We start from the raw sequence: 72,089 nt of genomic DNA, 5'->3' as shown, positions 1-72,089 counted from the left end.
AGGCTATTCAGTGAATAAAACAGATAAATATCCTTTCACTTCTGCGGCCTGCAAGCTAGTGGAGTAAAGAGATAATGAATACAGTAAATAAGTCCATTATGGAGAATGATAAAACATGATATGTGCTTTAGAACAAAGCATTTTAGATAGGGTGGTCAGTTGAGAAGTGACATGTGACCAAAGACTTGAAGGTGAGAGAATGAGCCTTGCAGATGTAGAGGGAAGGATACTTTGGACAGAGGTCAGATCCAATACAAAGGCCCTGAAGTGGGAGTGTGCCTGGTATTTTCAAGGGGCAGCAAAAAGGGCTGGCTGGAGCAGAAGGAAGGAAGAACATGATAGAGAGGCCAGAGAAATGATGGGGGCAGATGATACAGGACCTTAGAAGCCTTTAGAAGGGCTTTTGCTTTTACTCCGAATGAAATGGGAACTTGAACATTTGTTATCATCATATTACTAGAACTATTGTTCTTATTTGCCTACTCTTGGGGGTAAAGGCTTGAGTCCTTTTGGAGTCACAGGGGATGCAGGACACCAACCAGAAATAAGAATGCCAAAGTCTGGATGTCAGTCTGGGACATCAGTAGGAGAATTTGGGGTCAGGAACAAAGACATCAGTGTGATATGAACCTGAGGGAACAAAAAGAAGAGGCCAGAATTGTAGGACTTGGTTCAATATCTCTACCTCTGGGAAGTCTTCACTGCTGTGTCTCCCAGTGAAAGGTGGGGACTCTTTCTTTGGGTTCCCATGGCACGTAGGACTTGCCCCATCACAGCATCAATCCATTCTGTTGTATTTATCTGTCTGTCTGTCTGTCTGTGAATCTTCCTTCATAAACTCAGCTTTTAAGGTTAGGGTTCCTGTCTTAATTATTTTTTTTTCCATGGTGTCAAATTCAGTTCTGGCATATGGTAGATACTCAGTGAATGATTGATGAATGAATGTTCCCTGTGAGTTGTTGAGTGCTCACTCTGTGCTTGGTATCATCTCTGCATTTTATATGCATTAACCCATTTCATTTTCCCAGTAACTCTCAGAAATAAAGACTATTACTATCCCACTCTACTGATGAGTAAATTGAGTTTCAAAAAAGTTAAGTAACTTGTTCAAAGTTACTCAGTAAGTGAAGAAGCCATAATTTCAACCTAGGCTATCAGAGTTCAGAGCTGTGCTATAAACCATTACAAGGTGGCTGGCTAGAAGATGGGTGAACAGGTGGATGGGTGGATGAATAGGACAAGTCAGAATTATGATGCAAAGTTTGAATTAGTGTTCCCAGAAGTTAGCAAGGATGGAGGACATATTAAAATGTACACTTATTGTTAATAATTCAATAGTGAACAAAAGCCCAGGAAGCTGAAATTATCTGCCTACTATTGAAAGGAAAAACGAGGAGGAATGTGAAATGCAGAAAGGGTAGAAAAGTAATAATCCAACTGGATTTTTACCAGATGCACCAAAAATTCTCCCTTTGGCCCCTTGGCTCTCTAGGAAGCTCACTCCCAGACTCTGGAACTGGCTTGGTGGCCATCCCTGCTGACATAGGGAACAAGGATGGGAGGTTATACCAAGAAAGCTCTCAGAGGAGATGAGGTTTTTTCTTTCTTTCCTTTTTTTTTTTTTTTTTTGAGTTATAATTTACCTAAAGTGATATGCACCAGTCTTAAGTGTTACAATTCAATGGGTTTTGACAGATAAGGTGAAATTTTGAGTTGAGCCTTGGAAGAATGAACAGCAGGCCAAAGGTCAGGAGTACCTAGCACGTGCAAAAGGCATGGAGAGCTAAAAGAGCAGTAAGTCCCTCCTCCTGGCAGTAGTTTGTTCCAAGTAGTCCCTCCTCGTGGCAGTAGTTTGTTCCAAAATGCATGCAACAACATGCATTTTGGATGTGACCAGTAGATAAGTGTGGAGGAGAGTCCACAGATATGCATGTCAGAGAGAGGAAACTAGTTTACAATGCAGAGTTTTGTTGGGGTTTGCGTGTAAAACCTTAACTCCCAATAGGGAGACCTCTCTGTCTTTTGCTTTCTCTTTGGAATTCTTTGATTACTTCCATTTCACCTTCTTTACTTATGCATAGTGCTATTCCATATCCAAAAAGCCTCAGGTGGTGCTCTTTACCTGTCACCAGTCCAACCTACTATATTAACCCTTACATGCCCATACAGCTGCCTTTTCAATTTCTGACAGTACAGAGCTGTTTATCCTTGAGGATGTGGATATATACATCAGCTGCATTTGGGATTGCTATTTACAGGCTGTGGATAAGGACACCATTCAAAAGTTACAAGCCATTTACAGTGTAAACACATCAGCCCCCAAAGGGAGGAGACATCCCAAACACAATGAGAGCTGATGAACCAATTGACTCTGGTTCATTCAATTCATGAGTGCTTTCTATCTACCTGGCATGCACCCCTTCCCTCCCATCTTTACTCATCTTTTCTCTCTGAGGTCTTTTCTGGCTATGCCATTTGAAATCCCACACTACCGCAGACAGATTTCCTATGGACATTTCTCTGCTTAGCTTTTTCTTAGCACACAATCTACCATCACAGTCTACCAGCATACTTATTTTACTTATTTATTGTCTATCTTCATCACTAAAACACAAGCTCCCAGGAGGCAGGTGTCTTTGTTTAGCTGCTGTTTCTGCAGTATCTTGATCATACCAGGCACTTACAAATATTTGTTGAATGAATGGATGATGCTAGGTTCTGCTAGGAACACAGACAGTCTGAACTAGAGGCACATTATCTATGATGGACATAGACCCATAACTCAGAGAACATTGGAAATAAATGAATGAAAAGTGAATGAAAGCAGAAGGTTCAAAATCACCAATAGAAGCCCAAATAGCCTGCTTTAAGCTAGTTAACCATCTTATAAATTTGACTGCCTTAACCAAATTCCTGAACATTTCTTTAAAAGGCACAGATAATGTAGCTACCTCCTTTTTAAAAGCAGAGCATAATTATAGATACTTAGACTTCAGAAAGTAAAGGATTTACAGGTTCTATTTGCCTATTTTTAGAAACACTGTGCTCTTTGCAGATCTGAAGAAATGAACTTTTATGACATTCAAAACATAGGGGAATTAAACCCAGAGATACAGATAACTAAAATTTTGAATATTATAATCGTACATATTGGGAAATGGTGTGCAGACTTCATTAACATGTGAGAGCTTTTAACATCCTTCTTCTAGTTCTTTTATCCTGGACTGAACTCTCAGTTCTTAGTGATTAATTGAATTTGAGTCTTCTCCACCTAAATTTTAACAAATACTTCATTGGATATGCAGATTGTGACAAGGTTTATTTAGTGTTAAAATGCGTTTTTATTCATTAGAAAGACTCAGTTAAGTCTGTTTTTTTTTCTGAGATAAAATAAAATTTAAGTGAAATATACCCATCTGTCTAAAGGGTTTTTTTTTTTCTCATGGTAAAGCTTTAAAATGTAATGTTTATGAGTAATTATTACCTTTCTTCTCTTGGATTTATGGCTGATTTTCCCTTAAATGTCAAATCAGAAAGCCCTGTGCTACAACTTGATAAAGACTCTGCAAATGCTCAACTTTTGTCTTTTTCTTCATTGACCTTGTCAGTGACTTTTCAAATGTTGTTCGGGATTCACGAAATAGTGCACATGGATTCTGAGGACGGTGCAAGGTATGGGCCCCTGGAGCACTGATGCTTCTATTATTATAGCATTTATACTTACGTTTCTGGTATGGATTAACAAATATTCATAATGAATAAAATGTAAAAATGAAAAAATGTAAGTTCACTCATTCATTCAACACCTATTTTATTGAGTACTCACTAAATACTAGGAATAATGTTAGGTAGGGGATTGTAGCTGTGAACAAAGCAGATATAGACCCAGTCCCAATAGAATTTACATTCTTGTGAGAGCAAAGATAATAAATAGGACAACAGATAAATGAGCAACATAATTGTATTTATTTTTTTTTTTAATTTTTTTTGTTAACGTTTATTTATTTTTGAGACAGAGAGAGACAGAGCATGAACAGGGGAGGGGCAGAGAGAGAGGGAGACACAGAATGGGAAGCAGGCTCCAGGCTCTGAGCCATCAACCCAGAGCCCAAGGCGGGGCTCGAACTCACGGACCGTGAGATCATGACCTGAGCTGAAGTCGGATGCTTAACCGACTGAGCCACCCAGGCGCCCCAATAATTTTAAATAGAAGAGTAGCACTCTAAACAAAATCAAACAGCATGATGTGATGGAGTGACAAGGTAGGGCCAAAGTGATTTTAGACAGGGTAGGGGGTGCTTAGGGCTGTCCTCTCTGAGAAGGAGACATACAAACTGAGACTTGAACGAGAAGAATAAAATGAGTCTAGACTAGAAAGATGTGCTGAGAAGATAACTGTAGCTCTTAGCATTCCATGGCTGGCAAATCACCATCAGTTATCCAATCTGACTTTTATTCTTCCTCAACATGTACGTGCTGCTCTAGCCAGGTGTATGCAGAGAGTGACCTTACCCTTCCATGGAGCTGACATATTCTTCATCAGCCCCAAATCATCTTTCTCAAACCCCAAAGGTTTAGATGTCTCTTACCCGTGAATCCTATTGTTTCTTAAACGATAAAATAAAGGTGGGGAGAGGAAACGCTTTGTGGCATTGTTTGGCATCTGGGGAAAACCACTCATGCACCCGATGCACCTTCATCCTGGTGGGAAGAAAGTAGAGTTTTGTGTGAGGAGGACCCTGACAAAGATACAAACATGAATGTGAGCTTTTGGACACAGTGACCAGCCAGTTGAGGCACCAATATGTGAATTTCTAGTGGATGATCATTTGGTACATTGTGTTGACCCATTTGAGATCTGATCAAACCCCATAGGAAGATTCCTCTGCTTATTTCCGGGGCAGGGGGGTGGGGGGGGGGGGAGGGCTTCTGGCAGCAGAAACTTAAGACTGTGTGTTACAGCCAGCTAGGAAGGAATGTTTCTGAACCTGCCACCCAGATTCTGCAGCAACACTGTCAGTGAGTTCCAGGAGCCTTCTAACAATAAGTGTCCCCCTGCCATGTTTCTCCTGCTTCTAATTCTATAATTCTAGAATGTTCAAACCTCTTCAATCTGACCATGCAAATACCATCCATCATTCACAGCCAGTTTTTCCTTAATGCCTATTCCTGTAACTCTGGCTTCTCTGAGACCCTGCTGGGCTCAGCATATCACTCTCAGAGTCTCTGATTTAGTAGGTTAGTAATTTTTTTTAATAATGTTTGGATTACAGGTCTTTGACCTCATTATTTAAGTTTGTTCCTAGGTATTTTATTATTTTTGGTACAATTATAAATGAGATTTAAAAAAATTTATTTATTTAAATTCAAGTTAGTTAACATACAGTGTAGTATTGGTTCCAGGAGTAGAACCCAGTGATTCATCAGTTACGTATAACATTCAGTGCTCATCCCAATAAATGCCCTCCTTAATGCCCATCACCCATTTAGCCCATCCCTGCAGTGGGTTTTTTTTTTTTAATTTCTCTGTCTGCTACTTCATTATTCGTCTATAAAAACGCAGCAGATTTCTATATATTAGTTTCATATCTAATGACTTTCACAGTGATATCTGTGACTTAATTCATTTATCAGTTCTAGTAGTTTTGGGTAGAGCCTTTAGGGTTTTTGAAAAATAGTATCATGTCATCTGCAAATAGTGAAAGTTTTACTTCTTCCTTACCAATTGGATGCCATTTATTTATTTCTGTATTTCTGTATTTATTATTTTATTTTATATTATATTCTGTCTGATTGCTGTGGCTAGGACTTCCAATACTATGCTGAATGAATACATCGGTATTCTTATAAAGCACTTCTCCCAGAGTTTATGATCAGCCTGGTCCAAGAACTTACTTTCTGTCTAAAGGAGACTCAAGAGGAAAGGGAAAGAAGGTAGACAAGTGGGAAAGAAACAGGGCTGGTCCTCTGCAGTCTTTGGTTCTTTGGTAACCACAGAGAGAGACCTTCTCAATTTAGATGAAACTGGTCTTTCTAGTTCAAAGATACCGTTCTCAGTGTAGAAGATTCTCAAACTTTAGGAGGCAGAAGAATCACCCAGGCAGCTTGCTACAAATGCAGATTTCTAGGGATCAGTCCCAGAGATCCTCATTCAGTTAATCTGGTGAGGCCTCAGGAATCTGCATTTATAACTAGCACCACCCACTCCCAAGTCTTTAGGATCTTGCTTACCTCCTGACATTTTGAGAAACACTTGCATAATGGAAAGTAGGGGACCATTACTTACCTCTGCCTTCTTCCTTGTGTGACAGGGCACTCTATTTTTTTTTAATGTTTTATTTTATTTTTGAGACAGAGAGAGACAGAGCATGAACGGGGGAGGGTCAGAGAGAGGGAGACACAGAATTGGAAACAGGCTCCAGGTTCTGAGCTGTCGGCACAGAGCCCGATGCGGGGCTTGATCTCCCGGACTGCAAGATCATGACCTGAGCCGAAGTCAGAAGCTCAACGGACTGAGCCACCCAGGCGCCCCAGGGCACTCTATTTTAAGATGGGGTCCTAACATCCTCATTCATCTAACAAACATTTACTTAAGCCAAGTACCATACAAGGAATAGGGAATAGAGCCATAACAATATTTGGGACTTACTTATACTAAAAAATTATCCCTTGTTTGTCTGAAATTCATATTTCACTGGGCAGTATTTTATCCGACAATGCTAGGTAGCAGGGGATAGGAGGAGTTGTTGCAGGTTAGGTCCTCTGGCAAGCAGAGTCTGAGATGGAGTTTAGTGTGCAGGATTTTTACTAGGAAGTGCCTTTGAGATCAACACACATGGAAGCAGGCGGGGAGGTGGGGAGATGAAAGCTGAACTGGGTTAAGAAAGAAGGTGAACTGAGATAGGCCCCACAGCCTCAACCAATCCTAAAGGCAACCAAATGTATCCAAGTTGTCCCACACTGGATTGAAATGGCTGGGACTTTATACCCCTGCTTCCTCCCATCATGGGGTATAAGCTGCCTAGGAAAAATGTGGCCTTAGGCAAGGCAGCTCTCTATAGCTGAGGCTGACCCTGAAGGAGCTGACAACTGAAGTTTCTTTGCTGACAACACTCCCAGCAGCCATAAAAATCCTTCCCTGAAGGAAGACCTGGGATTCACCATCCTCATTACTACAGACTTTGAGATCTAGTAATGATCCCACTGGTTTCAGTCATTCAAATGTGGACATTAAAAATTAATGTGATCTTGTTTTATACTTGAGAAATTGTAACATCTGGCTATAGTGATTAAATTTCTTTGGCAGGAAGCCCCTGGCCTATAGTCATAGATTACCGTTGGCTTTTTCAGGCTGGTTCATAGTATGACATTTTTGTAGACACCAACTTTTAAACTCCTACAGCCCAGAAAATAGGTTTCTGAAGAATGAATGTGTGATTTGTAGTGAAATCTCTCAAGGTTTAAGGAACAGAACTGATAAGAAGCTGGAATCAGTGGCTAATCATGGGGTGATGAACACTTCCAATTTCTATAACCCAAGTGGGTATAAAGCATGACCAGTTTATTCAATACTGTCTTAGGGTTGTCTCGTCTCCCATTCGTTATTCATTCATTCATTCATTCATTCATTCATCCAACAAGTATTAATTGACTTTGTTCATAGAAATGAGGGCTCTTATTCCCCACATAGCAGAATTTCTGCAAGCTTTCCATTAGTACAATTTGAGTAAAGAATGAAAGGCTCTTCTTGTTATAAGCACTTTTTTAAAGTGTATTTATTTATTTTTGAGAGAGAGAGCATGAGCACAAGTGGGGGAGGGGAGAGAGAGAGGGAGAGAGAGAATTCCAAAGAAGCTCTACACTGTCAGCATGGAGACTGATATGGGGGCTCGAACTCACAAACTGTGAGATCATGACCTGAGCTGAAATCAAGAGTTGGAGTTTTAACCAACTGAGCCACTCAGGCACCCCCCTCTTTTTTTTTTTTTTAAATGTTTAATGTTTATTTTTGAGAGACAGAGAGAGAGAGAGAGAGAGAGAGAAAGACAGAGTGCAAGTAGGGGAGGGCAAAGAGAAAGGGAGGCACAGAATCTGAAGCAGCCTCCAGGCTCTGAGCTGTCAGCATAGAGCCCAACATAGGGCTCAAACTCATGAACCATGAGATCATGACCTGAGCAACTGAAGTCAGACGCTTAACCGACTGAGCCACCCTGGTGCCCCCCACATTTTTTAAAACACTTTTTTTCCTTCTTGTTATTGATGTGTTCAGTTTTTTTGTTTTTTAAAAATATCTTCCAATGCCTCATTTGTTTTTCCTTGAGTTAGGCATCAAGGCCTTTTTTTCTTTTATATATATAATTTATTTAAGAAACACTGGCTCCCATAGCAACTTCAAAGGTTAACAGTGCATGTAAGCCAGAGGAATTTTCAGAAAACTGTTTATGATAGAATCACCAGGTCTTCCAAAAAAAAAATGCTTAAAACCTTTAAAAGCTGCTTAATACTGTGAGACACACACACACACACACACACACACACACACACACACACACACAGAATTGGCTGATGGTGAAATGTGGGATTTTCTGCATTCTAGCATCTTATTACAGGGTAGGAATGAGACAGAATTCCCTGAGAGAGATGGGTACATACCATGGTAGGGAATATAGGACTAGAGAAAAAAGGTATAGTCCCTAGCAAGAGTGAGAATAGTACTTTTCTGCTTCAAAGTTTCAAGGGAGCCTCTTGGAGAGCTGGAGCTCTTCATCTCTGTCAGATGTTAGGAAAATGCATTATGATTGGTTACCATGTCTCTGACTTTATAGAGGGAGAATAGAGGCTAAGAGAAAAATGATACTTGGGAGATCAAAGGCCAAGAAGAATAGAAAGTAGAGAAAGAAGATGGCATGGCCATGAAAATGTACCACCTGTATTTTCTATTGTGAAGAAAAAATTGCCTGGCTGGCCACAACCTCTGTGCCACTAGATCCACTGCCACCATTAAGTTGAGTCCTGATTCCCGGGATGCTCCCTCCAATGATTAAGCATGGCAGAGGGACTAAGGAAGCCCATCTATCAAGAGCACCATGACTTTGGCTTAAAGACTCCACATCAGCTTGCCCAAGACTCTTCCTTCCCAATCTTCCTTCCTTTCTAGTTTTTAAAATTAAACAATCCATCTTCTCATTATTGAGTTATAAGAGTTCTTTATATATTCTGGATATAAGTCCTTGGTCCTATATATGCATGTGAATATTTTATCACATGGCTTATTTATTCCCACGAACAGTGCACAAGGGTTTTCTTTTCTTCACATCCATGCCATCATTTGTTATCTCCTGTCTTTTTGATGATGGCTATTTTAACAGGCATGAGATGATATCTCAATGAAAGCCACTCTTTCTTAATTATGGTTCATTTTATATTAAGTTTTAAAATCAAGTAATGTGAGTCCTCCAACCTTGTTTTTTTCTTTCAAAATGATTTTGGCTCTTCTAGGTTTTTGCATTTCTATATGAGTTTTAGGAACAAGTTATCAATTCCTATAGTAAAGTTTATTAGGACTTTGATTGGGATTGAGTCTATAGTTCAATTTGGGGAGAAATGAGATATATATATATATATGTTTCTGTCCCTGGTTCCTGGCACAGGGGTCCTAAAACCTCGTAATTTCCTCAGTGTTAAGAGCACAAGTAGCATCTTCTGTTGTAATATTTAGTCTTTGGTCCTGGTTCCCGACAAAGAGCTCCTAAATCCCTTGGGATTCCCTGGGTGATAGGAATGTTTTTGTCCTAATGAGGTGACTCTTGGTGGGTTCCTAGATGGCTTCAGGATGTCTGCTGGTCACTAAAAAGATGTAGCCACAATTAGAAGCTTTGAGCTTTCATCTCCACTCCCCATTCTCTGAGAAAGAGGGAGGAGCTAGAGATTGAGCTAAGATCAATCATGTGTACACAATACAACCTCCACAAAAATCCCAAAAGTACAGGGGTTGGAGAGCTTCTAGGCTGGTGAACACAGGGAGGGTGGCACATCCCAACTCCATGGAGCAGAAGCTCCTACATTTGGGACACTTCCAGACTTCCTCCCATGTATCTCTTCATCTGGATGTTCATCTGTGTCTTTTATCATATTTTTTTTATTATATAATAAACTAGTAAACATAATAAGTGTTTCCCTGACTTCTGTGACCTGTTCTAGCAAATTATAAAATCTGAAAAGGAAGTCATGGGAACCCTAATATACAGATATACTGTATATATACAGATATATACAGATATACTTTTGGTTGTTGATCAAAAGTATAAAAGACAACATGGGATCTACAATAGGTATCTAAAGTGGGATGGTCTTGTGGGACTGAGCCCTTAACTTGTGGGATATAATGCTAACTTCAGGCAGACAGTGCTGAGTTGAGCTGTAGGACACCCAGCTTGTGTTGGAGAGTTGGTGGGTGTAGGTTTGTTACCCACACTTCTACCCAACACTGTCAGAAGAGTTGTGAGTATGAGAGGAAAGGAGAAACAAGAAGTTTTATAGACAAGAAGTCTATAGTTCAGTCTGGGGAGAACTGACATCTTAACAATATTGAGTCTTCCCGTACATGAACATGGTATATCTCTCTATTTTGGATTGTAGGTTTAAACACAAGTTTTATTCCTGTGTTTCATATGTCTTTTTCAGGGGTTCCAATGGACCCTTCATTTTCTTTGTCTTCCATTTCAACCACTTTCTCTCTGAATCTTTTTACTTCTTTCTTTATTTCATTTTTGTTTTCTTATTTTCTTGTTTTTCTTCCACTCCTCAATACTCTTTATTAAAACTTCATTTGAGGGGCACCTGGGTGGTGCAGTTGGGTAAGCATCTGAGACCTCGACTCTTGGCTTAGGTCATGATCTCACAGTTAGTGGGTTCGAGCCCCACATTGGGCTCTGCGTTGATGGCATGGAGCCTGCCTGGGATTCTGTCTGTCCTTCTCTCTCCCCCTCCTCTGCTTGTGTGCTCTCTCTCTTTCTCTCAAAATAAATAAATAAACTTAAAAAAACAAGAACAACTTCATTTGAGTCTATTCTCCATTGGGTACTTATAATGTAGCTTTCACTCCTAACATGAATATGCATTTTCTTTCCTGACTTCAATCTCTCTCTCTCTTTCTCTCTCCACCTATCACTTTGTCCATTTCTATTCTTGGATTTTGAATTTCTGATTTAAGGTCATTTTTCATATTTCCAAATGCTTGTTTGAGGATATTAATTCTGTTTGGAATTTTGTGTTTTGTGGTTGCTTTGTGGGTGTTTTTTGGTAAAAATTTTGTCCAGCTGAGGTGTTTTTATTCTAATTTCTAATTTTTTTTCCTCCCCCTTGGAGTCACTTTGTGTGGATTTATGATACTTCATTTCATTTCATGGATTTAGAGAAATTTGCCATTCCTAGTTCAAGATCACCCTCTTCTGTCAATGTAGTGAAGTACAGTTCCTTTAAGGGCTGCTTTTATTTTTAAGTTTGGAGGGTGCATATATATTTTTTTAATGTTTATTTATTTTTGAGACAGAGAGAGAGACAGAGTGAGAGCACATACAAATGGGGTAGGGGCAGAAAGAGGGGGCAAAGAATCTGAAGCAGGCTCTGCGCCGACAGAAGAAAAGTCCAATGTGGGGCTTGAACTCATAAACTGTGAGATCATGACTTAAGCTAAAGTTGGAAGCTTAACTGACTGAGCTACCCAGGCACCCCAAAGGTAGATAATTTTTTAATGTTCTTTTCATTATTTACCTATTCCAATTTTATAATGTCCTATTCTGATTTTATTGATGTTACCTTATTTTATTTCTTTGAAGATTTCAGACAGATTCATTTCAAATTTCTTTTCAGATTCTTGTATCTCTCTCACCTCAGGGTATAAATCTCTCCTTTGTGACTACTTTTCATTGTGCTATGTGTGTTTTGAAACTTTTTTCTGGAAAGCTCATATTGTGTAGGAATTTTCTCCCATACATCCCTCTTCTGCGAGGTAGTTTCTTAGCTGCCTTAGCCTTGATCTCATGGGTTGACCAGACTCAACCCAGGTCATATATTTGTAGTTCAGCTCAGAGATCCCCATTTCTGGAGTGACAATTCTCCACAATTCACATGGTACAGACCAGAAGGAGACTCTGCTATGGACTCTGGCCCTGAGTAGGTAATGGTGTTTCTACTACAATTCTAGATGCATGGATGGAGCTATGTCATCCACTGTTCTTGGGTGGGAAGCCCAGCTCAGGTTCTTGTTACAGAAGGTGCATTCAGACTTTCCTTAGGAGGTATTTAATTGTCTGGCTCCAGTCCCACCTTTGGTTCCTGTGACTTGACACTTTGCTTATTGTTTAAGTTTTCTCTCTGTTTTGAGCCACTGAGATTTTTCTCTTGTGTTTTGACAGTAGTGTATGAATATATATCTTAATATCTCATCTCTCATTCTTATGGATTTGGAGTACAGGAAAGAGGATTTTGAGTATATTTACTTTGAGAACTTTATCCAGAGGTTTTTATGCCTTTTCAAAAGTGAGAATGACAATATGTATCTAAACTAAAAAAAACAAAATCCTTTGATCCAGTAATTCTGCTTCTGAAAATCTTACTTGAGGGGGTTATCCAAAAGGTAGGGAAAAAAAGCTTCATGCATGCACAAAGACATTTGGTTATTAAAATATGGATATATTATAAATATTTCTTAAGAACTGGGAAATATTTCATAAATATATTCACTCAATGTAGTATTTTGCCAATACCAAAAATATTAATTTACAAAGAATGTGCAATATAAAAATGTTTTTTATAATGCAAGAGAAAAAATTATTTTCAGCTATCTTTTGTTGTTTTATACAGGTGTACTTAAAAAAAAAAGCATAGAAAGATAGAAAGAAGAATGGAAAGAAACTACACCAAAATGATAAAAGTGATCAACTTTTGGTGACTTTTTATTTTATTTTCTATATTTCCAAAATTTCATGTTATGTGTATAAATCATTTTTATAATAGAAAATGACCTAAATAAATATGTTGTCAAGAAGCTGAATGATAGAAGAATGAAATTTTAAGTAGGAATGCTTTCATGATTATAAAGAATGGATTGGCCATATAATAATTGATTATAAAACATGGTTCTGATGGCCACAAACCAGAGGAAGCTTTGTGGTATGGGATTATTGGTTGTGATCAGATTGCTTTTCAGTAGCCCAAGTTGGAGATACAGAGCAAGGAGGTAGGACTAGGAGGGGACGACAGATGGCAAGAACCTACAGTTTGCAGGCAACCGGTCAGGATCCAGGCTCTGATGGGGGAAAGAACAACTAGGAGATGACTACTGTGGGAGCCAGTTGGCAGGAGGCATAATGGGAAGCCAACATTTATTGAAGGGTTCCTAAGTTTGGACCAGGCACTATTTGGACACTGAAAATAGAGATGACTAAGATGGACACAGTTTTTACCCTCATGAAACTGAGGGCATGGACAGTCAAATTTTGTTTGGATAGTAAACATTTTAGGTTCATGAAGCCACAAAATCGGTGTCAGAACTACTCAGCTCTTCCACAGACAATAGTCAATGAATGGCCATGGCTGAGTTCCAATAAAACTTAATTTACAAAAATAGATGGTAGCTGGATTTGGACAATGGGACATCATTTTGCCAACTCTGATTTGGGGGAAGACAGACAGCCAACAAATCAACATCACCATTAGATTGTGATCATTATCAGGAAGGAAATAAAGAGGGTGATGTGATAATAAATTACTAGGGTGTCCCACTTAATATGTTATCTTTCACTGGGTTGTGACATTCATACAATAAAGCACACAAATTTCAAGATAATGTAGAATGTACTTAGCACCCCAGAACTGAGTTCCAAAGGATCAGAATGATTTGTCCAACCAAAGATCTGGTCAAGGAAAACATTCCAGGCAGAAGGGAAAGCAAGAGCAAGATCCGGAGGCAAGAAAAGGCCTGGCATTTTCCAGGAACAGAAAAGGGTTCCACGTGGCTGAATAACAGTGGGTGAGTCATAGATGGAGTGAGATGTGTGGGTAGAGGAAAATCCTGCAGAACTTACAGGCCATAGTGAGCATTTTGTGTCTTATTCTCAATGTAATGAGATAGCAGTGGAAGGTTTTAAACCAAATAACATGATCTGATTGAAGTTTTAAGGTGATGTGTGAACCAATTTCTTGTCTTCTGTTTGGTCTTTTCCATAGTGGTGTTTGGTTAGGGCTGGAGCTGAGGTGGCATGAGTGAGAAACATCCATCAAAGTCATTACCGTTGCTGAACCATAGGCATTGATTTTTTGTAAAACACTTTGTTGAAATGTTGCTGTGACAGGATTTACTGATACCTGCCACCTAACTGGTGGAGGCTTTAAGAGTTGTGCATTAACCGTAGACAAGGGACTGACAAAGTGCCAGCAGGGAGCTCAGAGGTGGGGTCAACTGGTACAGGTGCAGATCGGCAGGAACAACCAGCAGCTGCAAGAAAGATTAGTGAGGTCAGGGTGGAGGCCCCAGGTGAGGCTGGAGGAGGCGCCATAACACACAACTAACACCCTGGAAAAGACAGTGTGATGTTGCAGGAACCAGAGAGGTCTGGTGTGATTGTGTGTGGCTTTGTTCGGATTTGATTGTTTGAAGAATTTGTGTAGGGAATAGAGAATATTCCATGATGATGAGGAGAGAGGAAAGCAAGAAGGAATGGAGTGTGGGTTGATAATTACAGAGAAAGTAACCATTTAGTGTTTAGATCCTCCCTCCCTTTTCTCCTTCTTTGCCTCTCTCCTTTCTTTGTTTTGTTTTTAAGTTTCTTTCTTTATTTATTTTGAGAGAGAGAAAGAAAGTGCATGCGCACCTACGCACACATGTGGGGGAGGGGCAAAGAGAGAGGGAGAGAGAATCCCAAGCAGGCTCTGCACTGTTCGCGCAGAGCCCGATGTGGGGCTCGAACTCAGGAACACTGAGATCATGACCTGAGCTGAAATAGATGCTTGTGGGACTGAGCCACCCAAGCGCCCCTCTCTCCTTTCTTTTTTAAATATATAGGGGATGAGAGAACAAGATGATATTTAATTAGTGGGTACCACCTTATTAGGGTTGCCATGGAACACAAACCTACTAAGATATTATTTACTGTTTATCTGACATTGGAAATTAACTGTATTTGTATTTGTTAAATGTGGCCATTCCGTCCTTATGGCGTTGGTTTTTCCACTTCAGCCTCAGTAGGGGAATCTCTGGGAGGACAGCTGCCACCAGGAGGCAGCCGGGTGCTTTGTGGACTCTGGATGACTGCAGTCTCTGGGAGTGTACCTTCGTTTCTATTCCATCCTTCCCCACCTCACCCCCGGCTCAGCCATGACTTTCTACTGTTCACTCCTAATCTTGCTTTGTTAAAGTAGCTAAACTCTAGAAACGTTTAAAAACCCTTTCTAAATGTAAAAAGAATCCATGGTGTAACATACATCCTGCCTTCCTAGTTAATTGCAGTTACAAATTAATTCTTTCTTCCTTTAAAAACCTGAATTTAGCTTAAAAGTTCCTGCCACTCACTCATTGACCTGGGTGCCCCTCCCCTCCCCTCCCCGCATTCCCTCCTGCCCTCTATCTGTACTGGCTCTTTGCTCCCTTTCTCCCCACCCTTTCCTTCCTCTGCTTGTCACCATGGTTACATGGGGACCTGTTTCTGTGGTGCCCTCTTCCATAGCTTGCTTCTGAGGTAATTTCCCCAGTGAATTCCAGCTCCTCTCAATTATCTCTGCCCTCATTTTCCTCCAATGAAGAAAAAAATCAGGGAGAGAGAGAGATTGGAAATCCCAGCTGCTCAGATATCAAAATTCTATCTGTAACCAGGAGATTTTCTCCAGGTAATGTTACCTCTTTATTTGGTTTTCCTTTTTTGGGAGGAAAAGCCGTTCTTGTCCCCATGCCTCTTACTCGGCTGTCATCCTAAATCCACATGTAACATTTAATTAATTAAGTGCCTTTTGGCCTTGAGGCTATAATAACACCCAGCAATTGTCTTCTTCTTTAAATGCCTCCAATTCTGGAAGTTAAAAGGGTCCCTTCAGGACAGAAAAAAGGAACCAAACCAAGAACACTGGCTCTGTCATGTGGGGGAGGCCTCAGTGTGTAAAGCATCAGCCTGGTCAGTCTAGGTCCCAGTGAGAGGTTTTGCAGGACAGCCTTGAACTGTGTCATGGGGTGGTAAAACTAAAGGTCCCCAGAAGAAGAAACTTTGCAAGAGAGATGGAGTGGAAAAGTCTCCAACAGTTTTCAAGCAGCAAAAATGATTCTAAAAAGCCCTAGGTACAATAACACAGAAGCAGAGATGAGAAACAGCAGAGTTTTGGTTAAGTATCTGGCTTTTGATTTGCTCGGTTTTTGGTACACTGAGATTCTGTGAGTTAGGTAATTTTCCATGCTCCTCATGCGCTACAGGATAACCTACTCAAATTATGCAAATGATCACTGCAAGGAAGAGGCAGAATTGTGTTAGTGTCTTCTGTAATTCTATTGAAACTAGGATTCGTAATGTCCATTCTCAAAGAAGACTTGCACCAAATGAACAATGGTACAACAACATGTTTTTTAATGTCATGAAAGGCTGTAACCCACAGAAATACTTAGAATCCCCATGTCCTCACCCACCCACTCCCCTTCCACAGCTGCTTCTGGGCCTCTCTCTTCTAAAACACAGATTTGAACATCCTCCTTCAGCCTGCCCTGTGAGTTTCTTTGTGTTATTTTTTCAGTACGGCTTCATGAGAGTCCCCAAAACAGGACCCTGCTGGGAGAAGCGTGGGAAAGGAAGAAACAGAATAGAAAAAAGCAGAACCTTCTTTAGCTCATAGGGCCAGGGGAAGGGCTGAAAATACATTGACATCAACATTTTTACCTGATTAGACTTACATTTTTGATAACAAAATTAGCCGTAATTTCCTTTAAGCATCTGAGCATCTACCCACACTCATTGGGACAATCATCATAATAGCAATAATTCTTAGTGGTATGCCCTACTTGACCCTCCTCTACTCGTGAAGTTTAAGGAGTCTTGCTGTGTTCAAGGACAGTAAAATTCAACTATACTGAGTCATCTCTGGCTTAACCAAAGAAGAAAGGGAGGATGAAACAGGTCCTCTCTTTGTGTGTATTGCCCATTGCCCATACTCACTACCCTCTGATTAAGAACACTGACCTTCTGGAGAAGAAAACGGAGGGCAAGAGATCTACTGGGAAGATGAGAGCAAAGTGTTTATAGTATGTGTCTTTGTTGTGGAGGTGGTGGACATTGGTGGCACAAGCAATGCAATGGTAAATCTGTTAGGGCATAGGGAAGGATGGTGGCTGTTTCAGGCTGAATTTAATGAATTGTTTATATCTTGATTGAGTCATTAGACATTTATGTTCTAGTCTTTAGCTCTGTGTGATTTAAATTGCTTTTCTGACTGTTCCTCTTGGGATGAGCAGCCTTTGGAAGATTAATTTTCCAGGAGGCAGGCCAGTGGATTGATTTCAGAGAAAGAATATCATCAATGGGAAGGAAATCTCTTTCCCCAAACCTCCTTTCCCACTTTAGCTGTACCTTTTCTAGGGACTACCCTGTGTCGTCCTGGTCTCCTGGAGCACAGATGTTCACAGTAGTGGCCACAGGGTCACTGGAGCCACCTGCACAAGTAATCTGGTTCTGCTGCCCTCTGCTGGCCACAGTGGTCATGTTCGGCTTGTTAACCATTGGTCATGTCCCTCTCCCCCAGGAGGCTGCAATTCTTACCCTTCAACTCTTCTTCCTCCACAATTCACAGTAAGAACCAAACCGTCTTATTATTAAGGAAGGTGGCATGGGGCCAGGTTGCAGCTTCCACATAGAGTTTATCTAACATGTCTGAGTGAATGATTCTGGCACCCATCACAATGGATAATGGGTTATTTCTGGGAAAGGCCCTGAAATATGTGCAGGAAATGTCTGAGCTCATCAAATATACCCTGACTCATTCAATTTGTTATCAACGGTGATATCTCTTGACGTTGCCCCCGCATATTATGATAGTTTCTATTTGGGGGCCTCTAAACACAAAGCCACTTTTTGTAGCATAATAATAGTTATTATTATTATTATGATTCATCTGCTAGAGCATCCTTGAAGCAGTACCTGAGCACTGCAGAAATCTCAAATCTCAGCATCAGGTTGACCTTTTAAACTGAAAGTAAAGGGGAGAAGATTTGGAAAGATGCTGATGGAGGTGAAATCAAGCATCCTGGGGATAAAGGAGACTGGGTTTAGATAGCCCAATGTGCTGGGTTACCAGGAACCAGTATACCTGCCAGATTTTATAGTATATTGTAGACCTCCTCAGAATCTTGGGCTGGCCCCTCTGGCCCTTCTTAGCACACTAATGCAGTACTTCTGGGAGGATCCACCTACCATGTAACCTTTCTTCTTTGTCATGGAAGAACCTTTTGGCAGATGTGTGTATATAAAAGTGGTCTGCACTTTGCCCCTACACCAGTGTAAATATTATAAACATGACCATCTGGCTCATATCATTGATGACTCCAGGGCATACTGGACTCAGATTAGGAGGACAAGATAGTAAAATCTTCATCAAACCAACAGTGACATCTCCAAGAGATGGCTGAGGTGGGGTGGGGGGAGCTTAGGCCATTTTAAGCTCCATTTTGGGGAAAACTTCCCTTTAAAAAAGTTACCCACGTATTAAATGCAAATAGTTCTTAAGAATTGGGAATGTGAAGTGGATAGAATCGATTCAATGCGGTTCTGGACCAGGCTATGGAGCAGGTAAATAAGCTAAAAGAGAAGGGCAATAAGGCCCTGAGAGCTGGCAACATTGATGATACATTATAGTGCTGTTCTAAAGCAATTAAGTTAGATCCCCAGAACCACATGCTCTATAGCAATTGCTCAGTGGCCTATGCCAGAAAGCTTATGAGGATGGTTATAAAACCATTGACTTAAAGCCTGATGGAGGCAAGGGCTATTCACGAAAAGCAGCAGCTCTTGAATTCTTAAACCGATTTGAAGAAGCCAAGTGAACCTATAAAGAAGGTTGAGAACATTAAGCAAATAATCTCAGCTGAAAGAGGGCTTACAGAATATGGAGGCCCAGGTGGCAGAGAGGAGGTTCCATGAACCCTTTCAACATATCCAATCTGTATCAGAAGTTGGAGAGTGATCCCAGGACAAAGACAATGCTCACTGATCCTACCTACCAGGAAATGATAGAGCAGCTGTGAAACAAGCCATCTGACCTGGGCATGAAACTGCAAGATCCCCAGGTCATGAAGACTCTCAGTGTCCTCCTGGGAGTCGATCGGGACAGTATGGATGAGGAGGAGGAAGGTGCAATACCTCCACCATTACCTCCTCCCAAAAAGGATACCAAGCCAGAGCCAATGGAAGAAGATCTTCCAGAGAATAAGAAGCAGGCACTGAAAAAGAAGGAGTTGGGGAATGAGTCCTACAAGAAGAAAGACTTTGATACAGCCTTGAAGCACTACGACAGAGCCAGGGACCTGGACCCCACCAACAGGACTTACATGACCAATCAAGCATCTGTGTACTTCGAGAAGGGCGACTACAGTAAATGCCTAGAGCTTTGTGAGAAGGCCATCAAAGTGGAGTGAGAAAATCAAGAAGAATATCGACAGATTGCCAAAGCTTATGCTCGAGTTGGCAACGCCTACTTCAAAGAAGAAAAGTACAAGGATGCCACCCATTTCTATAACAAGTCTTTGGCAGAGCACTGAACCCCAGATGTGCTCAAGAAATGCCAACAGGCAGGAGTACTGGGGTGGCTCAGTCAGTTAAGCATCTGACTTGGGCTCAGGTCATGATCTCACGGTTTGTGAGTTCAAGCCCTGTGTTGTGCTCTGTGCTGACAGCTCAGAGCCTGGAGCCTGCTTCTGATCCTGTGTCTCCCTCTCTCTCTGCCCCTCCCTTGCTCGTACTCTGTCTCTCTCTCTCTCTCCCTCAAAAATAAATAAACATTAAAAAAAAAAAAAAGAAATGCCAACAAGCAGAGAAAGGAGCAAAGGTGACTGGCCTATAGAGGAGAAGAACAAAGGCAATGAATGTTTTCAGAAAGGGAGGATCCCCAGACTGTGAAGCATTATACAGAAGCCATCAAACGGAACCCAAGGGATTCCAAATTGTACAGCAATCAAGCTGCCTGCTACACCAAACTCCTGGAGTTTCAGCTAGTGCTCAGGGACTGTAAGGAATGTGTCCAGCTAGAGCCAACCTCCATCAAGTGTTTCACAGGGAAAGCATCTGCCCTAGAAAAGATGAAGAACTACAGGAAAACCGTGGATGTCTACCAGAAAACCTTAGAACTGGATGCCAACTGTAAGGAGGCTGCAGACAGTTACCAACACCGTATGATGGCCCAGCACAACTGACACCACATACCAGAGGTGCAGCAGGTAATGAGTGACCCCGCCATGCAGCTCATCCTGGAACAGATGCAGAAGGACCCCCAGGTACTCAGCACATAAAGAATCCTGTAACGCACAAAAGATCCGAGAGCTGGTGAATGTGTGGGTCTGATCACAATTCAGTGATGATTTGCCCATCATCCCTTTCCTTTGCCCACCTGTGAACAGAGGAGCTGGGGCCACAGTGAGCAGCACAGAACAGAGGGGAGAATAGGGGAAGGTGAACAACTTCTATTTATATAGACCTATGTGGAAGGTAGAGAGACTCTCACTCACGTTCCTCATATTGAGGCTGCCTCTGGGCCCTCCCAGCCCATGCATGGTCTCTCCTGTGGCCCTTGGGTTCCATGTTCCCTTCCCTACCCTCAGTCGCTGTCTTAGCTGCTCTCCCATAGTTGGTTATTTTTTATTTGGGACAGTTCGTATGTATGGGGAGGGGAGGGTGTTCTTCCGGACCTCAGGTCCCAACTATCTTCACATTGTTAACTCCACATGCCCTTCTCCAATAAAACAAGCCAGCCAGGCATGGTTGTAAAATTAAAAAAAAAGGGGGTGGGGGGAAAATGAAAATAGTTTTTAAAAATCAGATAAAGAATTCCAAAACCAGTTGTAGCAGTCATGCATACTTTGCCATGGCTCTTTTCCCCTCTGATATAGTAATGCCCCATTTGGTGGCTATCTCATCAATGCATGCATCCGTGTATGCAGATTGTGATGACTTGGAACTGTGCTGTCAGTAATGTGAACAAGAAATAAGTCTTTATTGTTTTAAGCCAGTAGTATTTGAGTGCCACCAAAGTATGACCAAATAACCCACCTTATCCTGACTGATAACAATCAGTATAAGTACATCAATGTAAGTCAATCACTAGGGTTCTGATTGCAGAGAGACCTGGTTTGAACCCTGGTTCTGCTGTCTGTTAGCTACATGCCTTGGGCAGGCTTCTGTACCTCTCTGAACTTCCATTTTTTTCTTAAGAAAATGCTGAGAATAATAACATTGGTGCAAGGTTGAATGGCTAAATACATATGAAATAGCATATGTTCTGCACATAGTAAGTGTTCAATAAATGGTAGCTATTATCATTATTGCCTTCAATCATTAACAATATTTTTAGCCCAATTTTTTTGAAGTTTATTTGTTTTGAGAGAGAGAGACTCAGAACATGTGTGTGTGTGTGTGTGTGTGTGTGTGTGTGTGTGTGTGTGAGAGAGAGAGAGAGAGAGAGAGAGAGAGAGAGAGAGAATCCCAAGCTGACTCTGCATTGTCAGTGCAGAGTGTGATAGCCTATTTTTTTTAAGGTTTATTTATTTATTTTGAGAGAGAGAGAGCACATGCACATGCGCATGTGAGTAGGGGCAGGGACAGAGAGAGAGAGGGAGAGAATCCAAAGCAGGCTCCATGTGTTTAGTGGGCAGAGCCCAGCATCAGGCTTGACCCCACCAGCCATGAGATCATGACCTGAGCTGAAATCAAGAGTCTAACATTTAACTGACTAAGCCACCCAGGCACCTTCTAGCCTACTAATCATAAGTATGCAGGCCATGCAAAGACAGGAGGAATGTGTGTGAGCCAGCATAGTTATTAAAGTAGATGGAATACTGCCTTTTAGAAAATACAAAAAGGGGTAAGTTCTTCAAGCTCTGTGGTGAAAATATGTACACATATGATTATTTTGTGATGGGGAGGGGGGTTATATTTGGTCTTTTAAAATAGTATCTTTGCTTGTTCACACTCCATTCACAGAACAAGCCCTCTTTACTAAAAGTTAGCGAATTCTGTGCTAAAAATATTCCATTCCCATTTGGTGCAATGAAATGTCATATCCATTAAACACCAACATACCAAATGCTGCTTATAGACTCTTAAGCCAGCAAACCCAAGTCAACAGGAAATTGTGATCAACCTCAGCTTGTTCATACTATACATATTAACAGATTATTTTGGAGAATTATCTAAGGCTTAATTGTTATCTTACAGCTATCTTAGAATTATAACTCATGTACTCCAACCAATTTTTAAAGAAAAGAAATTGTGACCCAGGGAGTGAAAGTGACTTCTCAAGGTCACAAAACTATAAAGGTGGTTGTATTGGGCCAAGATCTCCAAACTTACAAGCTATTCCCTACCCCCCATTATAACAGAAAGTTACAGATTTTTCAGAGCTGAAAGACCTTTAGTTTGACCTGACTCAGTTCCAATATCTTATAGAAAAAACTGAGGCCAAAGGAGACTCGGTGTCTTGGTTTCGGGAAATCTTTAAAGCTAGTACATTCTACAGCTTTTGGCCAACTTTTGTAACCACAGGCTTGGTGTTCCTGACATGCCACGGTCAGTTCAATGTGGTTATTTAGAGCAGGGGCCCAGTTAGTAGACTGGTGATGGGTTAGCAACATCACAATCACCTAAGGAATGTTTAAAAATAAAAATTCCTAAGTCCTGTTCTTTGAAGATTCACTTTCAGTGGCTCTGAGGTGGGGTCCCAGGAACCTGTGTAGTTAGTTTGCTTTCTAGGTGATTCTGGGGGAAAACCAGGTCAGGGAACCGTTATTAACAAAAGTCAGTGTTTTATGTCATTCTCTTCTCTGCAGAGATTGATCTATGATAATTTCCAGCTAATGCCTAGTTACCTGTGGAAAAACTAAGTCAGGAAAAGTCCTGAGCAGTAGGGAGCCTCTAAGGTGTTAATCTTGAAGCCAACCTCAAGGTGATTAGAGTAAGGAGAGAGCTGCCCTTGCCAGGTGAAGATTGATCTGAAACGGAAGCACATCCAGGGGAACAAAAAGTGATCTAGGAATGCTTGATCTCATCTTCCAGGGATGGGTGGCCACTAAATCAGAATTGGCAGCCTGACTTCACTTGGGAAAACATCATTCTGAAACAGAGGATATCAGTTTAAATATTTTAAAACAGAATGTTTGCGAGAACACCATTTAAAAATGTATATAGAAATTGTTACAGTGAATCATCATGAATAATAGACAAAGATGGGAGATTATATTTTGTCAAGTTTTGCAAAATAAGAGCTGGAAGGACTCTTTGAAACCTTTTAGTGAAGGGATTCTAGAAACATCAAAGGGTGTAGCTTCTTCCCTGGGAACTCTGGCTCTCTAAACTCAGATTCTCGATAGAGACCACACCTCCTGCTGATGACTTTTGTTGTTTTGTCTGTTCAGCATCTTTTCTTTCTTTTTAATAGCATTACAGTTTTACTTTTGGGAATCACCCTTACCTCACTGTCATTGCACATGGTTCTCACCCACAGGTTCCAACAGTGGGCATATGACCCAAGCTTGGCCAATCAGAGCCTTCTATCCTTAGCCAAAACAATTGCTTCAGGGATGGGCACTGGGCCAATGAGTCTCAGCCCCAAACTTTTGCTACAACTACTAGAAAAGGAACACTGTCTTTCAACTGGGCATGGCTACTGGCAAGATGTCATGTTGGAGCTGCTGATGGGTATCTCTCCTCCATGAAAGGAGAGACTGGCTTAGAAAGAAGTCAACAATAGAGTCAGAGAAAAACAGATTTATGAAAGTATCACCTGAGTAACTGGTAATGTTTCTGAAGCTATATGTATTTTCATATTTAAACTAGTTTAGTTGGATTTCAGCAATTTATAACCAAAAGAATCCTGACCATTATTTCCCCTCAGGGATCGGAGCCTGGGTGGTGAAACAATGATTAATTAATTTGTCTAAGGTCATAGAACTAGTAAGTAGCCACAGTGAGATGCAAACGCGGATCTGCCTGAGTCTAAAACACATGTTGTTAATCACTATGTCTGCGGCTCTAAAGAGAGGAATATTCTGGTCACGAAATAGGATAGATTTACAGGCAAAAGTCCAGAAAACGTGGGTCATGTTTCACTTCTCCTTTAGATACTGTAGAACTTACTGATGCCTCTTTTATTGTTTTTACATGCTGCCTTTTAGAAATAAACTCCAGAGGCATGTACATTGTTTAAAAGGAGGGAGAACGTCTTGCTCATTTTGTTTCTTTCATATCATTTTTCATAGCACTTTGCATATAGTAGCTGTTCAATAAATGTTTTCTATCAAATTGAGCTTGTTGTGTCCATGGGTATAAATACCAATCAGTAGTCCTAGGTTACTTGGAACATTCAAGGTTATTGATTGGGGTGTCTTCTGTAGTTTACACAGTCCTGAATTTTCAATTTTTAATATGTATTTTGTCTTTAAGCACTTCATAGCATGCCATGATGTCATTGATGGATACTATCCAAAATGAATCTTGACTTTCCTTCTTAACTGGCTATATGGGCAAGTTACTTAGCTTTTCTAAGACTAAGCTCTCTCATTTGTAAAACAATGCTATTATTACAGAATCCTAGAAGATGGAATGACAGTACAGATAAAGCATTTAATATAGTGCCTGGCTCAGGGGTACCTGGGTGGCTCAGTCGGTTAAGCGTCCGACTTCGGCTCAGGTCATGATCTCATGGTTCATGAGTTCAAGCCGTGCGTCAGGCTCTGTGCTGTCAGTTCAGATCCTGGAGCCTGCTTCAGATTCTGTGTCTCCCTCTCTTTCTGCCCCTCCCCCACTCATTCTCTGTCTCTCTCTGTCTCTCAGAAAATGAATAAACGTTAAAAAATTTTTTTTTAAATATAGTGCCTGGCTCATCGTAAGTACTCAATAAGTGCCACCTATTATTATAATGAAATTAAAATGTTAAAATATAAATCATAATACTGAATTAAAATGTTAAAATTCCTAAAGTTTTTTTAAGAACTGTTAAATATGTGTGGGTGGACAGCGTTAAGGGAATGAAGGACAAAGGACAGTTGTCCTGGGATCTGGCACTGTTGGAAGGACTAATTTCTGGGACACAGTTTTGCTGAGAATTATTGTTAAAAGCTTCAGCTGGGGAAGATGCTCCCTTTGAAGCATCTCTGAGTAGTGCTGACCATGGATATGGATCCCTCTTGGGGATAAAAATTTCAAAGGGCATAGACTTTCTGAAAGTGTTAATATCAAGCCTCGTGTTCTTTGGGTCTCTATGGATTAATTAAATTAGTTCCAGTCCTTCATTTTTGTGGATCAGGTTTTAGGTAGATTTGCCTAAGGATTTACTCAGGAAATAAATTGTTTGATTAAGGATTTACTCAGGAAATAAATTGTGTTTCTTTTACCTTCCAGACCACGCCAGTTACCCCTAGGAAGCAGGTGGGCCTGTACAGGTGTGTTCTTTTGGGGTAATCCATGGCCAGGATTACTTATTTATTTGTTTGTTTGTTTGTTTGTTTGCTTAAATTTACATCTAAGCTAATTAGCATATAGTGCAATAATGATTTCAGGAATAGAATCCAGTGATTCATCCCCTACTGTAACACCCAGTGCTCATCCCAGCAGGTGTCTTCTTTAATGCCCCTTGCCCATTTAGCCCATTCCCTCCATCCCCCACAACCCCTCCAGCAACCCTCAGTTTGCTCTCTATATTGAAGAGTCTCTTATGTTTTCCATGGCCAGGATTCTTTGTGAGACTGGGAATTTGCTGTAGGGGATGAGGCCACTTCTCAGATATGCAAAACAGGGAGGCTGAAGCTGGTAGGCTTAAAGCCATTTCATTTCTACCAGCTTTATGGAGTTTCTACAAAGCAGGACTATTCCAGGGGATAGAGGACAGGATGGCATAGAAGAATCACAGATGCCTAAGACATAGTCCTGATCTGCAGGGCTGTGTAACCTGTGGAGAGATGGATAGATCAACAACCAACCATAATGTAAGGCAGTATGAATTATGAGCCTTGCTCATGGTAAAAGACATGGGCTGAGAAAGGAGAATCCACATCTAACTGGTTGGATGAGGACTAAGATATCAAAATGTAGAAGAGTTGGGAAATGCCATTGTTGGTAGTTGGGGTAGCATGGGCACAGAAGCAACTATGTGCTCAGATAAACAGGGAGTGGCAAATTGTGAGCATAAAGGGAGTATGGGTGAAACAGAGGTGCAGGAGTAGGAGGAGAAGCTGGCCAGATTTTGCACTCCACCTTTAGGACTTTATAGGAACCACTGTAGGTCTTCCTAGGTCTGCGGTGGTCCTGGGTGCAGTATACCCATGAGAGCAACCATGTTAAAATGCTTCTATATCCAAGGCACTTGGGTAGCTCAGACAGTTAAGCTTCTGACTCTTGATTTTGGCTCAGGTCAAGTTCTCACGGTGATGAGATCAGCCCTACATTGGGCTCTGAGCTGGGCCTAGAGCCTGCTTAAGATTCTCTCTCTCTCTCTCTCTCTCTCTCTCTCTCTCTCTCTCCCTCTGCCCCTCCCCAACTCTTGAGGGCACACTCTCTCTCAAAAAATAAAAAATAAAAAGATAAAAATAAATGCCTCTATATCCCACACTAAAATTGACAAAGAACTGAGTTGAGAGAGTTTAGCTCTCATTGACTAGTTCAGATACCTACAGATGTGGTCCTAGGACCACATCTAGTGCCAGGCTGGGAAGAGTTTGGAATTAAATTGGGATGGATTGAGTACAGGACTTGAAAGGAAATGTTGAGGGGGCGCCTGGGTGGCGAGTCAGTTGAGCCTCTGACTTCGCCTCAGGTCACGATCTTGCAGTTCATGAGTTCAAGCCCTGCATCGGGCTCTGTGCTGACGGCTCAGAGCCTGGAGCCTGCTTTGGATTATATGTCTCCTTCTCTCTGCCCCTTCCCTGCTCATGCTCTGTCTCTTTCTGTCTCTCAAAAATGAATAAATGTTAAAAAAATTTTTTTTAATAAAAAAGAAAGGAAATGTTGAGAATCTCTTACAGCAGTGTGACCACAATAACGAAGCATTTGATCATTTTTCTGGTAATTCATTTTTATTCTAATTTCCAAAAATGTTGGTCTGCAACACAATGGAAAGACATTGGCCTAAAATACACTGGAGATTTTTTAAATTTCCATGGTTCAAATTTTTTAAACATTAAAATATTTTTTAAAAGTTGAGCAGCTCTGATCTAGCTGAAGTAATATTACCTTTTAAAGAAATTTGAGGTCGGAGATGACAGAGGAGTAAGTGGACTTGAAGATAGATGAATAGAAATCACACAGTTTGAATAGCACAGGAAAAAGAGAAGGGAATATCTAGTACTCCGCATTGTATTTACATTTCAGTAATTGTGCCTAAACATTCTGACTTAGGTGAAGATAATTGTGTGGCAAGTACAGAAACCCAGTCAAACTAATCTGGAACAAAGCCAAATGTGTGTGTGTGGTGATGGTGGAGGTGGGGTTGTTATTAGAAGGCTACTGAAGTACGTCAAGGAATTCAGCGGCAGGGAGTGCCATTGGATGTAATGAGGTATTTGCGGGAAATGGACAATCCCTAGGAATTGGGCTGCTTCCTTCTCGCACCCTCTCTCTCTCCCCCTCTTTCCCCTTGTGGTGGATGCTGTGTTGTGCTGCTCAGATCCTTATTCAGAAATAAAAGACTTACTTTTCCAGCTGCTAGGAGGACTCCCAGAGACAGCTTCTGCTTCCTCCCCTCTTTGGGGATTGCTGTGGTTAAAACACAGCCTTTCTTTCTTTCAGCCCACATCCAATAACTAATCAACATGGAGGTGTAAAGACCTGGTGGGGCCCCTCGGTCCAACTTGGGACACCTGAGAGGGAGCGTCTTGGCTCCCTACAGTGCTACTTTTATTGGAACTGCACCACAGCACAGCTGCTCTCTGCCGAATTCTCCTTTCTTTTCCCTGTCGGGTGTCATCTCAAGGGTACTACCTGATAAATGTGTGTACATTAGCTTCTCAGAGTCTGGTTCTCAGGCGACCTGACTTGGGACACCAGACCTCCCTCTCTCTTCTTTTTCTTACCTTTTCTCCCTCTCCTTTCTCTCTCTCCTAGCTCTTCCTCCCTCTCCCCCTCAGATAGGTAGTTTCTCACCCCTTCTTCTCTCTGACCTTCTAAGTCATTCTCTCCTCACTTTTCAGACCAGCTTCCTCTGCTCTTTTGCTGCCCTTATGGCTGCTCCAAAATGGTGTCTTTAGCACCTCAGTGACTGTCCCTGTAGCATCTTTCACTGGTTCCCACCCAACTGCTCTTTACTAGGTTGAAGCACCCATCCTGCAGCAGCCATGGGTGTCAGTTTATATCAGCTTACATTTGCATACTTTTCTGAGAATTGTCCTTAGCCAATAGGGACTTTCATTGCTGGAGATGTCTGAGACGTTATGCCCCATACTTTTTGGTCAAAGACTATCAGGTGGGGGGTGGGGTATGAACGTCTGTCCTCCTTGCCTCAAGGCAGGACACACTGTGTGCTACAGTTCACACTCTGGAGTTCCCCGTGGTGGAGTCAGGCTGAAGCTAACTTCTCCTGAAAGGACAACTTTGTGTGGCATCTTCCCCTGCCCTAGTCTCACTCCCTTACAGGTATAGCATGACAGCACTCCCCCAATAAATCCCTCTGCTTTGAGGGGACCTGATTTAAGATCATTTTACAATTCCAGTGCCTGTGGCTAATTGACCCAGCTTCTGCTGTCCTAATTCCAAATATCCAGGAGAGAGAACTAGATCAGTTCAGGCTGAGCCCAGCCCAGCTTCCGGGTTGAACCCTGGATGAGGAGTTCACTTCAGGTCCAATCATCTATGGCTGGAGAGGGGGCAGAGTTCTACAGTGTAAGGTAGATGAAGGGTACAGGTGAAAAGAGCAACTCTGAGAAAGGACTGGCCAATTGTAGTGAAAGTGGACCCTACCATGTGTCCTCCTCCTCAGTCTTTCTTGAATTCCTGTCAGCCTTCTCACTCCTCACCTCATCCCTGTCTGCAATCCCAGGTTCAGACTGGAGGGTGAGGTGTTGAAAGGTAGCACCATGTGATGAAGAAAGATCTGAATTGAGTGTCCAGAGGCCGGGATTGTAGCCTGCCTCACTCGGCTTGCTTCACAGCTCCGGGTCTCAGGTTTCAGGTAAATCAGAGAGTCGGTTTGCTAATAATGCTTCTATTAAACAGAGAAGAATCGAAGTCTTTCATCTCTGCATCCCTGAACTCAGCAGAGGGCCTGGCACAGTTAGAACACTGGCAATGTATTGAAAACAGGAGACAGACTTTAAAAACGAAATGACCGTGGGTTACATTAAGGTAATAAGGTAGAGCATGACCCCGAAGCACGCAACATTCCGGGTGTGGAGCCCATTAACTAGCACTTGGTAAGTGCTGACTTGTGCTGGGTCTGTGTTAAGTACTTGGTGTGCTGTTCTGATCACTGCTGCAGTATAAAAAAATCACCCCAAAACTTAGATGTTCAAATAAACAATTTTATTATGCTCATAGATTCTGTGGGTGAGGAATTTGGATCCAGTACCATGCGGATGGTTTGTCCCTTGTCTTAGCTGCTTGTCTGGGGCCTCAGCTGGGAAGACTGGATGGCTGGTGGTGACTTAACAGCTTGGGGCTTGAATCACCCAGAGGCATCCTCGCTCACAGGATGGTGGTTGATGTGGCTGTTAGGAGGGACCTCAGCCAGAGCTGTTGATCAAAGCCTTGACTTCCTCAGAATGGTGGCCTCAGCCTAGTAGGATCCTGCAGGTGGCAGCTCAGGGCTCCAGAAACGATTGTCCCAGTTCACAAGACAGAAGCTTCCTTGTTTTTGTGATCTAGGCCCAAAATTCAAACTGCATCATTTCCACCACATTCTATTGATTACAAGCCTGCCCAGATTTAATGATAAGGGCATTAGGTACCACCTCTTGATGGGGTGAGGGCAAGGTTCTCACAGAACATGTAGGATGGGAAATTTTGTCGCCATATTTGGAAAATTCAGTCCACCAAGTGCACATTATCTCATTTCATCCTTCCACTGTCCTTGCAGTAAGCATTATTATCCCTTTACAGATGAAGAAACTGAAGTTCAGAGAACTTAAGTAACTTGCCTGTGGACAAAGCCAGCAAATGGCAAGGCAGGACTTAAACGCAGTCTGTACAAAGTAGGTGTTCTTCAACAGTATATATGCTACTTATAGAAAAAGGGAACTGAAAAAAATAAGACATTCAAAGGCCTGTCTCCCTGTGTACAGATCGGGAGTGGGTAAGACTTCTTATCCCCCCATAATTCTAATGTCAGTTAATATCTTCCCCATGTGGCAAAGGAATCTGGTTCCTGTGCATAATGCCCCAAGGTGTCGCTTCCTGGAAAATGTGTAACTACTGTGTGTACCTTAGGTCCATTAAGTTTGCCAGATATGTGCTGGCAGTGGGGTTGATGTCTACGCCTCTCTGCTCCCCATTCATTTGGAAAAAGAGTGTGGGGAGCAATAAGTTGGGGGAAGCTCTTTCACACGGAATCATTTCAGAAACAGCTCCTCTGCCGTGATCCCCTTTTGAAACCATATCTCCCCTTTAACTTCAAACAAGGACCACTTCCTCTAGGAACTCATCTTTGATACTCCCATGATCTTTATAATCAGAATATTCAGATGATGATTGGCACTCAGGGCTTACTCTGTAGGTTTCTGTGTCCTAACCCTCCGATTAGTCTAAGGCCCCAAAGGGCAAGGACCATGCCCTATTCCTCCTCAATTCTCCTCCCCAGCACCACAGGAACAACACCCCGTTCTTAATAGGTAGTCAATAAATAGGACCGAATAGATCAAAGGGACTTACGAAGTTTATTATTGTATTATAACAGGAGGACACACATGCACCTTCGAAAGCAGTTTTTGAGAGCCTACCCTATAACAGGCACTGTGCTAGGTGCTAACAAACCATGTGATCCAGGAGCAAGAATTTAGAAAATCAAATATGAGCCTCCTGGACACTCTGTGGCATGTCAGTAACATCCAAACTGATGTCTAGAAGTGAAGCATCCTTGATCAGATTAAGAGGCCATCATATTGGGTAAATTTGAGGCAAGTACTGTAAGGTTTACAAATCTATATCAGCTCTCAGATAATTCTAGAGTCAGACATTTAGAAAGTCCCTAAATAGGGTTTTTAAAATTCAGATTCTTGAGTTTGGTTTCTTCTATAGATTCTTTGAATAATTTTTTTTTTTAGCTAGAGCTATCAGATAGGAAAGGATGGGTCTTACGATTCTTTATTTTAAATCAGTCTTCTTGTAATAAGCAAATTTCTCTACCCTGCTTTTAATTCATCGCCGTTTCACCACAAAATGTTCTTAAATGCTGTGACCTTTGGAAACACCTTTGAATGTTCCAAATCAGCTGATAAACCTGTTCATATATCTTGGGTAATCAATATCAGTGCTTCATCATCACTTACTATTCACACCCTAAGTTCTTGATGTAAATATAACCCTATTGTATAAAGCTATTTCCTCAGCATCCATCACCAAGAATAAAATAATTGTAAATAATTACCTTTGAGATATGAAAGAAAATGTAAACATTTTATTTGGCAGTTGTTTTGGAACACATGAATAAATAAATGGAAAAGTACATATTAATATTTCTTTTTGGAGTAACAGATACCATTAAACACTTATTTACACATCTTCACTGCAAAGAACAGTTACACAATTCAATTTTGTCTTATAAAAGGTAACTTCCCACACCACTGGACTGGACAGTTAAGGATGGAGATACTGGTAGTGCTTGGTTCTAGCAGTCTCAATGTTTGAAAGGCATTCATTTGCAAGTGTGATAAGAAGAGTCATCATGCATTGAGTTCGTCCGGATCATGTACTGTAGAAAGTTTCTGATGGCAGCCACAGAATTTGGTGTGTCATGCGCTTAAGTCAACTATGACATGTTTGTAAATCTGTGTATTTCCCTTAAAACTGGAAGCAAAAAGAAAATTACGCTTATTAATGGACACATGCGTGAATGATCTCGGTGCCTGAACATTTAATTCCTGAAATTTCACAAATTTGGCTTTTTCTGCATCCCAGTTATACACTTGAGTAAAGGAATAATCACTTCCAAGAATTGCATATTGATAGTTATTTATCTGAAGAGGCTGGAACACCATGGATCCTCGTGATGGCATCCTCTGAATATCCTGAAATGAGGATCCTCCCCATTTCATTACTTTGGAATCACCAATGAATCTTGTCAAGCAAATGTACACGTCACCTTTCACTGAGAAGTGCTTAACAGCATATACATCCTCCATGTTAGGGATGTCAGTTTGGTTAGTGAATAATTGTGTTGCTTTGTTCCACTGATAAATTACAGGACGCTGGGAACTACTAGACAGGATTAAATGAGGCGTTCTGAGTGTCTGAGGTGTTCTGGCTATTTCTAGATATTCCACATCAGTGTCCCTGTACCACGCATGTAAGGATTGATGGGAGTAGAATCCATTTCCATTCCATTTATAAATGGTAGTAAAACCAGCTTTTGAACTGTCAGCAACAACAAAGTACCAGTTGTTTTCAATCTTGAATGTTTCAATGTCATTGGGTTTTCGGATTTTGAGAATTTCAATATCCTGGATTTTTATAAATTTATTTGCAAAACTGTCTCGCTTATAGATGTGAGAGCCGCCAAACAGCTGGGCCACAATAACATAGAGCTGAGTTTCAATGACTATAGGCTTGCACACTACAGTGGACGTGCCTGGGAAAAGACAAATGAGAGATTAGTTGGATGGCCATCCTCTTTTGCAGCATGTAAACATGCAGGCTGAGGCCATACAACTTCCACCAAAATCAGCCTGAAATAAGAGATTTCCTTGGTTGAACAGGCAAGGCCAATCTCTAAGACCCAATGGCAGCAGGATCCTGACGTTCTGTGCCTTTGTGCCTCATGAGGCCTTGTTACCAACACCTGAGTTGTCATGTCACATCCAACCTGCACTAGACATTCAGGACATATGGCTACAGCCTGAGTTTCCTCCTCTCACTTCTTACAGAAAGAAAGCATTGCTTTCCCTGACATATTATGAGTTATAGTAATTCTAGTGAAAACTGCCATTTATTGAGCACCAACTATGTGCTTTGCCAAATCATCTCATTAAAAATTCCCAACAATATTAAGAGATAAATATTATTATTCTCCCTTTTGCAGATGAGCAGATTGAAGCTCAGAGGGGTTCAGTGCTGCTAAGAGAAGGCAAAGTTGGGATTCAAACCCAGGTCTACCAGAGTCTCTATGCTTTTAACCCAAGCTGGGAGAAGGTGAGCTATTCCAGGGCTTCCAACTTGGGCTAGGATCCCACAAGTTTCTAGATCATCCTACAAAGTCTTGAGCAGTGATCTGGGTAGCCCATGGTTCTAACGTAATTGGTTTGTTCTAATTGTGAATTGAATCTTGCTCTAAAAGTAACATAATTTTCCCCTAAAAAAGGAGAAAGATGACACTTGTAATTTTTCTGAAGTTTTGGTGGCAGGAGAGAAGAGAAGAAAGAGGAATCTTTGAGAAAAATGGAAGAGGGGTACAGTCATGGGTGATACTCCTAACAGTTATTTTGGGAAATCTCAGAAAACAATATGGGATCAGTGGACCAGCTCAGTATCCTTTTGGTAAGAGTTTGATGAGAGTTTGATCAGTAAATTCTGGTTGACTAGAAGGAGCTTGGCTCTAAGAAATCCAAAGAGAGCGGGGCAAATCTGGGCCCACACCTTTTCTAACTGCAACTTTAAAGGCTCTGAGGCAATAAATTCTGCATCAACTCTGTACTAATAGGTGAAATTATTCTATTTGTGACCTTTCAAGGGCTCAACTGATTGTATGACTTCAGGAAAATCACTTTACTTCTCTAAAATTCAGTTTCTCTTCTATACAATGAGAGTTTGGACAAGATCAGGGATGTCCACTAGATTTCAACCACGTACCGTATCAACTGATTGATTGGAAAACTTCCTGGAAAATTATGTTGAGAAGGATTCTGTTGCCCTGTCTGCACTCTGTAAGCAAGAGCACCATGATTGATTAGCGATATCTGTCTGGGGTAAGGGAAGTCATAGTAACTGCATATTTGGCATATATTTGTCATTCTAGATGAGATGATGGCCTCTGAAAGTCTGCAAATGTGTGATTCATTTCTCTTTCAAGTGTTCATCTTAAGATTCATCTGGAATAATGATGAATTATTCCGGGTAAGAAGAACCTGAACTAAACTGCACAAAACTGCGCAATAGCCCATGGGAAAACTGAGGGGTTTGGGGGAGAAAGGGAAGCATGACCTTCCACCTTGAGAAAGAAGGAGGTTTCTGGGACAACTTCAGTTTGAAGAAGATTCCTTCATCTGGGCACCTCAGTCTCAAGCCAGCCCCAGACCTGTCTTGATCCTATGAGCAATGGGGCTTGTGGCCACCCACAAAATCTAATTATGACCCTTCCCACCCAAAAAGGTGGGAGAAGTTTATGGAAAAGTTTAAGATTTAAATACGTTAGAAGCTAAAGCTAACGGAAATATTTCAGAAGGGGCCCATATTCTCACTTATTTAAAAATTGTAAAGTTGTTGAAAAAACTTAAGAGGGCACCTAAGTAAAAGTTTTCAGGGAAAAAAGGTGGTTTCCGACGTCAAATTAAATGCATAAAACACTTTAAAGAGCCTGCCTTACTGCCAGACTTCTCAGGGTCTTTACTGTGTATTATGAATCTCTAACAGGGAGATATAGCTCACAGATATATTGGACCAAAAACCCTTTCTGTCACTAGGAGTACATTAACCTTTTGTAGGAGTCATGTTTGTGCAACAAAGCTTGAGATTCAATGATCTAAAATAACATCCTTATTTTATAGTTAAGAAAAAGGGAGGGCCCAGTGAGGGTGAGTGGTTCACCCAGCTAGTTTGTGGCAGAACCTGGATTAAACCTCATGATTCCTAGTCCAATATTTTTCCTGGAAAAATAATCCACCTTTTATTGTGTGTTTACTAGGCTAGGTTCTGTGCTAAGTTCCTTGAATATGTGATCACATTATCTTATGATTGCATTATCTTAACAACAACCCTGTGAGTTGGGTATTATTATTCCCATTTCCAAGTCAGGAAATTAAGGTTTAGGGAACAACCCCAAGTCACTTAGTAAATGGTACAATTGGGGTTTAAATGACTCTAAGCCTGCCCAAAGCATCCCCCTATACCACTTGTCTTTTTCTGTTCCCCTTGGTTCAATGTGCTTAACTTTCTATTCAAAATACAATCAGGCTTTTCATACCTGTAATGTTGTCATAATTCCGGAAGGTCTTTTCTACATGGTCCCATTCAAGGAAAATGCACTTTCCAGTAAAAGGCTGAGCAATGACCACATACTCATCGTTCATATAAGAAAAAGTATCTATGGACAGTGATTGATAAGGCAGGTCTTGAGACTTTGCAAATTCTGCAAAAACAGGAAATGATGATGAATAACTGTGCTAATGCCTTGCTCCTTGGCTAGATCTCAAATGTCCATAAGAAATACATTTATTTAAGAGAAATAGTAAAATGATAATTTTACTTTGCTTTTAAACACACAAAGTTTTAATGCTTTATAGTATTTTAAAAATTAAATCGGTCAGTTGGTTTTTAAAGATATAAAAAATATCAATTCCTGCACACACATAAAATGTAGCCCTTATTTTAACTTTATGAGGTGGAATCATTTGGAATCCATTACCTGTAATGATGCAATCAAAATCCTTTGGGGAGAGACTATTGATTTTGCGTTTCTTGTATTCTGGGGGGCCTTCGCAGTAGATGTCTTCAACAGTTGCATTGGTGTGGCCTAGCCATTCCACCAGCCACTTCAGTTTACAGTCACAATTAAATGAATTCCCTCTCAGGTCCCTGAAAGACAAATTTCAGATGATTTTGCTGTCTGAGGGTCCTACCTCCAAAGGCATGACTTTACTTCAGCAATTAACACATGCAAAATGCCTTTACCTGGCTTTACATCGTGCCCCATAATCTACCTTAAACCTGATCGACAATTCACTTTGAGTTCAGAGAGTTCCCACAGTGCACCCTTCATTGCTACCCAGTCAATGGAACCTCAGAAGTTATTCCCTCTTGGATCAAAGGCAGCTCTGTCTAGAGCTGTGTGTCCATAGAAATATAGTGTGGACTCTATACATAATTTAAAATTTTCTATAAACACATTAAAAAGGTAACAGGAAATAGGTGAAATTAATTTTAACAATATATTTTATTTATTTTAAAATGATATTTTGCTTAGCATTTCACACAAAATATTATTATTTAGATGTGTAGTCAATACAAACATTATTAATGAGATAGTTTACATTTTTAAAAAATAGTAAGTCTTTGGAGTCTAGTGTGTTTTACACTTAGAGTATATCTCAATTTGGATGCTAAATTTTCATCAGAAGTGTGTGATATGGATTTAGATTTCATAAAATTTCTAGCTGGAAACAATAGTTTCACACATCCAAGTTGTTCCAAACATAATTACATTTTCCCATAATTGAACTCATTTAAATTTAGTTTTTGGCTTAATTTTTAAAAAATTAAGTAAAATTTAGGGGCTCCTGGGTGGCTGTTGGTTAAGCATCCGGCTTCAGCTCAGATCATGATTTCGCGGTTCGTGCGTTCTAGCCCTGCTTCAGGCTCTATGCTGACAGCTCAGAGCCTGGACCCTGCTTCAGATTCTGTGTCTCCCTCTCTCTCTGCCCCTACCCCACTCACACTGTGTGTCTTTCTCCTTCAAAAATAAATAAACATTAAAAAAAATTTTTTTAATTAAGTAAAATTTAAAGTTTTGTTCCTCAGTTACACTATGAATGCTGTTTGGTGACCACATGTGTGGCTACCATATTGGACAATGCAGGTCTAGAAGATAGAATACAGTGCTTATTATATCATATTTAATTAAATCAAGGGAGCTATTTGCTTTTCTTCTTCCTCACAGATGTAATTCATTCTGATCCTACTCCATGGTCTACAAATTGAATTTTAATAGGAAATGACTTTGACACAGCAGAGTTAACTCAGACATACAACAACTCATGTCTGTAATAAACTATACAGCATGGGTAGTTCAAATTTCCACATATGATCCCAACTCACCAAGTTTTCTGTTTATTTGCATTGCTTTTGTTCGGACATTCCAGGTCCTTCCTAAAACCCTTCTTGGTCACACGGAATTCCTAAGATAGGTATTGCCTAGTGTTCACACAGCACATGAGTAATTTTTAAATGTTGAAGCATTTAAAAGTGCTTTTGGAGGGATACATTCAAGAAAACCAAGAAATCCACTAAAAGACAACTTGGCAAGGATCCTTGTACTTCTTAGATAATTCTTGATTTGGGCATCTCAGAGTAGGCCCAAGAGGCCAAATCCATTATGGGATTTCCATAGAGGTTGAGCCAATTTCAAGTGGGTTTTCTTGTTGTTGTTTGTTTTTTGAGTTTTTGTTTTGTTTTGTTTTGTTTCTAGTGTGCAGTATTGGCTGACACCAGGATGGGCCAGAGGATGGTGCCCAAATAAGCTGTATCCCCAAGTCTGTCATAGCATATCATCTAACCTCTAAGACAGTCCCAAGACTGACTTCATCTCCCAAGAATACTCTGACCCAGAATAATGAGTATCAGTTTTTCTGGGTGATTGTAAACCAGACGGATAACTGTGGTCTGTCCGAGACTCTCTTGGAAGTGTCCTGATTCTGGCACTCTCTTGGAAATAAACCATCATTCAGGAATTGGGGTAATAGGCATTGAGGAGGGGCTGGGGAAATACCACAAGGAACAAAGAAAGTTTTTCATTAGCTTACTGATTTGAAGTTAAATACTAGGTTTAGGAGAAAATACTTGACTTAGATCTTTTGTCATTGGAGAAAATTTGTTTTGAATGTATATTCTATAGCAAAGTACCTGAATTGATAAGAAGAAATCTTTTGGTTTCATATATTCTTTCATTTGTTCCTGTATCTATCTATCTTATGACATTTAAATACCCTTCTAATGTCTGGAAAACACTTAATGAAGCTAAATTGCTTTTGAGAGGATTAGGCATATATTACTTGCTTTGCTTACAGCAAAATATACAAATTCCTTACAAAGATCTTTCACTCTGAAGCTTAAAAGTCAAAGTTTGAAAGCTCTTTTGTTTGAAAAAGGGTCAAAAATAATTAAGTTCATTCCCTTCCTGGGGCTTAAGCCAAATTCCTGGGGATTAAGCCTAGAGTTGTTGTTCAGTCTAACTAGAGAAAAGGCAAACTTGCCTCCCTTCCCCCACTTCCTGTTCCATTTCTCTGTTGATTGACCAACCCATGGGTGTAACCTTTCATCTGTACTCGGTCAGTTTCCCAGACTCCTTTATGTTTTTCCTTTGTAGCCCCATTTCCTGGAACTCATGTGAAAAAAGGCATCTTGAAACTTCACTCTGGGCCTCCTCTTCCCACACCCTCAAAGTCCCTTATCAGCACTACCTCCCAGAGGACAAACACTTTGTCAAAGGAATGCCTGGGCACCATATATTCAGAATTTCCAGTGGGAAATACCATAGAAGGCTCCAACATTAGTTCAAGTAAATTTAAAATTTAAGCCAATTTAAAATTTAAATTTTAAAATTCTAACTTAATTTTAAAGCCAGTTACAAATTCTAATCCTCAATAACAGGCTTCTTTGTTAACAACTGCGAATTAATTAATCAGTGATTTCTTAGGTCCTCTTACACATTCGTTAAAGAATCCAGGCCTTTGAAAATATCTTTTGGGAGTGTCTGGAGATTGTTGTTTGCAAGGCTCCTGGAAGAAAAAAAGAAAAAAAAGAGTGATGTAAACTATAGTCATAAACTAAATAAATGCATTTTATGATAAAACTTAATTATAAGTCCCTTTTATTCTTTCCCGACTACACTAAATTACTTGCAGCACCTTTTCTTCTCCTTCTTCTAAGATACTACTCAGATTCCTACTATCGTATTTTCAATTCTTGGTCTCATTGCTTCAACACTTGCTCAGTGTTTATGGCACTTTATGTGTCATGGTAAAAAAAGAAACTGACAAACAACCCCCACAATGCCAGCAATAAAATGATACTGGGCATTGATCCTTCTATGTAGAATAGAATATGAGATTCATACTCTTGGACATTCAGTCTAGGGGATGTGTCCCAAATGATGACTAACTAAATGGTTGACAGTGCCCTTTTCCCCTCACACTCAGGCTGCCCCTCCTCCTCCCTCTCTCTTCCTCACGTTCTCCAGACAGCAGCTGAATCCACAACTGATAGTGCCAATAGCTCTAGAGTTTGAGGACTCTGTCTAACTTACCTCCCTGCCAGCATATCCTTTCTTCTTTCCAAAGTATATACTCCCTTTTTACATACATTCATTCGACCTCAGAAAACAGCTTTCTCACAAATATCCATCCATCCATCCATCCTCTTTAATCATCTCCTCTTTCCTTTTCTTCCAGTTCTTGTCTTATTGTCACAGGAATTGTTTTTCTCTATTTGTTCTTTCATAAATCACTAGAATGATTCTAATCAAAGCTAATGAGTAGAAAATAGTCCTGATACTATCAAGAAAAGAGAAATGTGTCCATATTACAGAAGTGTGGACATAACAAGGAGTGGGCCTTGCATGATAGGAAGGAATGTACGTACTGGTAATTTTTTATTTTTAACCAGCATTGTATATATACATGTTATATACTTTTCTTATGATTGTTTTTATTCCACAAAACTATTAAAAACAATTAAAAATTTTTTTTAAATTAAATGAAATAAAAAGAGCTTATGTGTTTGGCCTCCAAAGTCCTTGAAAATTCACTCAAATTCCATTTAAAACACACTGAAAACTCTTCTTGTCTTCCACCTGCTCTAATTATTATGAGATTTCTCAAGTGCAAACATTCAAGACTTTTAAAACCTATTTTTAAGTTAATTATGTTGTTTTCCTGAGTTTTAGAAATTACTACTAGATTGGAAAACTCTTTTCAATGGACCTTGGAATGTAAGAATGGGAACTGAATCAGAATGTTCCAGTCTCAGTGACAGTCCATTATATAAAGAAGGGCACAGCTTTGGAGTCATTCTGAGCTTGGTTTGAATCTTGACTCCACTCTTTCCTGGCTGTGCGACTTTATAAATCTTCCTCAAGACTCAGTTTTTTCATTTTTAGGGGGAAGTTAATAATACCTCATGTCATAAGATTGTTAGAAAAAGTAAATGGGATAACTCAGGAAGGCACCCGGCATCTGGTCTACTCTCAACAAAGGGCAGCAGGGAGGTGGGGAGAAGAAACAAAGGAGAAGGGCTTCTGTGTGTACACTGCTCAGGAAACAACATTTAGAAAACTGACCACACGAAAAAACTACCATGACTGTCCACCTATTTAGTGTTAATAAAATGTTGTTAAAGAAGACTTTTCAAGAGAATGTCTCCATAATTCACTTTTCCGAATTCTCTTGAATGAAGAGATTTCCTAGTGTCTTGGACAAGTCCAGAGTCATTCCCGAGTTATGTGTCTCAATTTATTTTCTGGCACGATGTGTCTTTAAGTTCTCATGCTAACTCCTACATGGGTGAAACCAGCACAAACTACACCTGGCTGCAGGGCACAAGGTTGGAGGAGGCTGGATCATAAGACAGTGGATGTGAAATGAAGAAACAGACAAGTCCTGAATTGCTACTGCCACTAGGGTTGCCCAGGAAGAGATACCCTGTTTGCATTGCTGCCCAAAGCAATTATTTTATTTATTTATTTTATTTTATTTTATTTTATTTTATTTTATTTTATTATTTTATTTTATTTCAATTCAATTCATTTCATTTCATTCCATTTGATTCCATTCCATTCCATTCCATTTCATTTCCAAGGCAGTTCTTCTAAACAGTGAACAAATCTGGGAGTTCCACTTCCTGCCCAAAGGATGCATAGAGCTCTAGGCCTCACATACCCAAGGTGAAGGCAACCACAGAAGCAGCTGGTAAGACACAGACTTGGAGCTACAGGCTTCTGGGGTAGAGACACATCATTTTTCCATGACAAGATGGAGGACTTTTAATTCAACAGAGTTGTTGGATGGGACCGATGAAGGCAGGTTGACCTGATGGGCTGTAGAATAAGGCTTTGTGCCTCTTGAGGACTTCTTGTGACAGAGAGACTCTCACTCTGGGGACCAGAGGGTGGGACAGCATAAGATGTGCCAAAGGCAGAAGTGATGGATGGATTTACTGCACTCAATGTGACTCTTTCCCTGTTCCACTGCCAAAATTCAGTGAAATACTGACTCACAGTGGACCGTTTCTGAAGGAGATAGGATGGAGCTTCATGCCTAGGTTTGGTGACAGGGAGGCATGAGAAGTCTGCCTGGAATCCTAAAAGAGGCAGAAATAAGTGGAAGACTCAGAAATGAGAGGAAGGCTTCCAGATGCCAGAGGCCCAGGAATTGGAGTTCAGACAGCTTCCCTGAAGCCTTTGGGAGGCCTCAGTGACAGGGTTCACATTTGCATAAGAAGAAAGCTGCAAGAGGGAATGGAGCAGAGAATGTCTTAGGAAAGCAATGCTGACAAAGCCTGGGAATTATTCTGCAAAACAAATGTAACTGGGCCCTGATGTAAAGCAGCCAGTGCAGGCTGATGGGCACATGGTGAAGGATGCACAGGGCACATAGGAGATCAGAAGAGTCTGCAAAGTGAAGAAAAGAAATATGAAATGCCTCCACACATTTCTTAGCTGGCCAGTTAAGAGTATTTTCCAATTTGCCAAGTAAATAGAATTGGAATTATGTTGAGACCCACTGCCCAACTGGGGAAAGATAGTTAATCTAGAATTATCTAGAGTAGAAAAGAATTGGAAACAACCTGCATGTCCGTCAGTAAGGATTGTGTGCAGTTAACATGGAATATTTTGCAGGAGATTTTAAAACATGAGGTAGATCTCTATTATTTGACATGAGATTATGCCTAAAGGAAAACAAAAAGCAGGGAAATTGGAGAATAGTACGTAGAAGATAATCCCACTTGGGGAGGGAGGATATGTGTCTAACAATCCATAAAGGTCTGGAAAAAGATATAATCGTTTACACTTAGAATCTTTTACTTTTGCTATGTAAACATCTGGATTGTAAGAGTTTTTATCATCGAGCATGTATTGTTATTCTAAATTCTAAATTCAGAAGAAACAAAGGATAAAGTTGAGGTTTTAAAAAGACCCCATTGCTTAGTATATGTGTATGTAATGGTTCTGTCCAGTGAGGATTTAATCATTCTAAACCAATTATTTTACTTCATCTGTAAAGTTCTGAAGTTACTGGGCTGGAGTGTGAATAACTGTCATGGTCAGATGATGTCAACTATTTCATGAGATCGGTTTCAGGATGGAGCTCCCATTTTTCTCACAAGATTCCCACATGGCTTCAGGCCCTCATCCTCTGAGGAAATTTAGGACTGCAGTCAGTCCAGATTTGGAGCTACCTCTGGGTTCCTTGCACCAGCTGAAACTCAGCTTTGAGGAGGGCCTGGAGCTTCCAAAACCATCATGGGTGTCTGGGGCTTATGGGCAATTCTCTGAGAGACTTGGGAGGTGGGCGGGTGGGGTGGGGAGCTCCTGAGGGGTCTGGGCCAGGGCTGCTAGGAAGAAAAAGTAGCAAGTCCCTGATGCTCTGGGAAGCCTGCTCAGCATTTGGTCCTTAGGCAGAAAGGGTGAAGATTTCATGCCTATTAGGTTACTGAAACAGCTAGAGATATTGAGATAGGGTTAGGGTTAGAGTTTTTAGACTTGATGTTAGGATCATTTGATTCTTCAGATTCCATCTCTACATTGAGTCTTGCTACTGGAGAGCAAAATGGAAAATCCAATCCATTAAATGTTCTCAGTTTCTCCTTTCCCTCCATCTTCCCCCTGCTTCACGAGTAACAGCTTCATATTATCATTCCCTTTTCCCTAATAGCTGCTCTGGTTGAAATATGATCTCTGTCTTTTGTACAACTGGCTGTCACTTTCATACCCACATCAGTGTAGTAGTTTGGGTGCTGGCTTTGTCTCAAGTGGACGAGGGCTTCCATTTGAGCATCCTCACTGTCAGGAGTGTGCCTTTTACCAACTTAATTTAACCTCTCTCGGTTTCTGTCTCTACATCTGCAAAACTGAGTAAAGAATACCAATTTCATTTATTGTGAAAATTAACACAAAAAACTACTAATATTTTTATAAACACACTTTTGAAATAGATTCCAGGGAAAATTTCTGCATCTGCATGTGAATTTTTAAGCCTTATGTCAGATAATCAAGGCACAAAACTAATCTGTTTCTTGGTTGTTGTCAATGCCAGTGATACTTAATACCTAAGCACTTTTATTATTTTTAAAAAATTTGAGTTTATTTATTTATTTTGAGAGAGAGAGAGAGGCAGGGAGGGGCAGAGAGAGAGGGAGAGAGACACAGAGAGAATCCTAAGCAGGCTCCGTACTGTCAGCACACAGCCTGACATGGGGCTTGATCTCACAAACTGTGAGATTATGACCTGAGCCAAAATCAAGAGTCAGACACTAAATCAACTGAGCCACCCAGGTGCCCCAATATCTAAGCACTTTTAAATGCTCAATTCAGGAGGTTGAGATCATCTATTTTCTTTGCCTCTTTGAGTAGACAGAACTTTATGCCTTGGTATTTTTAAGTGTCTCATCTTTTACTGATGTATATAAAGCATACACATTTATTAGTGATAGATATGTCACTGGCATATATTTTTTCCTGATATACATATACACACATATATGCATATGCATATATATGTATACATACATATGTAATAATACTTATTATTATTTCTTCAAGAAAATTTGGAAAGTATAAAAATTCTATTTTTCAAGTGTAAAACAATAACCATCCTGCCAATTACTGTTAAGATTTTTGTCATATTTTGGGGTGCCTAGGTGGCTCAGTCGGTTAAGCGTATGACTTCGGCTCAGGTCATGATCTCACAGTTCACGAGTTTGAGCCCTGCATCAGGCTCTGTGCTGATAGTTCAGAGCCTGGAGCCTGTTTCAGATTCTGTGTCTCCCTCTCTCTCTGCCCCTCTTCCGCTCGTCCTCTGTCTCTTTCTCTTTCTCAAAAATAAATAAAAACATTTAAAGAACGATTTTGTCATATTTTCTTTTAGTCATTAATACAGCGTTCATCTCATGGTGATATTCACGTGGAAAGCAAGTGATTTCAGAGACACATGTTACTGTTCCTAAAGGTCTAGAGACCTTCTGTCTCCTTTCTGGTCCAGTGTGAGATGGCATGAAAGTGTGTGAGCTTGAACTGATGTGGGGGGCCTCCTTCCTCTTCAAAAATATGTTAGGTGGGTAAGGGTCAAATCATTGCTAGATTTTAAAACTAAATATGAGTATTATTAGAAATAAGAGGAAAACAAATTACAAGGCTGATGGAGAGAGAGGAAAGGAGTCAGAGGTGGCCCTAGAATTGTCAGGAAAAGACGTTCTGCATTGCATGACTGAAGGAAATCCGGGCAACTGACCAAGCCGACACTTTGCCTGCCTGCCCTCTTCAGGGCTCCCTGGATTGGGCAGCAGAGTGGGGTGGAAATGACATGAGCCAGGAATGGCATACTGGGTTTGAGCTCTGACTGTTTTCTTTTCTGCAAAGAGAACGATCACTTGGTCAGAATAATCTGCAAGTTCTATTCTAGCTCTTAAATCACATTTTTATACTTTTCACCTGTGAAAGGCTATGGCTTCATCTTTAATAATTATGAAATGATATGAGGAGGGGCAATACTTTAAGCCACATTGTTAAGAGTCAATGAGTTTGGTCACAGGTTTTTATAGGGAGTAGGGGTGTACCGGAATGTCTGAGGTGGGGAAGTGCGTGTTGGGGATAGCACTGATCAGGAGAGGAGTGAAGACAAGGCAAGGAAAGGTTTGAGGATATATTTCATCAATGTTAATTTGTTCTAGGTTGATTCTGTAGTTAGTACTGGAAGGATGCTTTTCTTATCACTTTATTCCTAGTACCTGGTACAAAGTAAGCCCTCAGTAGATACTTAGATATGGATGAGGCAGGCTGGAGTGGAGGAGTAGAAGGCCACCAATCTAGACAAAGAAAAGAGTAGAAGATGCTTCTCTTAGCCCCCTTATACCAAGACACTGAGTTAGGGAGAAAGTACAAAGCCCTGTGAACTGCCATTGGCATGCACCCCCACATCACATAGATCCACTGCTCACAAAGAGCCCTCCCTCCTCTTAGCCTCACCCTCACTTAGCCTCACTCATTCCAAAGCAATGTGGAGGCTCTTTAAAGTGTGCCTTCAACTAAGCACCATTCTCTAGTCTTGGTTCAGAGTCTGCCTTAGACATATTCTTTAAGACACCAGGAAATTACCCAACTGAATGTCTAGTTACCTTGAAACTAGCTGAGTAGGGTCAAGCATTCCCAATGGCAGACAGTCTTTCTTTCCCAACAGAGGGGATGACCATTCCCTCCACTTTGGTGTCTTCCTGGTTTACCTGAGAAAACCTGTGATTATGACTATGGAACCTACTGGAAAGTCTTGTCTCTTAAGGCAGACCAGACTGTCTCAGACAGCACGTTTGTTTCAGTGCCGTTGGGCTCTGCTGCTAAGAAACATCACCCACAGCTATCTGCAGCTATCCCAGCCTCCCTGCAGTACAGATTCTCATCTTGAGTTGCTGTCTGACTGAACTTGTAGTGCTTCAAGAGCAGTTATTTTCATTTCATACAAAACATTTAAAGGGGTAAATACATTGCAGCATTTGGAATCTTGATCCAGGATGAATAGAAGTTAGGCAGTGAGTTTAATTTATCCCTACATAATGGTGCTGACTGCATACCAGACTCTGTGCTAAGCACTTTGCATAGATTAACTCACTTGATCTCATGATAACCTTAGGAGTTAGGTACTCCTAAGTATCTTATTGTTTCCTGTCGATATTTTTACAGATTATTATCACTCCCATTTTACATATAAGAAATCTGAGGCACAGTGGAGTTAAGTGACCTCCTGATATCCCACAGTTGTTCAGGCTTTGAACCCAGGCAGTCTGGTGGCAGAGATCACCCTCAGCCACTGCATCGCACTGCCTCCTTGCATGTATGTCATTGTGAAGGCATCCTGCCTGACTGATTGGGGATACATAGGCACCCTGAGTTTGAGGACTGCTGTATATACCTTTTGCACCCCTACAGTGCTGAGCAACCAGCAGGTGCCCCACAACACATACAGATCGATGACAATTTTCCCCGAATATTTTTATATATACATGCAAACAGACCTGCCTCTATTGGGCCTTAATTACAAACACATATGTGATACCCAAGGAAATAATTATGAAAAAGGCTCATGGGTATTAACAGAAATACACAATGTTTAGAGATTTCATCATCGTTGGCCATAAAATATTTTTAATGCATTTTCCCCCTGATTTCAAGAGTAATACACAGTCATTAGAAAAATTCAAACCTTGTTGAAATATATAAACTATTCAAACATTCAAGTTAAACATGTATAACATTGGGACAGTCACTCAAAATAAACTAATAGATAGTGTCCCAGGATTTGACTGGCCTTATAAGGACTGAAACGTATTCACCCTTCTCTGAAAGCTAGCTTGAGGGGGAGTGTGTATATATAGTAACTTTTAAGTTGTCTATAAATCTCTCTTTAGAAGTTAAGTCTCCTGAGATAGATGTATAAGAAGGTAATGTAAGTGTGCTGCTTCCTTAGAAACTGACTGAATGTGTATATGCTCAGGTGGGGCAGAGTGGAAGCCAGCTGGACCTAAAAGTATATGTCTCATCCCAACTATTTGCATTTGGAGATGAAGAGCAAGGCTAGGGCTCCTGTCTTCAGGATCTTTTCCTTCTTTCCTAGTCATATTTGCTCCTCAGACCATGTCCTGTGGGAGGATCCAGGCAGCGCAATCAAAGCTTTCTGGTCCTGACATAATGGGAGGGCACAAGACGTCTTATTAAAGACCCCAGGAAACTTCTGCTTTTACTACTAACTGGGGAGCAGCTTAAATGCAGGTGCACTTCCATGTTCTCATGTCACCGTGGGTAGTGCCACTGTCCTGTCTCTTTTGTAAGGTCACCAGGAGACTATAATGAGGTCAAGACCTGAAAAAACTTGGCAAACTCTTCCTCCAGTATGTGCAATTTAGAGGGTCAGGTGATCATTCCTCACTGGTTCAGTGCTTGCCTTTGATTGGAAGACTTGGTCCGAGGTGGAGGAAATTGCACTTTGAAGCCTAAAATCTTAAAAAGGACACTAATGGCTCCAACAGATGCCAGATTTATTTATAAGTGGTAAATAATGGAAAATTAACTTGATGTGCTGAGCAGTCAGAGGGACATTTAGGCTTCAAATCTTCCCTACCCATCTCTCCTTGAAAGGAAAAAAAGGAAAGGAGAAAAGAAAAAAAGAAGAAAGGAAGTAAGGGAGGAAGGGAGGAGGGAGAGAAAGGAAGAAAGGAGGGAGGAAGGAAGGAAGGAAGGAAGGAAGGAAGGAAGGAAGGGAGAAAGGAGTACAGCTCAAAGAATGGCATAACTGGAAAGGAGAATATAACTTGGGGACAAAGGCACTCAGTGAGAAAATATTTGTTTGTCTAATTCCTCTTGCCAGGCTGAGCTTCTCCAGGTTGGAATTGGATCTTATTCATCTTTGTGTGACACTTTCTTAAAGACTATTTAGGATGAACCATATGGCATTGCATTTTTGTAGATCAAAAACAGTCTAATATTGGCAATGCCATATGAGTCAATCTGAGTATTAGATAAAGATGCAAGAGACCTAAGGGTCATATTCATTTAGTCAACTTTAACCTGTTCCCTCATAACACCTTCCCACCTCTAGCACCTGGTCAGAGAGGTTCGTCTTTCCTTTCACCGTCTGACCCTTAAGATTCATGCCCCTTTGAATACTGACTTTAGTGTTCCCTTGAGCTTGAAAATGTCTAGATGTTAAGCACACGCTATACCAGTGTCCCCTTCTTATAAAGGGCCTCATTATGACCCAAATTTCAATTCCCATTTCATTTGATGGACCTAACAGTCTGTAGTCAAACAAAATAGATGTTCTTCATTAGGGTGTTGTATAGATTTTTTTTTTTTCTTTTTCCCTTTGCTCCTCATCTCTAGCCTCTTTCCTTCCATTTTTCTTCCCCTTCTTTCCTTCCTTTCTCTCCCTCTCTCCCTTCATTAACCTTTCCTTCCTTCCTTCCTTCCTTCCTTCCTTCCTTCCTTCCTTCCTCCTTTCTTTCCAGATCAGGCAGTCCTTTAGACTGAAGAGAAGATACACTTGAGTGAACCAAGGGGAATGGCAAGACTTATACTGCAAGTTCCCAGAAAGGATACCTGGATCTTGCATCCTTCCTTTAGCCCTTCATGATGCTAAGCATCACACAGAAGCTATGTTGAATGGGATTTATGTGAATTAAGAAGCTCTCAAGTTGAGGTCAAGACTTTCATTTCTTCTTCCATATATTTGTTTCTGTTATTTATCATTTTCTAAATAATGAGGTTTGGTGGTGTTTGGCTCTGTGATAAAATGGCAAAACATATATACCATGCACGATTATTTTTGCATCACATTATATCATTGACATGCAGAGCAGCCTAGCAAACATTTTTTATTGTAATTACTTTTTACAGGAGACTTGAAAGGTATAATGATTTGTGCATAATACATCTGGCCATCAGTTCCCCCTTCCTTGTTGCAAATCCAAACAGGAGTTGAAACAAGGCTTGGTGAGAAGAAGCATTAGGACCATGTGGACACACTAGAATGTGGCTCAAAAGGCAAGTATTTTTGTCTGCCTTGTTCCCTGCTATAGATCCTGGGGCTTAGAACAGAGCTGATAGTGAGGTATTGTGCGGGAACAGGTTAAAGTTGATGGAATGACATTTGGATCTCCTGGACTTTTGTCTCAACATTAATGAGACACATATTAGGCACTTGAAAAATAGCCTTGAATGGATGAATAATCATTGCAGTTCGACTACTGATGCTATAATCCCATAGCTATTCAGTTCACTAGTCACATATCACCTCTAGGTCTCTGTTTTCTCATTTCTAAAATGGGGATTATTTTACTTATCTGGCAGGATTGTTAAAAGGATTAAATGAAAATCCATGTAAAGCAAATTGACCAACATAATAGTGGGGACTTAATAAATGTTAGTGCTTTTTCTTCCCATGCCCTCTAGCTTTCTTAAAAATACATTTGTGTGTGTGTGTGTGTGTGTGTGTGTGTGTGTGTGTGTGTGTAGGTGGTGGGGTGGCTAGGACAAATAAGTTATTTTGTTCATGTTTTTCAAGCTTCCCAAGCTCAGCACTATGCCATTTTAGGCTGGATATTTCTTTGTTGTGGGGGCTGTCCTGTGTATTGTAGGGTGTTTAAGAGCATTGCTTCCCTCTACCCACTAGATGTCAGTTACAGCCCCCAGTTGTGACAATCAAACCTGTCTCTAGATATTGATGAATGTTCCCTAGGAGGCAAAATTGTCTCCTGTTAAGAACAACAGTTGTACCTCTAGCCATCCATTGAATAATTAAACATTTAATTTATAAACAAGTTGTTCAGGTACTGTGTAGACATTGCTGGTGGGTATAGCATATATTTAAATGTATATAAAGTCAGGATTTACACAGAAAAAGAAAAACAGCACATATCAAATTAAGCTATATAGTCAATCCATAATTATCCGTGAAGTGAGTAATGAAGTAGATAATTAAAAAGTTATTTCAGTCACACAACTTCCCTGCATTAGATTATTTTCCTAATTATGGTTGGATTAGGCTAATCCTATTAATAGTAATCAATTTCTTGGACACACACTGGCTGATGACAGGGAGATATGGCAAGTATGCATGGAGAGAAATCATTTGGGTTTCTTAAATTTTCATGGACTACCCATTAAGTGGGCGCTTTAGCCACAGATTATCAAACTGCATTGTCTGTTAGTAAGCTTAAAAAGTAACAGCAACATTCATACTTACAGGTGGATTAAAGACTTTAGTCCCCGGAAAGTATGTCTTGAAATGGACTTGATGTTGTTGTTTTCTATGAATCTGCAATAAGTTATAATATTTGTTGTCAGACAGCTGTAGGAACCCAAGAGGACTTGTCCTGAATCATTATGTCAAAGAAAAGTTTTTTTTACTTACAAATACTCTAGATGTGGAAGACCAATAAAAGCATCATCACTGATCACATCAAAGGAGTTCGATGTGAATAATCTGCCCAGGAAAAAGTACACAATGGAAACAGTTAACCTGACAGATTGTCAATCTTTGCTGCTATTATGTCTTAAAGAAATGAATGGGAGTTGTGTATGGAAAAGTGTCTAGGTGTCTGTCTTCCACAGTGTTGTTTATTTAGGTAATCTTTGAAGCTTTTTTTTTTACCCCCAATTCTCTCTTCATCAGATACTCATAGAGTCTTCATGTCCCACTTCTCACAGTGATGGATGTCACATGCCCTGAGTAACATTTTTGAGATATAACTGGACAAGTATGACAGTCAAAGCAGCCAAAGCAACATTTTGCACATTTTTATGACAAAGACACTAACAGAATCTTTCCCTCTTGCTCTATAAACTTCTGGAACATTCTGATCAGCTCACACAATGGTGCCTCAGGGTGTTAAGCCTGGAAGCCCTGGAAAAGTAGCTCCATCAAAGCCTAGTTTTGCTTTGATATCTCACAGTAGATAGGCCATCAACACTGGCTCAATGAACATCAACTAACATCCTTCTTAGATAATAGAACAGGCTGAAGATGGGAAACAGTGAGGCTTAGGAAAAGGTTTAGACCCATTTATTACTAAATAGTTGGGAAAAAAAAACAGTTTCACTTGGGCACATTTATTTGCAATGTCAAAATCCACAAGAATTTGGTTTTGAAATTACTGATGAAAAGGAACATCAACCAGCAGTCCCAACATCCTGTTGAACAATTTGGAAAAGTTGCCAGCTTCTGAATGACAGACTTAAAAGAGGTGATTATAGGCCAAATAATACAAAGATGAGGTGTTTTTTTTTTTGAGTGAGTATTAATTTATGGAATTCATTAGATAAAGTGTAGATACAAGCTAAAAATAAAGTTTTAAATGTACTGGTGACAAATTTATAATGGGTTCAAGTGATGTTCCATCTACACATTAAGGCTCTTGTGCGGGGGAACCTCTTATTCCACTTGTAACTATTATCCAAAATGTGATCTAGGTCATGGACTAGACCAGGTGTTTGACATAATTTGATAATTCAAATCTCATACATCCCATTTAACTGCACTATATAAAGTCCAATATTCTCTGTTAGGAATCTTTTTGACTTACTTTTGAAGTCTAAGGATTAAAAATAATTGGCACTAACTAGCTTGGTGATTTCACCTCTAAGGAGATTAATACTAAGAGATCTTACTTCCTGAACATTTTTGAAAATTTTATTTGACATCTGGGATTGCTTCAGAATAATCAGGGGAGGGGAAAGCAGTGAGTTGGAGATGAATTGATCATGACTGAGAATCTTTGAAGGTAAAACATAGATACATGGAAATGAAGTTTACTATTATCTCTACTTTTATATGTGCTTGACATTTTCCATAAAAATGGGAGGAAACATGAACCAAATAAATAAAACTAGATGCTCTGTTCCATTTCATCTTAAGCTATCAATCCTGGAGTGATGTTGGATTCTCTTTCTCTCCTCTTCCAACATCATAGCTTTATACTTAAGTCATTGACTAGGCTCTGAAAAGTCAACACTAATGAATAATGCTACTTATTAGATGCTTGTAGTTATTACAACAAATTCAAAGGTTTATGATTCCAGTCATAACTCTGGCACTTGTCTCTTCTTACTTCACAGTTGTGAAAAACAAGATTGCTCAGCTTTGCTCCAAGTAACATCCAAAGCCTTCCTTATGTTCCAGAGCTTTGTTTCATTCTGAATAGGCAGTATCAGTGATGGACAGAATAGAATAAGGCAAAAATAGATACTGAGAAATACCTCCCATGCTCACTGCTTTACAAACTGCCCCATGGTTGGGGCAGCCACTTCAAAACTGTACACTCTAAGTCACCAGAAGAAAGAGCTTTCAGCACTAGTTCCCCTTATGTTGAAATTAGATGCAAAACAGAGCAGGAAATAGATATTAGTGGGCAGAACTTGCCCACGCATGTCAGGGAAATAAAACAGAGGATTCCCAGTAGAATTTGTATCTGCGTGTCCATTGCTTATCCCTAGCACCTGTAATACTGCCCATCCCATAGTGGACACTGAATAAATATTTGTTAAACAAAAGGAATTCAATTTACATTAAATTCTTGTCATTACTACATTACTAGATTGAATGTTCCTTAGAGCAGGGGCTTACCCTTATTTACTTTTGTGTCCCCAGCCCTGAGCACAGTTCCTGGTTAAATAATGCTTGTTGAACTAGATATTTCAAGGATTAAAATCTCTGGCTAAAACGGAAGCTACATGTAAAAATATGAATGAATCTCACCAACCTAAGTTGAGAGAAAGAAGCCAGAACATAATAAAAAAAAAAAAACAACAAAAAAACCAAAACCAAAACCAAAACAAAACAAAAACAAAACAAAAACAAAAACAACCACAAACCCCATCAAAACTCGCTATACTGCCAGAAATCGAGATAGTGGTTACCATTGGAGATGGGTGGTAACTGGAAGGGAGCTCAAGGGGCGTCTTTGGGGGTAATGATAGTGCTTAGTTTCTTGACCTGGATGCTGATTACAAAGATATTCACTTTATAAAAAACCACAGTGGTGTGGAAGCAGGAATGAACAGGTAGAGCACAGAGGAATTTTAGGGCTGTGAAAATACTCTGTATGGTACCAGAATGATGGGTACATATTATCATACATTTGTCAAAACCCTAGAATCTACAACATCAGAAGTGAGCCATTATGTAAACTAGGGACCCTGGGTATTAATGTAGGTTTATCAATTGTAACAAATGTCCCACTGTGGCGGGGGATATTGGTAATGGGGGAGGGTATGCATGTCTGAGGGTAGGTGGTATATGGGAAATCTCTGTGCCTTCTCTTGAATTTTGCCGTGAACCTAAAACTTCTCTGAAAAACATTCTTAAAAAGTCATCGAGATAAACACTTAGTATATGTACCCTTTTCATTATGTATATTACATTTCAATAAAAAAAGTTTCTTAATAAAAACTAAAAAATAATCACTCTGGTTAAGATAATAATGAGTATCTTAGTCTTTCAATTCTAAATTCAATTGTGGTTTTCTATGGACAAGGATTCTGTAGACAAAGATGTATAAAATTATACATACATTATAAATATAGTTGAATAGGCTATCCATTTTATTATTCTATGTATACTTAAAAGACTAAAAATCATGTTCTATAAAGAGGGTGAAACTCTGATCCTTAATTTTTATGAATTTCTTGAAATATGTTTGATTTCAATATTATGATTTGCCATTGGGCCAGTTGTTAAAGAATCCCACAGTCCCTGTTAAAAGGAAACTGTGCTACTCCATACCATCTTCACACATGACAGACCTAGAGCAGATCAAGGTGGCATGTTTTATAGAGCACAAACTCTGTCCCTTTCCACAGATTACTAGGGCTAGGACTCATGTCTTTATCCAGAATAGCTGATCCTGGGGTCAGTCAGCCTCCCAAGGGCCAAATACCCTGGTTCAAAAGGCAAATTAGGCTAAAGATAAGTCCCTTCCTGGGTATTTGGAATCAGCAAACAGAGATGGAGCCAGCCAGCAGAGGAGCTGAAGGAGAAAGGATGCCTCAGGGTTGAGTTAGCTCCCTGGCAGGCAAAGTATGAGCCAGGCACACTTACGAGAGAGCAGAATGTGGAGGAGGCCTTGCAAAGGGAAGGTTGTGTGAATGTTGAAGCAGGGGAGATGCCTAGGTCTGTGTTAGATCCTAAGCCACAGCTTCTTAATCTTGGTTGCACTTGGAAAGACCTGAGAAGCTTTAAAAATATGGTGGTAACTGGTTCTTACCCTGAGGGGTTCTAGTTAAATTCTACACTTGGGGTGTGGCCTGGTCGTGAGGATGTTTAAAAGCTCCTTAGGTGACTCTTATATGCAGCCTGGGCTGCATATGGTACGCTTCCCTTCCAGGTCACTTACACTACCCCCTCTTTACCTGTGGTGGCTGAGAGAGCAGTTCGCTCCTTGTAGCAAGTCTAGTTGGAGCAGTGGCTCTGGGACATAGAGGTGCTGTGGATGGTCCTGTCCCCATAACTACATGTAGTAAGACTCTGCAATAATATGACTCAGATTTGACAACCATGCTCACAAAAGCAGCATCATAGAAGGGTTGGTGGGGACCAATGTACCATCTGAATGAACTTGATACTCTGAGGCACAAATCAGAGATCTAGACCCCATAGGCTTGCCAAGCAGCCATCCTGTGGGTTGGTGTGGAGATAGTCTAGAATTTGCTCTTCACCTCTGGTCCTATGGGAACCTGTGAGGTCTCTGCCACTTCCTCTATTCTTAGGGAAGGAAAACATCAGGCATTTCCCCCTAGAGTTTTGGTAGAGGTGCACACAGGGATGTGTGTTGACCGATCTGACCTTGCCCCCAAAGGTAATGCACTTATATCTCTTAGTCATCACCCTCATGAATTCAGTAAGAAAGGGGACTGTAGGAGGAATGAGGAGGACTTTATTTCCTGTCTGCAACCAAGGGAGTGTATGTTTCCTTACAAGAAGGAGATTTAGGAAGACTGTACATACCAACTGTTAATTCCAGGCAGGCAATAGCTCATTCTTTAAATGATGGTTGTTGCCTTCATAATAGCCTATATTTCATAGATTCTTGCTGGATTATCTTATTTGGTCTTTGGAAAAACTCTGTGAAAGTGGTAGAGGAGATATTAATATCTGTTTGACAAGAGGAAACTGAGGATCAGAGGGCTGTGAAAAGCTTTGCTTAAGGTCATGAGGCCCAAGACTCCTTGTCCAGTGCCCTGGTATTGACACACCTGGTAGCCTGTCAGTATAGGGTCACATAATGACTTAATAGCTACATTCTGGCAGACAACCATAACAACACTGTTTGGCTCATAAGGATTTAAGAAATACAATGAAACAATAATCCCCTTTTTAAAGGAACTAATTAATGTGAGTAGTCTCAAAGTGATATTAAAACCTTTTAAACCTGTATTTTTTTTTCAAGTAAAGACTTTAAAACTTTTGAATGCAGTTTGGTGTATTCTGCTTATGAACACTATATGCTCATTGTAGAAATTCTGCAAAACACAGAAATGCTTAAAGGAAAAACTAAAGATTACATAATCATACTACCCAAAGATATTGATATGCATACATATGGTACATATTCTTTCTTTGCTTTTATTCTTAAAATGTTCTTTCCTACATAAAGATCAATGAACTATTACCTACATCTACCCCCTTAAAAAAATTTTTTTTAAACATTTGACTCCTTGATCCATTTGGGACTTACTTTTATGTATAATATGAGGTGAGATACTGCCTTGATTCTTTCCTAAATACTTACCCAAACTTACTCAAAACCTTTTATTGAATAATTAATGCTGTCTCCATTTGTGAGTGTTGCTTCCTTCAAAGGTCTGCTATGTTATTGGTTTCCCAAGAATCAAATGTTGGATTTATTTATTATTCCAATTGCTTTCTAGTTTATTATTTTGTCTAATTATCATTTATTTTCTCTTGTTTTCCTTAGGATATTTAGCTTAGTGCTCAATTCATATATGTTTATTCTTTCTGATTTAAAATGAAACTATTTAGGGGGCGCCTGGGTGGCTCAGTCGGTTAAGCGTCCGACTTCAGCTCAGGTCACGATCTCACGTTCCGTGAGTTCGAGCCCCGTGTCGGGCTCTGGGCTGATGGCTCAGAGCCTGGAGCCTGCTTCCGATTCTGTGTCTCCCTCTCTCTCTGCCCCTCCCCCGTTCATGCTCTGTTTCTCTCTGTCTCAAAAATAAATAAACGATAAAAAATTAAAAAAAAAAAATAAAAAAAATAAAATAAAATGAAACTATTTAGAAATATGACTTTACTTCTGAGTAAAGCATCCAGTAAGTTTTGATAGGTAATAATCTTTTTTTTAAAATGAAATATATACTTTTTATTGATAACACATATCACATCACCATCAAGAATGCTCTGACCTTGGAGAAGAGCACTTTATTTATTTTTTCAATATATGAACTTTATTGTCAAATTGGTTTCCATACAACACCCAGTGCTCATCCCAAAAGGTGCCCTCCTCAATACCCATCACCCACCCTCCCCTGCCTCCCACCCCCCGGTAATAATCTTTTCAAATTGCATATTTGATTGCCTCAAGCATTTAGAATAATATTCTTAAAATTCCCTATCAATGATAGGTTTTTTAAAAAAGCTTTCATGATTTTATTGTTAATATCGCAGTGGGAACAGAGGATGGTATCTGAAAAGTATCTGCTAGCCTCAAGCTCCAGTTCCTCCCTCTGGTGCCTACATCCAACTGCTTAGATGGCAGGAGGGGGTGTGTGTGGGAGTCGCATGTCTTCGCAAGCAATAAATTAACACCAAGGCCATAAAATTGTTAGGGGGTTCCTGGTTGAATTCAAAAGCTAGGACCAGAGCATTTAATTCAAAGGAACAAAAAGGTGGGTGACAGGGTCAGCGCGGAGCTCAGAGTCCTGAGGGAAACCGAGGTAACAACAGAGAAGTAAAGAAATGAGCAGAAGATCAGAGAATTAGGATCTAGCTACACTGGAAGAAGGTCAAGTTTCAGGCTGCCCAACGTCCAGCCAAGAGGCTGGAGATGGAAGTCCACAAGAGCAAAAGGACTGGGCGGGCACATGTGTTGATGCCAAGACTAATGGGCCGCTGAAGTGGTTTCCTGCCCTGGTTCCTCACCTCTCCAGGGACCGCAGGAGGAGCACAGTGAAGAGGGAATCAGGAAGACTGGCTCTTAATTCCCAGAATTAACCATAAATACTCCGTGTGGCCTTGAGAATTCTCCTGGCTGTGTTGTCAAATGAGGGGGCAAGACAAGGTATTTTAGGTTGTTTCCAGCTTCAAATATATATGAATCTATGCTTGTAGCATTGTGGGCTTCATTCATGGAAGAGTAGGACTGGGCTCTGCATGGGGAGCTGCAGATAGCTGAATAGGAGGAGTAATCCTGCTGAGAAAATCTCCCCTAGTCTCCAACCAGACTGCTGATCTGGCCATGTGCCAGCATCCCCTGACTCTAATGATACCTACTACTTCAAATTCCCTCTAGTCACTTGTGATATCTCGATTACCATTAGAATTGTCATTCACACACGAGTGGCCTGCGTTGTGTCTTCTAGGCCAGAGCAGATTCTTCTGGCTATTTGGGGCGGGGGCGGGGGGGGGGACGATGGAGATGATTTAGGAGGGCTCTCCCATATAATCTCCCCTCAGTAAGGACTACTCTGCATGAAGAAGAAAAGAGTGATCAGCCAGTACTTTCACTTGGAGATGGCATTAATCAGATATAGACTAGAGAATCTGGTTTCGAAGCTTGTAATTGTCACTTATGATGTACACGATACATAAAGTAGGTGAATCTGTTTCATCATCTGTCAAGATCAGAATTATGATAACCAAAAGACTTCCCGGAAGATTCTAAGAATTACATGAGAGAATGTACGTGAGCATGTCTCCAATGCTTCTGCCAGAGAATAATCAAAGAGCATAGACATAAAACATCAGATCTGGAAGAGCCATTAGATATAGTGAAGAACCTTAGTTTTACTGCTAGGGAAACTGAGGTCTAGTGAGATTGTCACCTGTCCAAGAGAACTGTTATGGGCATCGTCCAAGGAATTAACCAGCCATGGGTAGTGTGTGTGACACAAAAACGCACAATTCCAGGCACATATGCAACATGTGTTATATATGCATATATAGGTAAATGAGAGATCAAGCCACACAGGCTATAAGCTGCTAGAAGATTTAAGGGCATAGCTGGAAAGCTTGCCAACTTGTTTAGAGCTCACTGTGCTTAAATGATTCAGCCCCTTCAGTTACTAATATTCTCCTTTATCTAAAAGAATAGGGCTGGTTGAATGATAATTAATGATAGGCTGATAATTCACCTTAGTTAAATGCACATATTCTAAGTGCATGTGCCATGTGAATAATTTACACTTGAATATTTAAAAATATGTTTTTAAGACAGGAAAGCATTAAAATGGGAAGCATCACACATGAGCACATTATGTCACAGTTTTTTGGTTTTGGGGTTTTTTTTGGTCTCTCATCCCTGCAAAACATTTTCAGTGCAATTCAGCTGACACTTAAGTAGACCACCACCTCTTCATCTGGATTGATAGGAAACAACCCTACTTTAGCTTCATGTAAATCTGGCGGGAGGTGAGGGGCACTCCAGAGAGATATGTAGTTTACGTCCTCCTTTTTTTTTTTTAATGTTTATTTATTTTTGAGAGGGGGGAGAGGCACAGAGAGGGAGACAGAGGATCCAAAGTGGGCACTGTGTTGACAGCAGAAAGTCCGATGCAGGGCTTGAACTCACGAACTGTGAGATCATGACCTGAGCAGAAGTTGGATACTTAACCAACTGAGCCACCCAGGTGCCCCCAATTCCTCTTTTTTAAGGTGAGAAAACAGGTCTCCATAAGTTAAGTGATTTACCTAAGGTCACATACATCTTTTATCAGTGGCAGGGCCAGGATTAGAATGTAGGTGTTAGAGTTGCAGGGATTCCCTTGGGAATATTCTTGGCATGCATACTAGCAAAGATTAGAGCATGGATCTACCTCATTGCTTTTATAGTCTATTACCTCTCATCCCAGGATAGTCAAACTTTTCCTTTCTAGGAGTTGGCATTACTAGTCAACAGCCCATCCTCCTGATGTTGTGTGTAAATTCAGCGTGTATTGCCCTGGTCTTGAAGCACCAAGGAGAAGGGACTTAAATTTTAAGCCTATTCTGTGACAAGCCTCATCTTCAGCAGCTTGCCATCTATTAACTCATTTTAATCTTAAAATGAACACTTAATTTAGGTTTTATATTCTCCTCTTAAAATATAAAGAAAAACCAAAGTGAGAGAGGTAAAGTAATTTGAAGCCTGTAACTGGCAGAGCTGGGATTCTGTGCTTAGACTGGTAATGGTCATAGGCAAGGCCACGCTTCCTCTTTTTAATCCCATCAGATCTGCCCACTTATCTGCTACAAATCTGGAACAGCCTTGCCCAGTTATTCCCTGAGTATATTCCCTGAAATATGAGGCTTTATAGGGTTGAGAGATTGTACATGAACAACAACAACAACAATAATCCAAATAAGTCTGGGAAAAGTGAGTAAGTGAAGATAATTGAAGATAATCTTAATTACACGGATCTTTCTATCCTTAAACAGAGACTCTTCAAAAGGGAATGAAATATGCAATTTCCCAATTTTATTGATCATGGGACCCTTTTATCACTGAGCTTTATGTAAAACGAATATTCCACGGAACATACCCACAGAAATGTTGGATTAGCCATTTGGGAAATAGCTGTGATGGAACCTGCTCCAGACAAAAACGGTGAGAGTGTAGATTTAAGTTCAGGGGCATTTTTCCTTTAACATGCTGCAAGTGGTAATCTACTTCTTCAGGAAGATGGAGCACCCACTGGGAGGTGCCAGAGAAGCTGTGTGTGCCAAGCTGCTTGACCAGGTGGACAGTGTGGCAGGGAGGCGTCCTCCCAGATCTCACACCCGATGAATCCACACTAACAAGATGGTCTGAGTTAGGCCTTATATGGAGATAAATGGTTTCATGTATCCTCCAAGATGGAATTCTTTGTATCTGCCTAAGCACTGCTAGCAAGGCTTTCTAAAAGAAGGTGGGGTACAAATAATTAATCTAATAAATAATATGCATACCAAAGGCATAGATTCCCAATATCCTATGAGATGTTAAGAAAAGTGAAATGACATGAAATAATTCCAGAGGCTTTTCTAAGCCCAAGTGCCTGTGAATAGTCAAGGTGGGGGTAAAAAGTGCAGTTTCCCAAATTTATTTGAGCACAGACGCATTTCTTTCAGGACAGTTGTTCCACAGGACACAGGTTTAGAAAATACTGGTCTAAGGCATAACTTTAAAGTATATAAGTCCTTTTTCATTTACTATTTTTTTCCTCTCTCTCTTTTTTTCAAGTAAGGAGACCAGAGCTTACACATACAAATGAGAGTTGAATCCTAGGGAAACGAAATGTTCTTGCCAGTAATGCTGCCACTCTTTCAAAGGGCTTTTGAAACTCCTTCTCATTAATTGTGTCCAGGAATCAGGACACATTCCCCTGAATACCCTCATTAATGGCAAAGGTTGACCCTTTGAGAGGGGGTTGGATTTTGGGAACAGAACTGTGCAAAGTCAAGCCCGGTGATTCATGTTCAAGAGGAAGTAGACGAAAGTAATTAAAAGTGAGGACATGGGTTTAAACCCCAGATGTGCCACTTAGGAAGGGTGAGACATTGAGGAGGTTACCTAAAACCCTTCTAGGACTCAGTGCTTCCTCTGTGGAATGGAGGTAATCATACGCCCTCATAGGGTTATTGTGATGATGAAGTTAAAGAAAAGAGAGAAAGAGAGAGAGAGAGAGAGAGAGAGAGAGAGAGAGAGAGATCTATAAAGTGCTTAGCATCAGGCGATTCAAAAATGACAAAAACCCCCTAAAAAGACTGCCTGGTTTTACTGCATGGCTTGTAAAGTGGCAGCAAAGACAATTCTCAGAGAAGGACCTAGAAATGCTTTGCCATGGAAGCATAGAAGGGAGGAATCTATGACCTTCCACAGGAATTCGCTGCAACTCCAGAGTTATTTGTACATACAAATTCTTGTCTGTTTATTTTTTTTAAAGGTTCGTTGCTTTTTAATCACACCTGACACAGGCAAACACTTGCCATCTCGCCATGCAAACAGGCACAATTCCTTTCTAGTCCCTGCCCATGGGAGGGATAGTGAAATATTGTTTTATCATCAGCCACCATGAGAAATTGAGAACTACATTATTATTTTAATAATGATTCTATAATAGTCAATTCCATATTATGAGGCTCTTTCATTTAACAATCCAATTTACTGGTTTGTTAGAACTGATACAATAAATTTTGTCCATTTCTTTAACAAGACCACTTTCTATATTATAATTTAAAGTAACTCTATTTGTAGAATAGAACAGAATACAATAGAATTGTTTTAAGCCAGGAAGACGCCTTAGTTAATTGAATGTAAAGGTTTCAAAATGTCAACTTACATTTTATTTGGTGTTTATCCTTTAAAAAAATCTGCTTCCAGGGGCGCCTGGGCGGCTCAGTCGGTTGAGCGTCCTACTTCAGCTCAGGTCACGATCTCACGGTTCGTGAGTTTGAGCCCCGCGTCAGGCTCTGGGCTGATGGCTCAGAGCCTGGAGCCTGCTTCTGATTCTGTGTCTCCCTCTCTCTCTGCCCCTCCCCCATTCATGCTCTGTCTCTCTCTGTCTCAAAAATAAATAAACATTAAAAAAAATTAAAAAAAAATCTGCTTCCAGATTTTTGCCTTTTCCTGAAAATAAGGAAAATATGACCCCATGTTCATGTACCATATTCTCATCAGCAATAATCAGTTGGAGCAGAGGATGTCATTTTTAGGCAAGGCATGTCTTCTCTGGTTTACCCCAGTCACTACCAGGCCCTAAGGTCTTATACCCAGCTGATTCCTTTATTTATGCTACCACCCAACCCCCGCTGGCAGTTGAGTTTGAGAACCATAATTGGTCTATCTCTGGTATTCTCTACATATAAAATCTGAGGCCCATGGACATTTTGTGACCAACCCAAGTTCAGAAAGCTCATTAATGGCTGAACTGGATTGAAACAAATGTCTTCTAGCGCAGACTTCTTTCTATCCTGTCACAGAACCACTCATCTGAATACTGGTCAGTGTTCATTATTTTGAACAAAATCATGTTTTACAAAATGTGGTGCATTTTTTTCATGAGGAGGAAGTGACAGCATTCTGCTTCCTCTCTGTCCCTGACCCCAAGAAAGGTAAATAGTTCATGTTTTCTGTCAGAAGTATTTGAAGGAAAGATTTCTTAGCAGGTTCTGATGGAGACCTACGCGTAGAACAACAAAATTTTGAATCTAGGATCCTAAGCAAACCCAGCCCATACAATTGGATGCTAATCTAATGTTGTGGTCAGTCAAATTAAAGTGATTTTCAGTGCTCGCTTCAGCCCCATATATACTAAAGTGATTTTCAAAAACTATAATAAAAGCTAACATTTAATATTGACTTACAGGCACAGTGCCAAGTACTTTATTTTTCATTTTTGAATGAAAATTTTTTTTGCTTTATTGCTTCATTTAATCTTTACTGTAATCCTGTGCAATCTATGATTAGTCCCCATTTTGCAGATGCAGATAATGAGGCTTGATAAAACTTGCCCCAACTCATAGAACTACTAAGCAACAGAGTGGAAACCGAACCCATGTTTATTTCACCATAAAACCTGTGTTCTTTGCTACTTGCCACATTGCCAGCTCTCCAGGGTTAGCCATTTGGATATCACAGCTGTCACCACAAAGCCCCTTCAATCATTCTGTAGCCTATATCTCAACAGTTGGCACAAGTCACCATCATCACCAATCAACTGGATATCATTTTGAACAAAATGAGAAAGCCAATCAAGACTGGCTTACAATAGGGGCACCCGGGTGGCTCAGTCAGTTGAGCATCCAACTTTGGCTCAGGTCCTGATCTCATGGGTCAGGTCATCTCATGGTTCGTGAGTTCATGTCCTGCATCAGGCTCTGTGCTGACAGCTCGGAGCCTGGAGCCTGCTTCCGATTCTGTGTCTCCCTCTCTCTCTGCCCCTCCCCTGCTCATGTACTGTCTCTCTCTCTCTCTCTCTCTCTCTCTCAAAAATAAATAAACATTAAAAAATTTTTTTAAAGACTAGTTTACGATAAAATTGTTTAAAAAAGAGACTACATTATGATACATTCAAAATCAGGCAATTATAATTTACCTTATTAGGGATCTCTGTTAACTGAGAGCTGCCATATCAGGTCAGGGAGGGAGGTGACACTCATCTCTGTGTCCCTAACAAAGTCCAATGCTATGCCTGTTGCATAGCAGAATCCAAAAATGTGTTTATGAAATGGGAAGCTTTTGCTTTCATTTTGTTACTGCTTGCCACGATGCAATGAATAAATACTTTTAGCTAAGCAAATATAAATAAGTCAAAAAGGAAATTACCCTATGTTAATGAATTTTTTTTTCATCTTCATACTCTTTAAGCTTAAGCAACATTTCCCTTTGGATGTCTTGTTGGACAGGATAATGGGGGAATTTTACCCTTTATAAGAGAGAAGCTAGTTGACCTCCAGAATCAATAGAGAACCTGGGAGAAATATTTGATTTCTTACATGTCAAAGGCCTAGTAGAAGTCCAAGTGGGACAGAAGAGACTCAGGCAGTGCGTCTCAGGAAAGGCTTTGAAAGCTTTGCCTTTTACGTTCTGGTATACTGGAAATCTCTGGTGAAGTTTAACATCATAACACCATGCTTTTTTCCTTTCCTTTTTTTTTTAAAGTATAATTTTTATGTACAAATAACACACCTGACACAGAAGAGAGGATTGGGACAGCCCAGGAGTAGGTGTGAAGAGACGGGCTGGGGCGGCGGGGGGAAGCATAAAGAAAGTGAAGTGGCAGAGAACAGGGAGGACGGGGTCTCCAGGTAAACTTCTACTGGCCCTGGCCTCTCCTGGGGAAGAGGATGTGGCCGTGCCTCGCAGTCTGCCTTCCACTATTTTGTTCTGGTCCCAAAGGAAAGGTAGTTTCTTGACTAGACTCTCTGCCTGACCCACTCAAATTTAGTCTATATCTAGGTCTTCAGGAGGGAGGAGGGTAGAAGTCCTCCAGTAACCTGAACCTCAGAGCCAGGGGCTCCCCACATTGTGTTCTATCCCACACTTTCTAGGTCAACCTGGGTCCCTAGGACAGATTGGGGAGCTTCTCTTTGGCTTGAGAGAATATCACCCAACCATTACTCTCTTTGTAGGAACAGTCCTTGGTTCCTAGGGAAGGGGGACGATTCCCAACTTAAGGTGCCAGTATGCAGGAGGGAACTGAGAGGGTACCTGGGTGGCTCAGTTGGTTGAGCTTTGGCCTCAGCTCAGGTTATGATCTCGCAGTTTGTGAGTTCAAGCTCCGCGTTGGGCTCTGTGCTGACAGCTCAGAGCCTGGAGCCTGTTTCAGATTCTGTGTCTCCCTCTCTCTCTGCTCCTCCCCCGCTCGTGCTCTGTCTCTATCTCTCTCAAAAATAAATAAACATTAAAAAAAATTTTTTTAAAAAAGGAGGGAACTGAGTCGGTGAACAACACCTTTATTCTGAGGCTGAAGAAAATTTCTTCACTTTTTTTTCTTTTTTGGTTCAGTTCACTTTCTAGCTCTCCACACAATTAGCTCATGTGAAATCTGATAGGGTACACCGAACATGAAAAAGGATGTGACTATCTACTGATAGGAAAGCAAGAGTATTAAGCATAAAATCTGTGGAAATATGGATTGAATCCAACAAATAACATGCTTAGTCCAGACTTACAACATCTGGGCTCTTTTGTAGGACCTTGGCTATTGATAACCCTCCATGATGTCCAGAGACATGGGGCAGATACAAGCACAAAGAACTCTAGTAAGTGACAGGAAGAACGAGAGACATCTGTAAAATCTATAGAGCTTGAGAAAATAGAGGTCAGGGAATGAGGTACTTCAGTCTGGTATAAATGGAGCCAAGGGAGAGAGAATGTGTGTGTGTGTGGGTGTGTGTGTGTATGTGTGGTGTCAATATTACGAGAGATGACCCTGGACCAATAGCCAAATTCTATTAATACCAATTCAGATGTTCAGTCTTTCTCTGTTTCTAGGGAAACATTAAACATTTCCAAGCACAAGTGTGACTTGATGAGATCTGTGTTTCAGGAAAGTAACACTAATGGAGGAGGGTTAAACAGGCACCCAGTGCACAAACTCCCACAGTGGCCTGAGGGGTGAATTGCAGCCTCATTCAGGGCCATGGCCCTGGGGTGAAGAAGAGGTGGCAGGTTCTCATCCTGTTTGAGAGAGGACTTGTCTGGTTGGAAGTGGACAGTGAGGGATAAGGGGCAGGTAACTCCTAAGTTTCTTGCTTGAATAATTGAAAGGATGAAATACACTTTCAGAGAAAACATTGGTTGTACAGGGTCAGCTTGCAGTCACGACAATTAATTAATTAAAAAGCTCAAAATCAGATCTATGGTCCTTAGGCAAGTTGTAGACAGAACAACCTAGTTAGCTGGCTGAAATTTTTACTTCTTGGTCTATTGTGGGGGGGAGGGGCATCAGCTGGGCATAAACCAAAACAGGCTCATCCACAGCCAGCAAATAATTCCTCTAGAAGCCCTCTTAGCTTTTAGGTCTGGCTTGAGTACTCATCAAAGAGTGCTACATATGGGGTGCCCGGGTGGCTCAGTCATTAAGCGCCCAGCCAGGTCACGATCTCATGGCTGGTGAGTTTGAGCCCAGTGTCAGGCTCTGTGCTGACAGCTCAGAGCCTGGTGCCTGCTTCGGATTCTGTGTCTCCCTCTCTCTCTGCCCCTCCCCTGCTTGTGCTCTGTCTCTCTCTCTCTCCCTCTCTTTCTCAAAAACAAATAATCATTAAAAAAAATTAAAAAAAAGAGTGCTACATTTTTCTTAATCTTGTAACCTAAGGATGAAAGGGGGCTGATCACTGCAAAGAAGAGATAGACCATGGATATATTTTCCCAGACAAAGAATATTTTGAAGGACTAAACGATAAAAACTTAATAAGGATGGATTTATTATTTACCTTGTTCATGGTATTTGCTTTTTCCTTATTTAGTTTTTTTACTTCTTATGGACTATGTACTTGTGTGCCAATTGTGGATTAAGAAAAGAAATAGTGATTTTTTTGATATCTTCTCCCCCACAAGGATCAATTCTATTGCTTCAAACAAGATCAAATCTCATTGGAATAAGTAGAATTTTTTTCTGACCACACTGAATTCTTATATATATAGCAGGATACTAAAATCAACCCTGTAATTTATTCCCTGCATATAGCACTCTCATAAGAATTGGAGGGATTTAGTTTATTAAACATTTTATAAATGAATGGAAATGTGGCCACATTTTATACTCTTCAGTTAGAATTTTACTTCTGGAATGAGCCTTTATCATTGGGGATTTCAGTCTGTAATTGAGAAGAACAGGGCTTTAATGTGTGAAAACACATTTCTGTAAATTGCATTCACTCCAAGCACTGTTCTCCACCGCTAAAATCAAACCCAAGTGAATAATCATTCTCCTTGGTTATGCTTCATGACTGGCCCTATGGAAAACATGAATGAAATTGCATTTTCTTAGGCAAAGTTTTGTTATTGTTGCTGCTTAAAAACTGTAAATAAGACATTTTAAAAATGTTTTGTACAACTAATTTGATGATTTTCTTTCTTTTTTTTTTTTTTTTTTTTGGTGATAATTCTATTCTTTCTCTCCTCTCTACAGAGTCTGGGCTTTTGCTGTTCTTGCTCTCCAATGCACATTGCCAGCCATGGCCTACCAGGATCTTTTCCCCCAAAACACGGTATGCAACTTAAGGAGGCACTGCGTCCGTTTCCCTCACTACCCGGAGCTGACATTTCAAAAAGTACTTCTCATCATGCTTCTGCAGAAGGTCTGAAAAAGCCATAACAAAATTATCAGATTGTTAGCGTGGATGATGGGAATGGGTCATTTCTTTTCCCTTTTCAAAAACAGAGCAAGAAACCAACTGTGTTTGTGTGTCAATCAAGCAGAACTGAGTCTGAAGTTTGCATCTTCACAGGATATGACAGGTCAGTCCACAGTCACAAATGCTTTAGAATTCATTGCAAAACACAAGCAATGGCTGGTGTGATCCGGCCTCGTTTGATGGCAAAAGTCATGCAAAGGCAAATTCAGGCCCCTTTGTCTTCATGTTCCACGGGGAGTTGGCAGCCCACATGGGTTTTTCAGGGCACTGGATGGCCCTACCCTATAGGAGAACTCTTCCTGTCTGTGAACCATCTAGTCCCATCAATGTTATGATTATGGCACAATTCGTATTTGGAGCCTTAGAATTTATTTCCTGCTCAGTGAAAATCAGCTTATTAGACCCTTTCCTGAGGAGCAGGAAGCAGAGAACATTGGGCAGGAAGAATAGGGAGCAAAATCTTTAGGAAACAGGGTCCTGAGATCAGAGACAAACTTTGACACCTGACATTTTTGCATAAGCTCTGCCCTGGCACAAGTCTGCCATGTTGAGGTTACCCAATGTGAGTTAAGTAAGGACATACCGGGCAAGAATCACTCGCCCTTTTGTTATTTCTGAAACCTGAACTGCTTTTAGAAATAAGGGCTGGAATGTTCCATAGGAACTCAGAGCATGGGACACAGGGGCATGGCACACACTCGGTGTGGGCTATTTAAAAACCAGTTCCTTGGCTTCCCTCTGTGATTCTAAATACGTGGAATCACATTACCCCGCAGCAGCCGGTAACTATTCCTATAACACTGTCCGGCATCTGTGCCTGTGAGGCTGGTCCTCCAGCAAAAACAAAGTAGGGGCGTTCTGACTGATGGGGTTGCTCTATCCAGGTTTTCTGTGTCACAGCTAATGTCTATTTAGTGTTGGAATATTGGTATGTGTTGACTGACCCTTCTTGAGTTTTAAGGACTGATCTATTTAACTATCCTGGGGGGAAGGAGGTGCCTCAGCTCATCAAAAGGATGCTTTTTAAATGAGCCATTTATTTATTTAACAAGTGGACAACAGAAGCACAATGTATCGCGTTTTCAGATACAACCAATTCTTACGCTATGGAAGGATTCCAGCACTGGAGACTTTGCCTCTTCATGTGCTCTTTGCCTGACTCTTTTTTGGGTCTGTTTGATGTGTAAACACTTCCCCTAATCACACCACTAGCCATCAATCAGGTAAATCCCTTAAGAATATTCTACTCAATTGTGTATCACTCAAAGACATTAGCTGGTAGAAAGACATTAGCCAACATTGTTACATAATGTCATAACACCTGATCGGGTTTGTGAATCAATGACATAGACAAACCAGTTTTGGGATTTCATATAGATAAAGCAATATATTAACAGATTTAACCGAGGTTTTTTTTTTTTTTTTTAGCTTTATAGCTTTATGTAAAAAATTAAACCTCCACCTTTTGTAAAATGTGTAAACAATTTTTCATACCTGATGCCAAGCATTTTATCTACTTAAATCTTGATTATCTCTGGTAACACTCCTTCAATGCATTATCACCTCCATTTTACAGATGAGGAGACTGAGGCTCAGAGAGATTTAGTCATTTGCACAAGATTCCATGTCTAGTTTCTAATGAATAGTGGGGTTAGATTTACACAGGTCTCTCCAATTTCAAATCATGCTGTTTGTCTCTCTATATATAACTTAAAACAGCCAAGATGGCCAATTAAGGCAAGAAAACAAAAAACAAGCAAGCAAAAAATTTGGGTCTTGAATCATGCAGTTCAGATAGCCAAAACTCAGTTGATTGACAATTGGCTAAATTTCCTCCTGGACCCATGTCACTACAACCCTAGTCTGTTGCCTGATACCTGAGTACCAGGGGACCTCTTGACCCTCACGTGGTCCTGCTCTAAGGACGAGCATTCCAATGGCCCCAACATTACACGTCCAAACAAATTATACATGTGACATTGTGCCTGTGGAGAAATCTGATTTCTTAGTCGAATATTGTTTTTTGACTGTTTTGAGACATAGACTGAATATGTGGTTCCCTCGTGGCTAACTCAAAACATACAGCAAAGACTAATCCTTTGCACTATCCTATATTAATATTTTCCTTCCCTCCTTGTAAGTTATAAATTACAGGAGATTAGAAAACAATCTCACGAGAGTTAATATATTAAGGAGTTACCTCGAAGGAACCCGGATTTGTTTTTCCCCACATGGTAAATCATACAGGGTAGCAGCCGGCCCCAGATCCCTGGGAGACAACATCTTGAGCGCATATGTTACGCAGGGTTCTGTATGGACTAATTCAAAAACTCCAGGGCGAAATAAGCAAAGTTCCCAAGTCAAAAATGAAAGTAAAATAGTGGCATGGAATTGGGATCATTGTTGCAAACATTCCAACAACTTCATAAATAGCCATGAAAGTAGACAGCATTACAGGTTAGCAAATTTACCCTTGCAAGAAACAACCTGCACTGCCCATGTCAAGTCGCAAACAAACCCAGCTACCTCTTACTTTACTGATATTCTTTTTCTTTCCAGAAACACAGCCACATTTGACAAAATTAATATTGAGATCGCTTTACTAGAGGGCTTATCCAAATATATGCTATATTAAAAATAGTCATGATATAAATATTTCTCACAAGAGCTGCAGCGATGGTGTGAATAAAAAACTCCCTTCTGAGATTTCAGTAAAACCAGATCTCACAAAGGATCTGAAAGAAAACAAACAAAAAACAAACAGACAGACAGACACAAAGAGACACACACACACACACACAGAACAAACCTTATGTTAATCCGGTTTAGCAAAACAGTCACTATTTTGACACTATTTTATGAAGTACGATACTGTTCCTTCCCAGATGAAGTAGGAGAGATGAATCGGCTACAGGTTTCCCACAATAATGTTCAGGGGTTGGGGGGTCTCTAAGCAGGTTCCATAGCAGCTAATAAAAATCAAAATTTCTAAATGCAGCAAAATGTTAGCATTGTCAAATGGCCAAGCACGCAAGAGGAATTTCTCTCTCCATGCCCTCCTACCGATACATACAAAAAGCCCCAAATACATCGGCTGGAATTTTTAAATCGTAAATTAGATATCAAAATGCTTACGGGCCTTACAATGAGATAACATCAGGAGGAACGGTGCGTGGAATAGATCTGGCATTCTCACATAAAGCATTATCTTTGGTACAAGTACACACGGCAGGGCATTTTGGCTTCGCTGGTTTCTTCCCCTCAGTCAGCAAAAGCGCAGATAAGAGACATAGGAAATAAGCGATTCTTTTCAGGGGGATGCAGGCATTTCCCATCCTTTGGCTTCTCTCTGATTCCATGCAGTCGAAAAAATATCCCCAAACATGAACAGGGCTTCTGGAATTCAGCTGGTGATTGTCTTGCTCTGAGACCAGGTCACACAGGAGTCCACCCTTTTCCTTTGCCTCTCTGTATCTCTGCTTTTCAAACCGGGGACCTGCAGCTGATTCGTGAGCTGCTCTTCGCTCCAGCAATGCGCTGCTCCGGGAAGAGACCTGTGAGGTGCTGTGTGATGGGAGGGACCCAACGGCTGGAGGAGAGAGCCGACTTGCATCACCACGAGAACACTGAGCACAGACCAGCCTTCAAAGGCAAAGTGAAGTGATGTAACAGAAAATAAACAGCGTTCCGCTTGCACGGGGAGGCTCTTTAATTGTTACCAAAAATAGGATGGCTTTCTGTCTTATTAGTGGGTGGGTGGGTGGGAGCAGTCATCTTGTATCAGATCTCGGCAGTCTCAGAAACCTCTGGGAATTTGCTTTGCATGTAGCAAACCAAAAACTCGCTTTGGAGCCAGCCCTGGCTGGAAAAATGAAGTTAAATGAAACTCTCTCCCTCTGCAGCATTTGGCTAAAACCTTGGTAGTTTTTGCTGAATCCACCTGACTGATGCCATCGTTGAAAGACAAATGAGAACACATGGAGAATGTGACTTTCAGGGAATGAATGTGAGTAAATACTTTTCTGACACTTATCAACAGTTATGAATTATTGGTTATCATAATACCTCCCTCCCCCCATATGTAAGCCATCCTCTCCTTCCCCAATGAGGTGTGGAGATGGCAGTGTGGACTGCCTCTGTGCATAATCCACTTTCCTCATTTCTCACTCCCCCTGCGTTAGTAGTGGAACCAGAAGCCTGAAAGAGCTCCCTGCCAGCAGGAGGCAGCCAACTTTGGCTTCTCAGGGCCCTGAAAAGACCCTGGTTTAGCCCAGGAGGCTCAGACAGGGTGGGGGAAGCACTGGACTAAGAGCCGGAGACCTGGCGTTGAGGTCCCAGTTCTGCCACAAGCTAGCTGATGTTATCCCTGCATCTGATCCCCTGCCTGTGAAATGAGGATGGTCGCCAAGGTGTTCCATAAATATTATGAACATTAAATCAAAACGGTAGGCTACGTTACTGTCACATTTGATGGAAAAGAGAATGTACCCTTGGAATAGGAAATTAATTTAAAGAAGAAAAAAACCCCACAACAGTCCTTGACATTGGGATAGGGCGGTATAGTCCAAGAGGGTGGGAAGACCCTTAGCTTGGAGGACACGTTGGAAAATAAACTGTGGGTCCTCTTACCATGCTGAAGTCGGCCATCCCTAGAGCTGGCACAGCTGGCCAGGGGATGTCAGCCTGCAATCCTGTCTCCTGCTCAGCTTCTTAGCGGAGACATGTTCTTAGGAACATTTGAGCAAAGGTGTGATTATGACATAAACTCAACCTCTACGGGAGCTTGATGCATTGTCAGTTTACCCATCCCCCCTTTCCCTCGCATCACATGCCCCATGCTCATGCCTATCACTTGTTTAACCTCTATAAACTCTGGAGGGGGGGGGGCGGAGCAGCAAAGGCATGTTCATTCTTGTAGCTGATTTCTGTCTGTTTACCCAGAAGACTGTAAGCTTCATGAAGGGAGGCACCCTGCAGT

At 40.7% G+C, this 72,089-nt stretch overlaps 1 protein-coding gene and 1 pseudogene across 3 annotated transcripts; one reads left to right on the top strand and one right to left on the bottom strand.

The window, feature by feature from the left end:
* Nucleotides 1-18,809: 18,809 nt before the first annotated feature.
* LOC122201825 lies at nucleotides 18,810-20,533 on the top strand (annotated as a pseudogene).
* Nucleotides 20,534-31,926: 11,393 nt separating this feature from the next.
* Nucleotides 31,927-70,723, bottom strand: LGI1 (leucine rich glioma inactivated 1). Of its 3 annotated transcripts, none has more exons than XM_042908441.1 (8): nucleotides 70,256-70,723; nucleotides 69,775-69,846; nucleotides 50,474-50,545; nucleotides 50,306-50,377; nucleotides 39,008-39,079; nucleotides 35,992-36,161; nucleotides 35,551-35,715; nucleotides 31,927-33,003 (listed from the first exon to the last, which is right to left on the bottom strand). In XM_042908441.1, exons 1-8 carry the CDS (start codon nucleotides 70,468-70,470, stop codon nucleotides 32,168-32,170), a joined length of 1,674 nt encoding a protein of 557 aa, XP_042764375.1. In that variant the 5' UTR covers nucleotides 70,471-70,723; the 3' UTR covers nucleotides 31,927-32,167. The 3 variants fall into 3 exon arrangements, with proteins under 3 accessions (XP_042764375.1, XP_042764376.1, XP_042764374.1); XM_042908442.1 differs by having other exon boundaries at nucleotides 31,927-32,222; XM_042908440.1 differs by lacking the exons at nucleotides 50,306-50,377; nucleotides 50,474-50,545.
* Nucleotides 70,724-72,089: the final 1,366 nt, after the last annotated feature.

The sequence above is a fragment of the Panthera leo genome, chromosome D2, assembly GCF_018350215.1.
Source record: "Panthera leo isolate Ple1 chromosome D2, P.leo_Ple1_pat1.1, whole genome shotgun sequence".
NCBI lineage: Eukaryota > Metazoa > Chordata > Mammalia > Carnivora > Felidae > Panthera > Panthera leo.
The sequence above is the reverse complement of the archived record's forward strand: the minus strand, read 5'-3'. Positions and strand labels throughout refer to the sequence as shown.

What these genes read in the sequence shown, in the direction of transcription:
- LGI1 (XM_042908441.1), bottom strand. Translation starts at nt 70,470, where the DNA reads ATGGAATCAGAGAGAAGCCAAAGGATGGGAAATGCCTGCATCCCCCTG. An exon ending in CCTCCTGATGTTATCTCATT is followed by an intron (nt 69,847 to 70,255) that starts GTAAGGCCCGTA and finishes GTTTTCTTTCAG; the next exon opens with ATCCTTTGTGAGATCTGGTT. An exon ending in CTAAAGTCTTTAATCCACCT is followed by an intron (nt 39,080 to 50,305) that starts GTAAGTATGAAT and finishes TTTTTCTTCCAG; the next exon opens with GAGCCTTGCAAACAACAATC.